The sequence below is a fragment of the Polypterus senegalus genome, chromosome 10, assembly GCF_016835505.1.
Source record: "Polypterus senegalus isolate Bchr_013 chromosome 10, ASM1683550v1, whole genome shotgun sequence".
Taxonomy (NCBI): Eukaryota; Metazoa; Chordata; class Cladistia; order Polypteriformes; family Polypteridae; genus Polypterus; species Polypterus senegalus.
In genome coordinates this window covers 71,768,361-71,840,449 of record NC_053163.1, presented here as the reverse complement: position 1 = coordinate 71,840,449, position 72,089 = coordinate 71,768,361, and the positions used below count along the sequence as shown (strand labels likewise).

General features: G+C 38.4%; 1 protein-coding gene across 1 annotated transcript; it reads left to right on the top strand.

Annotated features, from left to right (window-relative positions):
• Window positions 1-37,570: 37,570 nt before the first annotated feature.
• LOC120538187 (sodium/hydrogen exchanger 2-like) lies at window positions 37,571-71,888 on the top strand. The gene is made up of 12 exons (XM_039767638.1): window positions 37,571-37,832; window positions 39,845-40,308; window positions 46,192-46,442; window positions 51,667-51,884; window positions 52,238-52,434; window positions 54,375-54,461; window positions 59,399-59,469; window positions 60,003-60,158; window positions 63,390-63,489; window positions 67,680-67,799; window positions 71,514-71,577; window positions 71,676-71,888. The coding sequence occupies exons 1-12, from the start codon at window positions 37,571-37,573 to the stop codon at window positions 71,828-71,830; spliced, it is 2,145 nt and encodes a 714-aa protein (XP_039623572.1). The 3' UTR covers window positions 71,831-71,888.
• The last annotated feature ends 201 nt before the right edge of the window (window positions 71,889-72,089 follow it).

Genomic DNA, 72,089 nt, shown 5'->3' with positions numbered 1-72,089 from the left:
GAGTGTGACGTAACAAGAACCTCATCCATATTGGGCTAGAAAACAAACCAACGTCTTTTGTAGTTTAGTAACCAGAAAACAAGACCTTTTTGCTTGTTCTTTTTCAACCTCAGTTTTTGTTTCTTGTGTATTGGGTGTCTGACGATTGTTACTTTAGAATTCTCTCTGGTATTCTAAACTTGGCATCTGCCTGACTTGATTTCTGCTCCGTTGTGCTTTTTATCACTTCCCTAAAGATTACAAGGAAGCTAAAAGGTGTTTCCATGAAGACTTAAAGTCCAAGACTCTGATCTGTTCCTTTCACAACAACAATATTTATTTCTATAGCACATTTTCATACACATGATGTAGCTCAAAGTGCTTTACAGGATGTCAAAGAAGTAGTTACATGCAAAGAAAAAAAAATTAAAATTAGATAATCAAAATAATGCATCAATAACAAACAAAAATAAATAATGCACACTTACATAAGATAGTTATATAATTAAGAGAAAAAGAGTCCTTAAATGTAGAACTGTTTTTTACTATGACTTCAGTGTGTGTTTCTGGATTGTCATTTTGTTTTTCCCAGCATCCTGTGATCTCTCAGAAACCATAACGGTTCTCCCTAGCAGGCTATTGTGGTTTCCCTTAGAGGTTACTAGGTCTTGTGATTTCAGCTTCCCTACAGCCTGGACAGAAACAACCTAACCAGTCGAGCTAAATAGGATCGTCTGTACATCGCCATCTGTGGGTCACAGTGCTGCTACTGTGCCGTAAATGGTTTACAGCGGGGCTTTCCAAGTTCAGCCCTGGGGTACCACTGTGCCTGCGGGTGTTCATTTCAACCAGTTTCACAAATCAATGGTTCAGTGTTATTCCTAAATGATCTAAATGTTTTGTTAGACTTTTTTCTCTCTTATTTTGCATTCAGAAATATGTATTAGTATATTTACATGTAAACAAAATTCAGAAATTAGCATTTTTTGCTCTAACTTTCTTTTCCCATATTCCTTTTAAAATCAACCCTTCTTGTGGATTTTACTTCCTTACAATTAGTGATGAGCAGTGCAGACACGGGAGCAAATGACAATGACACTAAAGGGAGGCAGCTACTTCAATACAACATTCACTTGAGGGCTAATTAATAAGTAAACTCTTAAATGATGAGAAAATACAAACAACACAACCTTAAAAAGCAAGAAAATCAACAATAAATAATGTCACACACACACACACACAAATGCTTGCTACATCCCCCATTTTATAATTCCTGGATTGAAAACAAAAAAAGGGCAGAAACTGGGAAATGACAGCTAGTTAAATAAAGATGGGGCTCCAGTTAAAAGCAGAAGGTGGTTGGGAATGCAGTTAAGGAGGTCCGCAGGACTGAACTTGAGGTCCACCTTCTTTAGACTTTTAGTACAAATTAGCCCACAAATGCATGTAATGTTAATGGTTCTGCTTTAACAATCAGTATCTGCACTGCTCATCAATAACTGTCAGCAATTGGATATTAATTAAAAAGAATACGGTAAAACAAAATTAACATTTAAAGATGTACAAAAGTGCACATTTCTGAATTTTGTTTACATGTAAAAAGCAGGTCGACACTTTGAAAACATCAATCCCACATAGAACTGGGTAAAAGTGAAGAGGAAGAAGAAGAAGAAGAAGAAGATGCTAGTACTACTGCATATAATATACTGTAGTGAAAGAAAATGAACATTTAAAGATATGGCCAAAAATGCCTGAATTTTGTTTGCAAGTAAATATATAGGGTGGTCCAGATCTAATTATGCAATTTTCATTACGTTATAACTTATTAAGTTTATTACATAGAAAATCAACCCAAAAAATCCCGGACCATTGAGAAGTGTGCGAACTGACAACATAAAGAATCGTCTTCACGCCGAACTGGACTCGTTCTCGCATAAATCAAAGTCATCCAAACAATCTGGATCTGCATAATTAGATCTGGACCACCCTGTACTAACAAATACTGCATTTCAGAAGTCATAAGTGAAGAAAAAGTCTAATTAAACAATTATATATCATTTAGAATTAAGTTTGAACCATTTATTTGTGAAACTGGTTGGAATAAAAACCTGCAGCCACATTGCTACTCCTAAGGTCTCATTTATAAAGCTTGTATAGGCACAAAGAGAGGCTCAAAATGTGCATACGCAACTTCCCATGAAGACGTTGGGATTTATTAAAGAAAACTTGATGAGACAGCAACTCTTATGTGTGTGCGGATCATTTTAGTGAACTTGTGAAATCATGACACCCTTGATAAAGTAGGGAAATGTGGCCAAATCAGACAAACGAAAACTCAAGTGCATAATAATACAAATTTATATATTTTACCCATTACTGTGCATTCCATCTTAACTAGTTCCAGAAGGTACTACATTCTTCTATATTAGGGATATCTGTAGAAAATACAGTTATCTAAAAGAGATGCAATTCACGGATTTCATCAGTACCTTATCGAAAAACTACAGCCTCGATTGCATGCTCTTAGTTGTAATCCAGCTCCATCAAGTGAAGCTAATGAATCTAATTGTTACTCCAATGATAGCATCATTACTGACAAGCACTGTCTCCGCACTTCTCTTCATATGATTGGTTGGCCCTCCACTCACATGCTTCCACCCTGTGAGATATGTTAATTCATGGCTGCTACGAGGACGACGAACAGCGATTGACACTCAAAGCAAAGAACGAATTAGGAAGACTGCATTTGATATAAACATGCAAAAAGTTTGGAATTTTCTTTAAAACTTAGCATTGAATGCTTTGCGGGACATTATCTTTTTGTAGAATGTTTAGCTCATTATTAACTTGCAGTTGATATTCTTCGATTTCATATATTCTGTATTTGCGTAATATTATGCGGTATGGTATACTTGATGATTTGTCAATTTCAAGTTTTAAACGTTATGTTTCACCAAATAAACAAAACTCGTAGTGATAGGACTGTCAACCTCTATATGCCTTCACAGTACGTCAAACTTGATCCAAACACAACCTTTGCGAACCGCCACCTTTTTGTTTACAAAATAAGCGCAGGTTAGAGCACTTATGGAATCCAATCACATACAAAAAAGAACAAATTCTCAAATCATGAGAGCAGAGAAATTGATAAGAAAGGAAGCGTAGATGACAGGTGGGACACATGCATTTTAGCCAGCAATGTTAAAAAACACAAATATTGGCTTTCCTACCTTAACCCATTAATGTAAACATACCTAAAAAATATGGTTATTTCGTCTAGCCCTTCATAAATACTTCTGAGTTATCCAGTGCCCAATAAAAAACTCAAAGACATCTTTGATTAGTACCCTTAGTAGGCCCAGCTATTCCTGCTCTGAGGTGTACTGGAGAGTAACAGATGGGCTGATATCCCCAGTAACTTTGTGGGTTCGTAAAATACTGTTCTGTAAATTTCAGGAGGATATCAGTATGAAGAAAAGCAGAACCAGGCTCTCCTATTGGACATAAACAGCGTTGCTACCTCCAACGCATTTGCAATGCAAAGAAAATAACAAAATTGCACTTTTAGTCCTGCTTTGTACCCAGAGAGTTCTTCTGCACTGTAAGGTGAGAATGGATTAGTCATAACCATTGAGTAAGTTTGAAATGATGTGATGATAAAGTGGTCAGTTCCTGGAAACGGAGTCACATCCCTCCATTTCTGACATATGCCCAAGCCTATTCTTCACACACATTAAGCACATCTCCAACTCAAAGGCACCACCTGCGGGCTGCATTATCCCAAGCACCCTGGTGAAAGAGTAAGGTTATTATTTTGGATTCCATCTGGAGTTTAGCAAACAAACATTCAAATGCACATAACTAACAGAAAGTTGTCTGCTTCATTTACTTTCCCTTTTCATCTTGCAGATGCAGCATCCTGGCAAGTGTGCGATGAGGGGCATGACAGCAGAGCCAGCAGAGACAATAGTCAGTCAGCTGTGAAAGCCGGCTGCCTTATGGTTCCACCTGCTCATTCGATGAACCCATGACAGAGCTCTTGTTTTTGGTTCACAAACCTTTTAAAAGAATCAGGCTTTTTTGACCTTCATTTCCTGAAGCAAAATAATGAAGTAATCGTTTTCATGTTTTTAATGGGCATTTTTGTGGGCAACTAGGAATTACAACATTTTTTTCAAAAGGCATTTAGAAGTTCAAATGAGTATGTGCATCACAGAAGGAACAACTCAGCCTTTGTCCTTCACAGTTAAATAGGACAAGTCACACAGTTGCAGCGCTTCTCAGGTCAAGGAAAACCACTTTTAGAAAAGTTCCAGAAGATGTAAAACTCCGGCAAGAGAAATGACCGGTCAGCTTTACCACTTAAAGGACATGTAAGGAAAATAGATCATTCACATTACAGTATTTTAGGAAACACAGTGGATTCAGAAAATTGTCAGACCCCTTGACTATCTGCACACTTTATTGTGTTGTAAATTTAATTTTAAATGGAGGCATTTGCATTTTTGACCATCAACCTACACACAGAGTTTGTATTGCTTCAGATAATCTTCTGGTTTTGGCAGGATTGGCTTCATGTCATCGGTAACCCTGAGACTGCAAGCTGGATACTTTGGTTAAAGACGCAGAATCAAATGTACTAACCTTCCCTCTGTATCTACAGTAGATATTTGTGTAACACATTGTTCAATTTAGCTCACAATTGTTCATCATATATATTTCTCCTGACTCGGATTATCCAAAATGTACCTGGTTCAACACTCAATTGTCAACTCTACACTCCTAGTGTGCCACTTCACCTTACTCAACTAGATTAATCCTAACCCACCTTCCATAACACATTGGGGAAAAACATCCTCTTCTACTCCACATTAGAAAAAACAAATTTACTTTTTGAGTAACTGTTCAAAACATGTTCAGAATTTGGCAGACTTTAATTAAGCATGCTGAAGCTCTGCTAAGCCTTGGGATGCCTCAGTATCACTGATTGACTGCTTCATATGACATCTTCTGATTTCATGCTCTCTAGATGGGATTTAAATAAGATGTAGCATGACAGGTCTGCTGACTTGTAATTCATCCCATTACTGCCAGAAGAGATTCTACTTTGCTAGGGCTTTGAGCAAGGCCCTGAACCTGAAAATTGCTCCAGGGTGCTAAATATAGCCTGACCCTACACTCTGACCTCCAAAGGTCCTGCAAAAAGACAATTTCCCTTCAGTGATTGGTAAAGTATATCAAATAAAAATCAAAATCCATTCTAAAGTCATTTATAAAATCAATACAGATAAAAACTGAAAATAAAAAGACTAGATTGAGGAGGTTTAAACGCACAGGGTGTTGCACTGTAGCACAATGGTTTAGGCTGTCAGTTATCTTTTTTGTACAGTTAGAGGATACCAAATATCAAAGTCAAAACATTCCCAAAATGGTGCACTATATATACTATATATATATATATATATATATATATATATATATATATATATATATATATACAGTGGTGTGAAAAACTATTTGCCCCTTCCTGATTTCTTATTCTTTTGCATATTTGTCACACAAAATGTTTCTGATCGTCAAACACATTTAACCATTAGTCAAATATAACACAAGTAAACACAAAATGCAGTTTTTAAATGATGGTTTTTATTATTTAGGGAGAAAAAATCCAAACCTACATGGCCCTGTGTGAAAAAGTAATTGCCCCCTTGTTCAAAAATAACCTAACTGTGGTGTATCACACCTGAGTTCAATTTCCGGAGCCACCCTTAGGCCTGATTACTGCCACACCTGTTTCTATCAAGAAATCACTTAAATAGGAGCTGCCTGACACAGAGAAGTAGACCAAAAGCACCTCAAAAGCCAGACATCATGCCAAGATCCAAAGAAATTCAGGAACAAATGAGAACAGAAGTAATTGAGATCTATCAGTCTGGTAAAGGTTATAAAGCCATTTCTAAAGCTTTGGGGCTCCAGCGAACCACAGTGAGAGCCATTATCCACAAATGGCAAAAACATGGAACAGTGGTGAACTTTCCCAGGAGTGGCCGGCCGACCAAAATTACCCCAAGAGCGCAGAGACGACTCATCCGAGAGGTCACAAAAGACCCCAGGACAACGTCTAAAGAACTGCAGGCCTCACTTGCCTCAATTAAGGTCAGTGTTCACGACTCCACCATAAGAAAGAGACTGGGCAAAAACGGCCTGCATGGCAGATTTCCAAGACGCAAACCACTGTTAAGCAAAAGAACATTAGGGCTTGTCTCAATTTTGCTAAGAAACATCTCAATGATTGCCAAGACTTTTGGGAAAATACCTTGTGGACTGATGAGACAAACGTTGAACTTTTTGGAAGGCAAATGTCCCGTTACATCTGACGTAAAAGGAACACAGCATTTCAGAAAAAGAACATCATACCAACAGTAAAATATGGTGGTGGTAGTGTGATGGTCTGGGGTTGTTTTGCTGCTTCAGGACCTGGAAGGCTTGCTGTGATAGATGGAACCATGAATTCTACTGTCTACCAAAAATCCTGAAGGAGAATGTCCGCCATCTGTTCGTCAACTCAAGCTGAAGCGATCTTGGGTGCTGCAACAGGACAATGACCCAAAACACACCAGCAAATCCACCTCTGAATGGCTGAAGAAAACAAAATGAAGACTTTGGAGTAGCCTAGTCAAAGTCCTGACCTGAATCCAATTGAGATGCTATGGCATGACCTTAAAAAGGTGGTTCATGCTAGAAAACCCTCAAATAAAGCTGAATTACAACAATTCTGCAAAGATGAGTGGGCCAAAATTCTTCCAGAGCACTGTAAAAGACTCATTGCAAGTAATCACAAACGCTTGATTGCAGTTATTGCTGCTAAGGGTGGCCCAACCAGTTATTAGGTTCAGGGGGCAATTACTTTTTCACACAGGGCCATGTAGGTTTGGATTTTTTCTCCCTAAATAATAAAACCATCATTTAAAAACTGCATTTTGTGTTTACTTGTGTTATATTTGACTAATGGTTAAATGTGTTTGATGATCAGAAACATTTTGTGTGACAAACATGCAAAAGAATAAGAAACCAGGAAGGGGGCAAATAGTTTTTCACACCACTGTATATATATATATATATATATATATATATATATATATATATATATATATATATATATATATACACACACACATACTGTATATATAGAGTAGACCAATGTAAAACAATCTTTTTTCAAATGTGTATGATTTTATTGTTCAAAATGGCAAATACCAAATGTATGTGGCAAAGTCTCATTTGTATGGTAGACATCTTACTTGTCTGCGGTGGGCTGGCACCCTGCCTGGGGTTTGTTTCCTGCTTTGCACCCTGTGTTGGCTGGGATTGGCTCCAGCAGACCCCCGTGACCCTGTAGTTAGGATATAGTGGGTTGGATAATGGATGGATAGACATCTTACTTGTATGTCATATATCCAGTTAACACAGCAAATGTCTTGCTTACATATATACTGTATTCTGTATGTACAAGAAATGAGTGTCGTATTTTATGATTGGTTGGTATCCTCTAAATGTACAACAAATCACAGTATATAAACGTTGGCACCTTTTTTTTTTTACAAACAACATCCCATACAGTGGTTAGTACTCCTCCCTTGGAGCTCCAGCAAGCTTCCGTTCTGGTCACTCATATCTGTGTGGGCTTCTCTTTAGGTTTTTAATTCTCTTTCCACATACCAATCTGCCAGTGTTATGTTGAATAGTGACATTAAATTGTCCCAGTATTTGTGGGTATGACCCTTCCAACAGTTTTTCAATTTACTGTGTATTACTGAGGGCAATAGGAGCATGGTCATTTGTATTTTTGCTTGTTCATTTTATCCATGACTGCATTCCAAACCGGCTTCTCAAAATTTAGCAGACAATCCAGAATGGGATGTCATTCCATAACTTGTGTACACACATACTCATAAAAGGCTTTGGGCCAAACTCATGCTTTGGCAAGAAAAACTTTGCTAAAACACAAACATTGAGACACTCTTAATTCCATCAAAAGGGCCAATTGTCTCTCCACAGGGCCATTTTAGACTGCACCCTCTTGGCCTTATTCTATAAAATGATCAGTCCTCAAGTGAAAACCCAGAGATGTCTTCTCATGGTACCAGTTAAAACATTTGACATTTTAACATTGAAGAACAAGCATTAACAACTGACAACCTTGATAGACAAAGCTTTGCATCAACAGTCAAACAAAGGGATGGGCTTATGTGCACCTAAGAAATCAATGGTAAGATGTCTACTCCTTCCACTAAAAACCATTGCACATCTCAGGTCTGTGCTCTTTCTATTAAGATCACTGTTCTTACCCTAGCCATAATTTCTGCTCTATATACCATTAACCACATTGCTTAGGGTGCAGTTGTATTAAAGGCTGGAGCAATTCTCTTTACTCCAAAGAGCAACCTGGTGCTGGGATGAGTAAAACACAAGACTTGTCTTTATTTGGCAATTAATTCAAACCTCACTAAAGAAAAGCAAGTGCACAAACAGAAGGAGACCATATGTAAAGCCACACATTCATCTTGCTAAAGAGGGGAGCTGACTGATCACCAACACTTCAGCAGACATAAACTTTGCTAGCAGAAGTGGACACAGACACTCAAAGAGAAAACAGCACTACCACCCACAACCAGAAGGTGACACCATGGATAAGGAGACAAACTCCAGGAGAAAGGAAGAAAAATGCATTGAAAATTGTTCCATGTAAGCCAGAGAAAGCCAACCAGGAATGGAGCAACAACACTAAAACCCATGTACACCTACTTTAATTCCGAGAGCTGTTAATTGCAACTTAGTAGTTAGGATAAAGCCAGTGTTATTGCATTGGTTTCATTTTAACTGAAATGTAATAACCTTGTGATAAGTCTTTAGCTGCTATAAATTTCTTCCAAAATCCAGTGTGAAAGTTCAGAGCAGCATCGTGCACACATGCACACATAGACTACTAAGTCAGATACTGAATAACTAGATAAAGAACGTACCCATCCTGACCATACGGATTGAAAGATCAGAACTCATAAGTTATATGCCTTGTTCTGTTGGAGAGAAAATATTGAAGTAAACTTTATATTGGTTGTTAATGTCCTTCATCTATTTATATCTATATATACTTGCATATACCTTTTTCTGTTAACCTTATTTTATAAATATACTAGCAGAATACCCGCACTTCGCAGTGGAGAAGTAGTGTGTTAAAGAAGTTATGAAAAAGAAAAGAAAAAATTTTAAAAATAATGTAACATGATTGTTAATGTAATTGTTTTGTCATTGATATGAGTGTTGTTGTCATATCTATATATATACTAGCAAAACACCTGCACTTCGCAGCGGCGAAGTACTGCGTTAAAATTTTTATTAAGAAGAAAAGTAAACCTTTTTAAACTGAGGGAAAATATGCCAATAATTATTTGTTAAGGATCTCTTTGTATACCATGTTGTCAGTTCGGCCCTCCAGTTGTAATATGACCAAGCTGTGCACTGAGCTTACTCTTAAGGATGCAACGTACAGTTGGCCATGTGAACAGTAATCTTGTCTCAAATCTCACAGCTTGGATTACTGCTTTCATAATCGGTTTGAGTTTCATGGTTTGTTTCAATTACAACAGTATTTGCAGGATTTGTTGTGTTGAAGTGACATTCGGCATCTGTCAAGCGTTCTAAGCACACAACAGGTTTCATCGAAAAATCACATCCAGCTTTTGAGAGTTTAAACATTCATAAACATCAAAGTGTGCACTACTGAAATCATCACCTGTGAATCTAAGATGTTTAAGAGGCATTGGAGGTTGTCGAAAGGTGTAAAATATTTGGCCATTTCGGTACACTTGAAAGCAACAACCGAACAATTCAGTGGCAGCCATCAACTCACATGCAGAACCATAGGTGAAGGGCTTAAGCATTTCACTCTTATAGTGCTCCTGTGTAGTATAATTATCTCCTGTACCGTCATTAGTCCACACCTTGAACCTGTCCCAGTCATTCAATACATAAGACACAATGTTCCTCCGGATATCAAGAGTGAGCCTGATATGGCCGTGCAATATGATCATCTCGATAGACATGGTAATGGGGGTTGGAATGATAAAGGAAATGGGTACCTGAGCAATGTAAAGTAAGAGTAAAATACCTACACAATAACTATAATTGTAATAAACAAACAATAAAACAGTGGAGAAGCCGTGGATTAAATAAAAATAAAAATACTGTAATTATCAGTAGGGAGACGTGAATCCTGTGGCGAAGCAAGGAAGGGAATGTAGAGACCGGAGTGACGGACGGCCTTATATAGGCAGGTAGCCAACAACGTGGGAGGCATTGGGATGGGGGACCCAACGCCGCCTCACACGGCGACCGAGCTGCAGGCTATGGACGTATATATGTACGTAAGTAGGATTCAGTTAGCGTTGGGAACCCATGTACCAAATTTCTTGAAGATGGGCCCATAAGTAACAAAGACTGTTGGAAAGTTCAAAATTTGGCGGCTGACAGTGGCGTCATACCACCGAAATAAATATGTACATTGGTTTCGGTTAGCACAGGGAAGCCGCCTACCAAATTTCGTGAAGATGGGGCCATGAATAAGAAAGTTCAATATGGTGGACGTTGTTGACCGTTATGACCGTTACGTGTAGAATTTCTAAATTAAACTTGCTTAACTTTTGTAAGTAAGCTGTAAGGAATTGGCCTGCCAAATTTCAGCCTTCTACCTACACAGGAAGTTGGAGAATTATTGACATTTGGAAAATTCAATATGGCGGCCGACATTGGTGTCATACCACTGAAATAAGTACGTACATCGGTTTTGGTTAGCGCAGGGAAGCCACCTACCAAATTTCGTGAAGATAGGGTCAGCCTTCTACCTACACGGGAAGTTTGAAAATTGGTGACGTTGGAAAGTTCAATATGGCGGCCGACAGTGGCGTCATACCATCGAATAAGTAAGTACAGCGATTTCGGTTTAGCGCAGGGAAGCCGCCTACCAAATTTTGTGAACATGGGGCCATAAATAAGAAAGTTCAACATGGCGGACGTTGTCGACCGTTATCAACCGCTATGACCGTTACATGTAGAATTTCGAAATGAAACCTGCTTAACTTTTGTACGTATGCTGTAAGGAATAAGCCTGCCAAAGTTCAGCTTTATACCTACATGGGAAGTTGGAGAATTAGTGATGAGTCAGTCAGTCAGTCAGTCAGTCAGTGAGTGAGGGCTTTGCGTTTTATTATTATAGATATCTATATATATATCTCTATATATATATTTATATATATAGCAAAATACGTGCGCTTGGCAGCGGAGAAGTAAAAAGAAAAGGAAACATTTTAATAATAACGTAACATGATTGACAATATAATTGTTTTGTCATTGTCATGAGTGTTGCTGGCATATGTATATTGTCAGGGATGCCAGGGGCTATGACCCGGCCGGGACGCCAGGAGGGACCGGAAGAGGGTCAGAGCCCGCCTGACCACGGGGGTTCGCCTTCCGGGTTGCTTTGGGAGCCACGGGTCAAGGGCTTGGAAGCTCTTCCCTGTAGGGGCCCGTGGCCACCGCCAGGAGGCCCCAATGCCTTGGGATTTGTTTCCCCAGCACTCCTGCCACACCAGGAAGTGCTGGGGAAGACTTTGGACGGTGCCCGGGAGCAGCCGGAGGACAGCCGACACTTCCGCCACGCTGGGGCGTGGCCAGAAGATTGCCGGGAACACCTGGGGCTCATCCGGGTCCTCCATAAAAGGGGCCGTCTCCCGTCATTCAGGGCTGGAGTCGGGTGGAGGTAGGACGAAGCTGTGGAGAGTGGAGGCGGCCCAAGAAAGGCATTGTGGACAGGACATTGGGTGTTTGGGGTTTTTGTGCACGTGACTAGGTCTTTGTGACCGATGAACTGGGGTCTTGGTGACCAATATAATTGTAAATAATTTGTAAATAAACGTGTGGTGGTGTCAAAACAACATGTCCGCCTGTCTGTGCCCGGGTACCGCTCACATCTGGCGTAGTCGGCAGGATGCTCCGCCTGTTTCAAGGCGGAGACCTGTTCTAAAAATAGTGTTGTGGACGCCCGGTGCAGCAGGGGACCCCACCCACGTATCGCTGGTGCTGCGTGCACACAGCCCCGCTGGGTAAGGAACCCCACGGACCGCCAGGGGTCCGCAGGAGGGCCGTTATTCCCTGAAGCGGGCGGGCGGCGCATTGGAAGAGTGCAGCGCTCCAACGAAGCGCCGCTGCTGGAGGCGCCGGGACGGCATGGCGCCCAGAGAGGCCTCGCCGAGGACGCTTCCTCGGTTTGACGGGACCTGGGAGGTGAGTTCCTGCCTATCGGCAGCCGCCCTTGGGGCCGGGCGTGTTTTGTTTTCCAGGCAGGGACCTCCAGGATCCGCGTCAGTGGCGGGCGATGCTGGTTTGCGGGCTCCGCAGCAGCGGCAGCCGCGAGGGCTGCGAGGAGGAGACGCTGCAGCTCGACAGGTGCTGGCAACAGCAAGGCTGCCGGCAAGCACGTCGCCGCCGCAGAAAGGGAGCCAAGATGGCCGCGGACCGGAAGTCCCTCCCCCTGACAGGCACGCGATTGGACGGTGTGTCTTGCGTGCCCGCCGATGACTGTAGAGAGGCGGACCAGGGAATGTCCATCACGGGCAGGGGGAAGACCCGATTGGGCCGGAGGAGAAGGCCCACAGGAAGTGGCCGCGCCGGAGGCCGACAGTCAGGTAGGCTCGCGTCGGTTAACTTCCTGTCTTTGCCGGCTGCTTTGGCGGAGCTGGAGGCGTCCCTTCAGCCCGCCGGGCAGCGTATTACAGATGCTACGTGCCCTCGGGCTGAGGTGCTGGAACTGGAGAGGAAGGCGCGGCGCTGAGAACGTTTCAATCGACAACGGGACGGCGCGACGCTGGAATCTCCAGCCGGAGAGGTATGGCGGAGACGGTGAGTACAGCCGACTCCGTAAAGCATATGGGAGGGGCTGCTGAAAAAGGCTGTGATGACAATGATCAGTTCCGAGTAAGCAGCCCTCCGACAGGAGTCGGCGCCGCGACTGTATCGCGCGGCGGGGGAGTCCGAGAGGGCGCTGAATGGACACGGGCTGCTAAGTGCCCGGGTCCTAGCGCCCGCCCGAGTCGGCTGCGGTCTTGCGCCGACTATAGGGACGCAGACGGGACAGAGGCGCCTTTTATTCCATAAGGAGTCTCAAACCGTCATGGCGTCCCAGAGTGAAGGGAGGAATAAGAGGCTGGGTGCCGATTCCTCCGATATGTTACGGACGCAGACGGGAAAGGGGCTCGTGTTGATTAATACGGAGCCGCATATCGTCAAGGCGTCCGAAAGTAAAGGGAGGATTAAGAGGCTGGGTGCCGATTCCTCCAATAAGGTGAGACGCTTGCTGGGTGCACGCGTGCGGCTGGCTGCCCTCTGGGAGAGCAGAGGGAATCCCTGAGGCCGGCGGAGAGAGAGCGGGCGGTGCCGACGATTCCATCATCGAGAGGGACACGGAAGCCGCGGAGAGGGTGCCGATCAGGCAAGTGCCGGGGTGCCGGTTGGAGGGGGGAACGCTGCCCGTGCGTGGCACGAGCTGGGTGCTTTGGCAGCGGTTCTGCCCCTGTGTTCTCTTTTGTAGGGACGGACCCCGGGCGAGTTGAAGGGGCCCCTTCGGCGGAACAGCCCTCTGATGTCGGGCCGTCTGCAGAATGATCTTTCTGTCGGTGCGCAGGTGCGCCCACAGCTGGAGGAGCCAACGGGGGAACGAGTGGCTCAGAACAAAGGGGCGTGGAGGTCCCGGAGGGGGTGCCTACCGAGGAGGCCCCGGGGTGCCGGTAAAAGGGGGGAGCGCAACCTGTGCGAGGCACAGGGATGCACCATGGGTTGGTGCGCAGATTGTGTCTCCGCCCCTGTCCCTGCTAGGAGTGCGGGGCCGGACCCCGGCTATCCTCGAGTGGGACCCGCTTGGGCTCTGCTGCCCTCGGGGGGCGGGTCGCTCTTACCCACGAGTGGTCTTAGCTGGCTGTGGGGCACTGTCAGGGATGCCAGGGGCTATGACCCGGCCGGGACCTTTTGTAAGTAGTGCCTGGAGGATTCAGTGTGGAGAAACTCTAACTTGTGGGTTTTTCTGTGAGTATTTGGTGGCAGCGTCACAAAATCACTTCTGTAAGACAGCGTCAGCTGCAGAGCTCAGCTCAGAACGAAATGAGGTGAATGGGAGGGGAGATGATGACGTGACTCCCCCACCCATTTTAACTGTCAATCCCCCACAAACACAGTCTCTTGGAATTTGCATAAGCACAGCCCTTCACCTGCAATTTTAACTTAGTTACAAAGTGATCAAAACTCTCACTTATATCCTGCGTCCTCTCATTAAACTTGTATCCCACATTACCCGTGGGCATGACAAACGCCAGCGGCAGCCTGTCTATGAACTTAATTTAAACTTTAGGTTTACACCGTGCTTTGTTTACGAAGTAGCAGCACTCATGAATATGGTTGTATATGTCACTCGCTCGCTTCTTATTGTTTCGCTGCCTTCTCAATTATATAATGCATGTTTTCTTCAGCGCTTTTTGGAGCTCTTCCTGGTTTTCTACGCACTGCGTTGACAGTCAGTTCACGTGATTACATGGGAGGTGTGATGATGTCACATGAAACTCCGCCCCCCACTGCTTTCAAGCTCAACTCCATTACAGTATATGGAGAAAAATAGCTTCCAGTTATGACCATTACACGAAGAATTTCGAAATGAAACCTGCCCAACTTTTGTAAGGAAGCTGTAAGGAATGAGCCTGCCAAATTTCACCCTTCTACCTAAACGGGAAGTTGGAGAATTAGTGATGAGTCAGTGAGTCAGTCATTTAGTCAGTCAGTCAGTCAGTCAGTCTGTCAGTGAGGGCTTTGCCTTTTATTAGTATAGGTTGTATAATTTGATTTATTGAGCCACGCATGTCTGGGTTACTTGTTCAAAAAGAGTCCATCACCACAACCGGACCACAACAGAAAAAGTAAACTTTATTTGTTTAGACTATCGCTGATGTATGAACCATGTTCTTAAAGTATACAGATCTCTTAACATTTCTGGTGTCCTGGCTGGAAGACAAAACTGTTATCCTTGAGTGAGGGATAAAACACTCACACTCTACATTAATTAGGTATACCAGGGAGGGTGTATTACTATTTTTTTTTTATTTAATTATTGGTATTGTCAAAGACAACACTATTAATTTATAAAAGGATTGATTAACATCCAAATTGTCCCTAGTGTGTGGGTGGGTGTGTGTGCCCTGCAGTGAGCTGGCACCCTGCCCGGGGTTTGTTTCCTGCCTTGCGCCCTGTGCTGGCTGGGATTGGATCCAGCAGACCCCCGTGACCCTGTAGTTAGGATATAGCGGATTGGATAATGGATGGAGGGATGGATGGATTGATTAACATGAATCAGTCAATTCTTCTTCTCACACCATGCAGTACACATATCCTTACCGGCCAACCTAACATCACCAATGAATCTAATACATGTCTTTAAAATTTGGGAGGAAAACAAATTCATCTGAACACAAAGAGAAGACGCACACCCAACAGAGAAAGTCATTTGGCTCACAATTGAACCTTGAAGCTGAAGGGCAACGTCATGTGTTACCAAATATTCAAACCTTTCATGATATTTTACAGAACTTGAAGCTGTGCCTGTTGTTTAAAAGGCTCACAAGAGTACTAACAACAGGAACTGCTCCACTACTAATGTAGACTTCATCACTCATATCAGTACTATATTTTATAAGTTATTTTTAAATCATGTTCCCCTTTTTATTTTTCATTATTGATAAGATCAACCTACAGAATATTTTATACCAATAAGAAATAAAGAAAAATTTTCACTAACTGGATGACACATAAACTAATCATAAATGAGAAGAAGCTAGTAGACCATTACAAAAATAATACTTGAATTGTTAGGATTGGATTATTTAGAATAATTCACCATTCTTATCAGATAAGAATCCTAATGAGGAAGGACACAAATCAGTGTTACTTCACTGTAGGTCACATATTATTGTCAAAATTCTCACATTAATGAAAGTTTGGTCAATTTAGTGTGCTTAATATAAACCTGGAATTGACCATCTCAGACCCCTTCTCAGTGCCAGGGCTTAATGGCAATGAAAGTGAAAGGGAATTTCACTGCTATTATGACTGCTTGTTACTTTTTTTGAAAATTTCATGGATTTATTTCTGTCAAACCTCAAATATATACCACTCCCCTTTGACTTTGTTAAATGTTATTTTATCCATCCATTATCCAGCCTGCTATATCTTAACTACAGGGTCACGGGGGTCTGCTGGAGCCAATCCCAGCCAACACAGGAAACAAACCCCAGGCAGGGCGCCAGCCCACCACAGGGTGCACACACACACACCAAGCACACACTAGGGACAATTTAGGATCGCCAATCCACCTAACCTACATGTTTTTTCGACTGTGGGAGGAAACCGGAGTACCCAGAGGAAACAGATGCAGACACGGGGAGAACATGCAAACTCCACGCAGGGAGGACCCGGGAAGCAAACCCTCCTAACTGTGAAGCAGCAGCGCTACCCACTGCGCCACATTTCCGCCCAATTATATTTTATGTTTAATTTAAATTAGACCGGCTATTTAAAATTTTGGAATGGTGTAGTGGAGTGCACTATAGATCCAGCATCCTGCATTTCAACCCCTTGTAATGTCTGTGTGGAGTTGATCTGTGCTTTCCTGTACTGCCTGACTTTTTCTCTGGGTACTCCAGTTTTCCTGCTATATCCTTACAGTTGTTCCTGTAAAATGGCTGTGTGTGTGTGGCCTATGATGGACTGGTAACAAGTGAGAGTTAGTCTCTTTTAACATCTAATACGGCTAGCATACGATTTGGTTGTCCGTGACCCTAAAATGGATTAGGCAGTTATGACAATGCTATGTTATACATTCAGCATTTTGCATCCTGTGGTTTTGATGTCACCATAATTCTTATCAGGGGTTTAGAATGATTTGCAAATAATCTGCTTTACACAGATATTGTAAAATAAGCTCTTCCTCCTTATCATATTTCAGCATACTGTTTAGGCTCATTGTTCCCCCATCTCAAACTTCCTGTCATTATTTTTACCTTATTTAAATGTTTTGCATTTACGTATGAGTATCTACCGTTAGGCTAAACATCAGTTACTGACACACACCCTAATCTTCTGGACTTTGCACATTTCCTTCATGTCCATATGGTCTTTTTCCTAATACACTTTTTCACTCCCGCTTCCCAATGGCACATGTTTTACAGTAATTGTTGACTCTGAATTGTGAACTTATCATCTTTATATATTGTTGTCCTTGTCCAGCCATGATTTCTGCATTGTAGCAGGCATTGGGAAAAAAAGCAGCTCCAGACATCTCTGTAATGGAAAAATGTGGTTGGTTCTACCGTCTTTGTTTTAAGTGGATATGTGGTTTATGAATATCGACTGTCTTCCATTATTGTTACAAGGTTGCCATTGGGACACTCTTTTCAAATATTATTTTGCTGAGGTCTTGTGGTTAACTGCATCTGTGAATATTTCTCTTGTTGCCCACACACAGATTGTGTCTCCCTACTGACATTAGTATGCTCGATGTTTTGTTAATGAAAGTGGAGAGAAAGAAAGCGGTGGGTACAGTTTTAGTCCCACTGTGGATTCACTCTACTTTTGTAGCCATAAACATAACATCATTATTATCGTTTATGACTTGTATCTCCATGCCCAACCTCTGGTCACTTTCTTTTCATAATATACTGTATTTTTAGTATATTATAATTGTAATATTTTTTATGAGAAATCCCCACTCATTGCCACCTTCTTCCAGTGACTAGTCTTTCCACGTCATCCCTGCTACATTAACAATTGTCAATCACTGAAGACCAAGTAAGGATACAACTGAGGAAGCTACACACAGGAAAAACTGCAGGACCAGATGGAGTCTGTCCTCGAGTTCTTAAGGCCTGGGCTGACCAACTTTGTGGGGTCCTCTGTCACCTGTTCAGTCTGTCCCTAAGGCTTCAGAAAGTGCCACTGTGATGGAAAACATCCTGCATTGTTCGTTTTCCAAAGAAGGCAGGCGCCTCCTCACACAATGAATACTGACCAGTGGCACTTAAAACTCACATCATGAAGACCTTTGAGAGGCTGGTCCTGGACTATATGTTCTTTTTCCTCTGGAGTCTGTGTTCCTTTCATGTGGGACATGACATTCTCCACATCTTCTACAACTCTGTAGTGGCCAGTGCAATTTTCTTGGCTGGTCACTTCAACAGAGGCCTACCAAATCAACAAGCTAAATAAAAGGGCAAGTTCAGTTATAGGAGTCACTCTAAACCCCTTGAAGGTAGTTGCAAAGTAGGGAATTAAAACAAAACTGAGTACCATTAAGAACGATGCCACATATCATCTCTCTGACACACCTCTCGGCCAACAAATCAGCAGAAGTGGGTCAGGAAATGCTGCTGAGCCTCCTTATACCAACAGCAGTACGCCAGCATAATAACTCACTGGGACAGTCAGAACTTTTCTTTCTTTTTAAGGTTTTTTTTTTTTAGTCATTCTAGTGTGTGTTTAGAATATAGTGTGTGTATACATTTATTTATCTGTTATTTGTATATTCATTTATTTAAAGAGCTTCTGCCAAAAGCCAAATGTCCTATATCAATCTATCTAGCTATGGCTTAGGCTGTTATATTATTCATTGTATTTACCCCAAATATGTGAAGCATTTGCAATTAAGCTCCTTGACCTTAACAGTCGTATACAGTGATCTGATGAGAATATCTAAGTGTTTTTATAATAAACTAGCTGTGCTACCCATCTAAGTCAAGTTGAATAGACTTCAGCATAAATGTTTGTAGTGTACCATGTAATGTGTAAGTCTCTGTTATATGCCATTTGGTATGGGAGTCATAAAAGTAGTGTCATTTTTTTGTACACCATCTGTTGGTATGACAAAGACATAGAAACCAGGCAGACACACAGACAGACACAAATTCACTTATCTTTTTATTAATGAGTATTAGTTATTTGATGAATGTTGAGGATTCTTAATTAATATTGTCCAAATATTCTACATTCTATTGATGTTTATTTATTATGTATCAGCTTCACCGAATCAAACTCCTGGCAACTGACGTTGTAAGGTTAACAAAGTAAAGTAAGTTGACAATTCGTCAGACTGCATGCTAGGCATTCTCACATTCATTTCTGAAACATGGGGCTTAAAATATTTGGTAGCACTAAAAAAACTGATCTGAAACTGGTCATTTTCCCTTGGCTTCTGTAGGTATTTTTCTTGCATTATCTACAATGCTTCCCTTTAGCTTTTTTTTCGAAAAATTGAAATAACACCATTTCCTCTTTCTTTACACTGGCACACTAAACCAAGAGGTTATTTTCGTTAGGACATCCAATATGTAAATGCATTTGTCGAGGGTTTCTGAAATAGTTCCAAATTCTGTTACTTGAAAGGGGCAAGGATTAAGTGTAACACGTCTATAAAAAATTCCACCATCCAAGTGTCTTCATTTAAAAAGTACTAGTGGACAGTTCAACCAAAACAATCAAGGAAAAAAAAAATGATAATGCACATTAAAAATGAAATACTTCTTGTCTATGATGTTTCTGTTTAAGGCTTGAGTACCTTTGTTACATTTCTTTAAGTTTTGACATATGATTAGAAAACGATATGCCTCTATATCTTCAAGTCTTCCCTATCTAACAGCTCATGTTTCTAACTGTCTAAAAATCTGAGGTCACTCCAGAAATATAGCAGACCATTAAGAATACAGTATTCCATTAACATGATAGCTTATAAGCGAACGATAAAACAGATTCTTCCATTATCTTTGCAGCTATGTGAAAATTAAATTCCATTCCAATAAAGCAAGCACTTACTCAAGTTTACCATTAACATTAGCTTTCAAGATTTGCCTCTTACATAGTTTAAATTATTTCAATTTTACAAACTGATGTATATATTTCAAATTAATATTTTTGCCAGAGTGTTTTTTTGCATGGTTTATTGCAAACCTTGGCATTCTAATTATGCAGACCTGTGAAACACACGGACCTCGGGTCCTCAAATAAAAGGAAATTGAAAGGGGTGAAGTCCACCAATATAATGATTAACTTGATTATGATTCATGAACACATACAGTAAGCACCATGTACTGGGGGATTCATTACTTTTAGAAGTAACTTAGTTATATTACTCATTGCTTAGAAAAAAGCAATTAAATTCATTATTAAAGTTACCTATAATAAAATGTAAGGCCTTACCAACAGTACATTAATTTTTCTTCTTTGTATGAAATACTGCACATCGGACTGGACAGCATTTGTTATTAAATCCTAAGCTCTCATATGAACCTTCATGAAATTAACCTGACACATCATTTTCTTATGTTTTATAAATACGTTTAGTCCTTCTAGTGCTATGAAGTAAGTAATTTCCATCCCCTTTTTATACTCCTGACCTGAGTCCCAGAAGAATCACGGTATGAACACTGGCCATCTGATCACACTTTTGTCCCTCCGTGTCATCTTAGTGCAGTCACTTTAATTGTTTGGATTTGTTCTGTTCTGTGAAACACTAACTGTCATGCAAAGTGGAGTAGCAAGTGAATTAATCTGTAGATAAAGTGAAGGCACTTGCTGTTTGAACATATCTGTAATAAATAGCTGGTTTATGAGTAAACTGACACTTTATCAATCTGTTTCTGTTACCGGATTGTACATTGCACACGTTTCTGATTGGCTACTCGATTGAGGTTTGCAAAGGAGTGCTATACTGGTACTTTTGCATCTCACTTTACATCCAGTGTTGCTGGGATAATAATAACGTAGGTACTTTTACTTATAAGATTTGAATTAAGTTATGCGCTACTGAAACGCAGTAAGGAGATTATGGGTTTGCGTCTGTGTGGTAGCACTTTGAGTAGTGTGAAACTTACTATCAAAATATAATGAATTATTATTATTATTATTTGTTACTTTGAAATGTAATCGGACCACATAACGCACATTACTTTTAACTCGTTACTCCCCAACATCAACACCGCTCCTGAGATTAAGGATGCTGATCTTAGCACCGTACGATCAGCTCACCAACATACACTTAGCAATTTCTGGAGTATAGGGACTGATTATTTCAAGAAGGAGAAGAAATAATGAGATCCACTAACAGAGTATGACAGACATGGCAAAGTAAGAAACCCTTAAGTGTAATCCAGTTAAGGGTTTAAATCTCTGAGAAATGTGAGATATCCAGGTTTGTCTAACTGGAATAAGGGTATACAAGTCATTTTGATATCGAGTTTCTGAAAATAATTGGGTTATTAAAGCACATGGAAATACCCTCACTGTAACATTCGATCGAGGAGCTACCCCACTTGGAGGCTCGTTTGTGTGGTGAGGAAGAATGTTTTAACCTCTTGAACCAGTATGATGTTTGTCTCTGCTTGTAGGTTTTCTTTAACATAAACTTGAATTGGATTTGTATGTAAAGACTTGGGTATAAAGTTTATTTGCATGTACTTCTGTAAGAAAATGATAAGAGATGTGTATATCTTCAGCTTTTGAGCGTGTTTGACTAAGCATTTCATCTAAACACGTATGTACGTGATAAGTTATTGAAGCTTTCAGGCATCTGTGTGTGGTGTTTTCTTTCTTTGATCTCAACTTATCATGTCTGCAAATCATGGAGGTAAAACATATGGAGCTGGTGATATTGTGTATGTATTGTAAATTGTTTATCCTTGCATTTCCTGTGTAGATTCAGGCTGAGCTTTCAAGTTGGTATTTGTAGCAGTGTTTTGCCATTTCATTATGGACAACTCAGAGAAGAGGTCATCCGTTGTGTTGTTTTTCAGGTTCAAACGGTGTGCATGACTTATTGTAGAGAGTAGAGTGTAAGTTTGTGTAGGCTGCTGCATACTGTCTACAGTAGACGATGTGCATGTTTTTACCACGTGGAATGTGCATCACTGTCAGTGGTGGTCGTGGATGTAGTCTGGCATGTAATTCCTGAATCGGCTTGTGCAATGTGATTTATGGAGTTGTTGACATGCAGGCCCATCTGTTCTGTGCTTGTGTGCAGACATGTGGTGTCCTCATAGTTTTTGTGTCTGGTATGTCGAGTGCTTGCCCATGTATTTCCTGTCAGTGTATGCAAGCCAATGCGTCTTTGATGGCCGTGAGAAGGACTCAAAGCCAAATTTCACGACCAGATGTCCAAATCATAGGTCACTTTGTGTAGTCACAGCATAAACTGTCAATTGTTATGCAAACTTCAAAGGTCAGAAGTACTCAAGTTCTTACGTGACAAACAGACAACCCTTACAATTTTATACACATACAGTCGATGAAGGAACCCATTATTCTTTGAATGAGTGGCAACAGCTTTTTTGTGCATTTTATTGATTTTATTAAAATCAAAATAACATTCCATACAAATAAGTCAAGTTTTGCAAAACTAGGTTTGAAACAAATCAACCCCAACCTATGAGAAAGAGAGCTAGGCCAGCAGAGTAAAACTTTAAACTAGTAAAATAAGTACATAGATAAATTGATAAATGAATAAGAATAAATAAAATAAAAAAGAGGGGACAGAATCTGCTTCCTCAATTAAAATGCTTATTCTGAAATGTTATTTATCAGATCCTGCCAGGTTTTAAAAAAGTTTTGCACAGCTTCTCTAAGATAGAATTAGATTTTTTCTAGTTTCAACTAGTATATAACATCAGTTACCCACTGACTTAGAATAGGAGAGTTAGGATTCTTCCAGTTGAGCAAGATAAGTCTACATGCCAGTAGTGTAGTGAAGGCAATTACAATTTGTTTGTCCTTCTCCACATTAAGCCCATCTGGAAGTACACCAAACACAGCTGTTAATGGGTTAGGAGGGATTGTGACACCAAGGCTGTCTGATAGGCATTTAAAGATTTTGGTACAGAATGATGTAAATTTGGTGCAGGCCCAAAACATGTGGCCCAGTGAGGCAGGAACTTGATTGCAATATTCGCAGGTTGGATCTTGCCTTGGAAACATTTTGGACAATTTTAAATGAGACAGATGTGCTCGATATATAATTTTAAGTTAAATAATTGTATGCTTTGCGCATATGGAGCTCTGTGCATTGCTACCTGTCACTCCATTTCTGAGATGCTGAGTGAGAGATCCTTCACCTACTGTACTCTTGGATCTTTGAAAGGGAGGGACTGTAAAATAGTTTTATATATTACAGAAATGCTGTCTGAGTCCTCGAAACTGAGCAATATTTTTCTGGCATAGAGGTAGGTGGGAGGTGAGGAAAATTGGTCAGGTTTTGTTTAACAAAGTTTTTTATTTGAAGGTAGTGAAAGAAATGTGTTGCTGGAAAGTTACATTTGGAGTGTACTTGTTTGTAAGATGCAAAGATGTTGTCTATGTACAGATCTTTAAGTGAATCCCAAATGTTTTCCGGACATTAAAAACTGTGTAAGTCTGACAGGGTGGACAAAGGTTGTTCTCATGCAGAGGTGCCACAGATAAAAGCTTCTCTGTCTTAAAATACTTCCTACATTGGTTCCATATTCTGAGCGAGTGAAACACAATTGGGTTGTTAGTATATTGGTGATGACTTGTGCTTATTGGGGTACAAAGCAAGGAATATAAAGAAGTACTGCAGGATTTTATTTCTATTGCGGACCAAGCCTGTGTATGTTCATCTATTTGTGTCCATGTCCAGGGGCCTCATGTATAACACCGTGCGTAGAATTCACACTATAACATGGCATAAACACAAAAGCGGGAATGTGCGTACGCACAGAAAAATCCAGATACAGGAATCTGTGCGTACGCAAACTTCCACGTTCTTCCGCTACATAAATCCCGATTAGTGTGAAAAGCAACGCACGTGCATGTGCCTGGTGTCCCGCCCCAACTTCTCCCAGTATTATGCCTCTTTGAATATCTAAATCAATATTAATAGCCCTTAAGCTCAGTGTTCTGTGAAAAGACAATGGCAAAACCACGAGGAAAAATAGAACAATTTCACAGAATACCAAGTGGAGGCAAGGAAAAATGTACTATTTGTTGGTTTAAACAGTGGTATAAACAAGAAAAGGAAGCTGATCGAGTGCATTGTGTGTCGGAGAAACTCTAAAACTCAAGTTCACAAAATCGCACAGTGCCCAAAATAAAAAAAAAGAAGTTGCATATCAAAGTTGCCATGAAAAGGCGAGTTGTAGCCCACCGTCTGAGTGTCATATGAAAGCTTATTAGAGTACAGAGAAAAAAAAAGGCACACAGTGGGGAAAAAGCACGAAATGTCAACTTTAATCACGTAGTTTATTTTTTCATTAAAGTAGAACATCATAAACTTAATATTAAAATCGTTTAATTTACTAGTTTCTCAAATCCCATCGTAACTAAAGTACTGTAGTACGTTAAATGCTTTGTTTTGTATTTGATCTTCTATGTGCTCTATGTGTGTGAATCACTACGTTCTTCTTAAACTGGCTTTCTCTACCTCTGACAGGACACAGAATCCATTACATTCATGATATTACAGCTCTCTGAATAACTAAAATACTGAGATGTATACATGATATCATTTTCATGATGATAGGAGTTACAGCAAGTTATTAAACATGGGAGCACGGTAGCGCAGTGATTGTGCCGACCTTTGATAAAATAATTTATTACAGCAGTACTGTCTCTTTCAAACGTACTAACCTCCAACTCCTATCCTTCCTTTTCTTTCTCCAAATACCCAATCGCCACACAATCAGCTCTGCAATGGACGTTAAGCCATCTGTAAGCTTATAACGCTGATTCTTCAAAACTTTTAAGGAACATTGAAATATTTTCATAGTACATGTTTAATTATTCTATACTTCACGCCAGTCCCAGTGAAGCATACAGTGCGAGGAAGGAACAATCCGTGAATGGAGCGCCAGATCCTTGCTAGCGTAGCGACACCTTGTCCTTTAATTATTAGATATAGATTAATATATATAGATTATTTAAATAAAGTTAAAGTTTTATCTGTATAATATAATAAAAATATTTTGCTGCATTTCATCTTAAAAATTATATCGTCATCATATGTAAATACGTGCTTTAGAAAGTGGCTCAGGTTGTGCAATATTATAACTGTATTGCAAGTTTACAGTGAGGTAATTGTACGTACTTATAAGTACAAACAGTTCTACATGGAGCAGTTGATGGAGTGATTGAGTGCGTTTAGAGATCTTGGGATGAAACTGTTTCTGAACCGCGAGGTCCGTACAGGAAAGGTTTTGAAGCGTTTGTTTGTGAGAAGCAGTTCAAATAGGAAGCATGGCTGAGGCAGCGTGTGCTTGATGCTATATACCGATAATTCTCTTTTCGATCAACTGCTCCGAGTGGTGCATGAGAGTAATATGGAAGAAGATGATACGCTGCAGCAACCCCTAACGGGAGAAGCTGAAAGAAGAAGGTGCAGTGAGAGTAACAATGCTAAAGTAGCTATGGTTTTTAGAGTAGTTTGACCATTCTGTGGACCATTATATTGTTACAGTTTAATTACAATCAGATGCCTTAAACTAATAAACAATATGTGGTTAATTTCAGTGTATTTATAAAGCCGTGTCAGTAATGTGGATCTGAAAAAGAAAGATAAACCACGCAGGAACAGTAGCATTGCTTTGACGCTGGGTGTTGCCAGTCTGCAAAACCGAGCGAAGAACTTGCGTACATCAGGATATGAGGTACTGTGGAAATGTGCGTGACTTTACGGCAAGTTTAGGTTTTATACGTCGTGATTTGAACGTGGAAACGTTCTTACGCAACATTTCTGTGCGTATGCACCGTTTATACATGAAGCCCCAGGTTTTTATAGCTTGTAGAGCGGTAAGAGTTTTAAGAAGGTTTTTAGAAGATCAAGTTAAGCCAGGCAATGATTGACACATGAAATATGAAAGAGAAAGGCAATCAATTGACAGGCTTGTAATTTCTAAGAATGACTGAAGGTCAAAACCATAATTATGCTGAAATTTTAGTTTTATACACTTGATTTTTCTTTTAGGTTCATTTCTATTGTGGACTTGAACCCGGACACAGACAGGCGGACATCGTAAGTTCACCCAATACACGTTTATTTTCAATTATTTACAGTGCTCTCCCCAGTGCCTCTTGCACCGTTCCCCCAATGTCCAGGCCTCACAGTCAAAATGCCTCTCTCTCCTGGCCGCCTCCAATCCTCTCTCCAACTCCGTCTCTCTTCCACCCGACTTCCGCCAATGACTGGAGGGAGGCGGCCCCTTAAATAGGAACCCAGAGGGGCTCCAGCTGCTTCCTGGCACTCCTCAGAAGACACGCCCCAGTGTGGCGGAAATGCTGGCTGCGCACCCGGAAGCCCTCCGGGTGTCCCCTGTTTTCTTCCCCCCCAGCACTTCCTGGTGTGGCGGAAGTTTTGGGCTCCAGACTTCTACAGGCACCAGGGCGCCGCCTGGCGGTGGCCACGGGTCCCTACAGGGCTGGGCTTCCAAGCCCTTTACCCGAGGCCCCCAACATAACCAGGGCGGAAGCCCCCTTGTGGTCTGGAGGAGGCACAAGCCCTCCTCTGGTCCTCCTGGGCATCCTGGCCGGGCTCCAGCCCTGGCCGGATGCTGCACTATTTAAAAAAATCAATCAATTCAATAAAATCAATCAAAATCAGATGCATCCTGATATATCTCCACTTCTAAGATGCTGAGTCAAAATGCCACCATCCAATTACAAGAGCAGGATTGCTGGGGAACTGGAGCTTAACCTCCTGGGAGAGGACACAATCCCTGGTGAGGGCTCCAGTCAATGACAAGGTGAACACACTCATACACAAATACACACCACACGCATACACGGGACAATTGAAATGGTAAATCTAACTTAGTTGGAACTCATGAATTCTTTTCAGGTCCATAACCAAGCCAATAAATGAGATACTGGATTTGAGACCCAATATGAAGTTAATCTAAATTGTTATGAATTCCACATTCAGGTTCATCATCCACCAAAACAAAGTGAAGTGTTTGGAAAAGAGTGAAACTGACATTTATAAAGGCTGATTTCAAAGAAGAAACCTGAACTGATGAATGAATTGGAAATGCCAGTGCATAAGCAACATGATCTATTTCTTTTATGATTTTAAAAGGATCGATGCATGTAGGGGCTAGATTTTACAATAGAACCCTCAATCTGAGATGTCATGTAGTGAGCCATACCTTTTGCACCATTTTATATTGCGGGTGGGTGTTCTTTTCATAAGTGATCAGTGAAGTATTCTCCTTCAAAATACAGGTACTTCTTATTTACTGTAGCCCAGTCATAACTGAATTTCTTAAGATGATGCAAAACCTGAAAGCTGTGGCTGGAGTGGTAGTAACCATTTGAATGGTGAACAAACCATATTTTGGGATATTTTGTGAATTATTAGCGACTAGAAGAATGTCTTTCCAGCTAGACTCAAATTCACTTCTCTATATTTCTGATTTACTCTCTCTCTTTAATTACTGGCTTCAGGATTATACACCTGCGGTAGGCTGGCTCCCTGCCTGGGGTTTGTTTCCTGCCTTGCACCCTGTGTTGGCTGGGACTGGCTCCAGCGGACCCCCATGACCCTGTAATTAGGATATTTAAGGGTTGGATAATGGATGGATGGATGGATGGATGGATTATACCCAGAGATCAAATTCAATTTAATTCCAAATTTGGAACAAAACCTATGACAAATTATGGACCTTGGTAGGAACAATTGAGGAGGTGGAGAAAATAAAGTTAGTCTCAGAATTAGAGATCTTTGGTAAAACACAAGTAGGTGAAAGCTTCTTAAGTGTTGTGAAATAAGCCGACATTGAAAAAAGATCCATAGCTACAAGAACTGTGTGAAGAGGGTTGATTAAGCAATCTATTCAGAGAAAGGTTATCTGGAATATGCAGAGTCTACAGTAACCTAGCAGTTAAGCAATTTGCGGGCTTAACTCTCAAACATTTTTTTGCAAGTTTTAATGTAATTTGTTAAATTGTAAGTCATAGTTTGCTGCCACAGCATCTTTTTAATAATTCCTCAGTTTTGCATATAACCAGGTAACTTTACAGATACAAACCATGGCCCCCAAAAAACTAATTCTTATATGTAGTTTAGAACAAATAACAATTAAGTACACATTTCCAAAAATTATTGCTGTTCTGCCTAGGATTTTGAACCCTCCTCTTTGAAATCTAAAATGTTTTCCATTTCCATTACTGCCAAAATGTTTCACAAAGAGATATTTACTGTACTTTTAATCCATTATTTGATTCTGTGTTATTTAACTGTTTAAAGAGAGGCTTAGTCTTAGCCATTGCCACGTGGCCATCAAATATAACTTCATGTCAATGAAGCATGCATCATGTGGCCAACAACTATGCACTGTAGGATTATAACAATCAGAAACACAAAATGGCGGTGCCCATGAAAAGTAAACGTGCATAGCGGCAACAAAATTAATACAATTTAGGAAAAAATAATAAATATGCTTTAAAACAAAAAAATATCTTTTGCTTCCATGTTGTGGTATGTGTTTCAAAACCTAAATATACTTTATAATGTTTGATCTCAGTTTAAAAGGAGCAATAAAAGGTCTTGCTGCATATCCAAGAATGCAGTTAGTCATTGTGTTTAATTTAATGGAGTCACAATATTGGGTATCGTGGCTTTAAGTTGTTTCTTTAATTTTTCCCCCACCACTTTTAATGTCATCAGTTTATTAGAATAATTAAACTAACAAAAATCATTTTACTAATCAATTACAGTTAATTTTATATTCCTGGAAAGAATATCCTATTTTAATCCATAGTGTGAATAGACAACACATTTTTGGGCATTTAGATAGACTGACATCCCAGAATACATCCTGATATGTCAGTTAAGGCACCGTACTGTGTAAAAACCTGAACAAGTGACAATCTTGGAACAAACGTTATGCTTACCTTCCAGAGCTTGAATCTGTGCTGGGATTCTTTTGAATCACTCAATGCTTATTTCCTCATGTCATGTTGATTTAATTGTTACAATCCCTGAGTTGGAGTTGACTTCCTTATTGGAATTACATTGATGATGACAATTTAGTGTTGCTTACACCAGCATGATACATCATCAGTTGTGTACCCCGGCCACAGCCACAGCCAGAATTCATGATTCATTTGTCACAATTCTTTAAAAAATAAAATATATCCACAATCACTTAAAAATAATAAGCATTGTCTAAATCAGAAAAATTAGACTCTGTTATAATTTCAACAAACCTGCTTATGTCAAACAGAAATTCATATACCTACATAGATTCTATTTTAGAAATAATAAATGTTGATTCAATTATTTAACATTTTGCTAAGACAGGAAATATCATATTGTAACTAGTATGCAATAAAAAGTTTATGAAATGTTGTTGTTAAAATAATGAGCAGGCCAAAAGCTAATGCCACTGCTGTTTGTTTTTCAGAGAGTCACAGTGAATGTCTGAACTTTGCACACTATGCCCTTGTAAGGCTTTGTCTGGGTGTTTATTATGCCAGTGACTAGCATGAACAGGTCTGGCTTCATGTTGCTTTTCCAGGACGAGGTGGAGCTTTTCTTAATTTAAATGTATGCAGGCATATGCTCTGATCTGTGCATTGAGAAGGAATAGATAATTCAGACAAATGAACTGTTCTCTTTATCAAACTAGCAGCTTGGGGTACGACTTGACACGTACACATCTCCAACATGTTTAACACGCAGCAGATGTGAAACTACAAAACAAAAAACCAAATAGGCCAATAGCATGTGACGCAGTACAACACCGTAAGCAACATTGGCTCATGGTTCTGAGTAAAGTGTGAAAAATGACACACAAATATCTAAAAAATAGTATAATAACTGATATTAAATGTAAAAAGCAATATATAACTATTAGTATTCATATATTTATCTTACTGAATATGCTAGCAAAAGCTTAACTAGTCAGGGTGGATTCGATGTTAAACAAAGCGTGCAACTCTAACAGACACTGTTTGTACTGGAAAATTTACATTGGGAATGGCCCACTGTAAGGGCAAACATAAAACTGCACACATATTTCCAGGACTGGAGAGATGTATATTTAGAATTACAATGCTAAACAAAACAGTACAGAGCAATAGAAATCCATTCATTTTCTAATCCCGGTTATGCAAAGCAGGGGTGCAGTGAACATGGCGCCTCTCCTGGCAAGCATCGGGTGCAAGGCCGGAGCAATGCTTGGACAGAGCGCCAGCCCATTGCTGCATTAACATTTAAAAAATATAATTTGCACAACACGTCACACTTGATGAGATTCAGCTTTGAGTATTAATTAACTAAATTCCTGTTAAATAAAACCTGTTTTATAATTTACATAATGTAGTAATGTTTTTAGTAAAGTATTTACAATTATCCATTGTGACAGATTGCGGGCGCTTTGGCTCCCTTGAACCCTTGTCCAATTCACCAGACACCAGATAAATGTCCAAAGTAGACTTTATTCAAATTGCACAGTGCACAAAGCACCCTCCTCTCCACAATACTCATTAAATCACAATACAATAACTACAATAAACTCCCCACCACTCCCAGATGAGTTGTCACCCTTCCACCCAGCTCAGCTCGCCGTCTGGGAGCCTCCACAATCCTTTTATTTTCCCTGACCCAGGAAGTGTTCCAATCCCCAGTCCATGTGATCTCCTATCACTTCCGGGTCAGATCAAAAGTCCTTTTCTTCACCCGGGAAGCATGTCATTCCCCTTGTCCATGTGACTCAGATGTACTTCCGGAGCGGATGGCAAATAAACATTGTTCTTCCCTGCAGCGTCTCCTAGTGGCCCCCATGGTATCCAGCAGGGCTGTGCATAAAGACTCCAATGTCAATGATGCCCTGCTGGTCTTCGGGGCACCTCCATACTGCAGGGAGGGCTCCACCTGGTGGCTTAGGGGTATTGGCCGGGATGAAAGGTTGGCCATACACCACACCATCCATCCATCCATTATCCAACCTGCTATATCCTAACACTGGGTCATGGGGGTCTGCTGGAGCCAATCCCAGCCAACACAGGACGCAAGGCAGGAAACAAACCCCAGGCAGGGTGCCAACCCACCGCAGAGCACATACACACACACCCACCAAGCACACACTAGGGACAATTTATTACAAGTGAATTTGGATACAAATTCAAAATTAACTTTTTGAAGTGTAATTTCTGTATATAAAGCAATCATTTGCACTTAACATTTATTAAGATGACACAACAACCTTAAAAGATCATTCTCTTCATAGATTCATTCTGGATCTCCTGAGAGGTGTCTGAGACACTGTCTTTGTATTACATCACATTACTGTACACCTAAATGTTACACCTGTAAGCACTAATTTAAATGTGCTGCCTTATTGTTTAGCCAAATTGTTTCTTTCAATATGTTATACAGACAACCAAATTTGCATTACTGTCTTTAAAGTATGCATTAATTAAGTGGAAGTCACTGTTTTTTTATTGAGTCGTTAGTTCAACAGGTCATTTATTTAGTAATGCTACCATCCTCTGGCAAACTGCAGAACTGCAGGGGCTGCTTCATTACTTAGATTCTTCTTTTAAAAAGCATAATGTTACCTAAGATATGCTGTGTACTGAAACTACTGGAAAGGCAAGTGCTGTGATTAGAAGCATACTCTTCTATTTGTCTGTGTGTCTCTGGATATAAAGGAGTACAGAAGAATCCTCTACAAAACCCTTGTACATAATAGAAGTGCCCTGAGATTTAGGTGAATGAATGTTCATCTCACAGTACCAAATCCTCCAGCCGTCTCGTTGATCACAGACACAGGTGATTGTTGTCAATTTGAAACTCCATCTCTAGTTTATGAAGAAGAATTTTTAAGCAAATTTATTCAATTATATATTAGGTGAGAATTTAATTCAAATTGGAATTTCAGTAGACAAATATGTGGCTCATGGGTGGCTACTGTGTATTTACAGGTGAACAATTCATAACTAAATAATTCAAAACTGAACAATTAAAGATGGCTGAATAACTTATTGGAAGCATTAAATATAACTTAGGAGACTAGTCTTGTCCAAGTGTGATGTTTATTAAGGTGCTACCAAGTCTTCTTTACATACTGTGAAACATTAATTACTTGCAAAGGATGATAACACAGGAAGCTCCAACTGAAAGTTTTCAGTCACATTTTCTTTTTCAAGAAACTGAATATTATATCAAGAATAAATTCAACTGATACTAACAGTAAAACTTGTAAAGCTGTAATTATACTGATGGGAGTTTCTGTGCTAGCTTTGTTGGACTTTCTGTAATCAAACTAAGAGTTTTAGGTTGGACACTTTAAAATTTCACACTAACACTAGAGTTGTATGCATTTTCTGAAGCGTATATTTGGATAGACTGACTTTTCAAAAAGTTGATTACTGAGAACAGAGTCTTTGTGAAGATTGCATGATTTCTCCATACTTAGGTTTCTTCTTGACTATTTTGGATTTTCCACCCCATCCAAAAGACAGTCTAGTTTATTGGCCACTGTAAACTCTAAACAGGCAGCAGTATGAGTGAGCCTGGCTGTGTGTATTGGAGTGCCCTGTGATGGTCTGGTTCCCTGTCCATTGGTGGCTCAAGCTTTTCTCTTGATGATGCTGAGGTAGGCTTCAGTTTTCCATAACTCGGACTTGGACAAGTGGCTTTGGATAACGGGGCTACTCAATAGATGGGTAGGGTTGTTTGATAAAATGGCAAAAAGCAAAAGAACTACAAAAGGTTAGTCAGCATGGACAACACATCAACTACATGTTTCATAAATTAACTGATGCTGAAGTTTAAAATAAACACCATCCAGGTGTTGTTACTGCATTTTTAATAGTTGCTTATGTCCATGAGAACAGAGACGTTAAATGTACATGCTAGATATGCCTCTTTTTGCAGCATCTACTTGGGATAAACAGTGTTCAGGAAAAATTACTGAGCACCTAAATCCATCTATTTATTTGTTATAATAGATACTGACTGAAGAGTCCCTGCTGGAGATATAGATCCTTAATTAATCATGTCCAAGTTGCTCTTAATACTGTACTTCACTGTACCTCAGCTTTCATAATTGTACAGAACCCATCATTCATTTAGGATATGGTAGAATTTGAGGAAGAGAACATAACTAGAACATCCAAACTCTACAGCAACATTGACTCCGTGGAGTTGGATATTGAATGTAACATTAACCACTGAGGGACCAGGCCATCTCTTTATTCATGTTTTCAAATAGTTTGCATAGTAACATAAATTCTACCCCAAGGTGTGAGTGAAAAATTAAAATATGTAACGCATTAAAATTGCTTTTCTTAATGCTAGAAGTATAAAAATAATTCAAGTGATTTTGAAGTTGTAGTAGCTGAACATAATTATGATATTATAGCAATAACAGAAACCTGGCTAAACAGTAAACATGGGGATGAGTATAACATAGATGGTTACACATTTTATAGGAATTATACACAGAACAGAAAAGGGGGGGGGGGTTGCAATTATATGTCAAACAGACTTTAAACACAAGTCTTCTTCAGTTGGTTGATGAGCCCCATTTTAGTGAGGACATCTGGATTTGTCTGGAAAGCATTAGCGAAAGAGGCCTTATTTTAGGAGTGTGTTATAGACCCCCAATGCATAAAGTAATTTATCTCTTTAGTAATATTACAAAGGCAAATTTACATTGGGTTATTAAAGTCATGGGAGACTTTAAGTGGCCAAATATTAACTGGGCTAACTTTGCAAATAATAGAGTACAAGAGCAGGAGTATTTAGAAATAATCAGTAACAACTTTTAATACACATCTTAAAGCACCAACATGGGGTTAATCCTGCCTAGATTATAATCAGGATAGAATTGAGGGTGTAAAGGTGATTGGACCACTAGGGTCTAGTGACCATAATATTAAACAGTTCTCATTACTTTGGAAGAGTGAGGATGCAAAATTAAAACTGTTTAGTTTAATTTTGGTAGGGCAAATTTTGAAAAAATGCAGCAAAGTCTAAGGAGGATAGAGTAGGATAAGCTTTTAAGTGTGGAAACAGTCAAGTAGCAGTGGAACAGGTTTAAAATGTATTACATATTATGCAGGGCAGGTATATACTTAAAATTGGAATTAATAAGACATTAAAAAGACTTTGCAGTGGTTAAGTAAAGAGGTAAAAAATATGTCCCAAAGGAAAAAAAAAACAGTTGCATAAGGTGTGTAAGACTAATAACTCTAATGTGAATCAAAGGGTGTAAAACAGCTCGAGGGCAACCGTTAAAAAAGATAGGGAAGCTACAAGGCAGTTAGAGACAAATATAACACATATGGTGAAACATGTCTCAAAGAGATTCTTTCATTGTTTTTGTAGTAAAAGACCAGTCAAGGAGGAGATGAAGAGCATCAGGAATAGTGAAGGGGAATTAAAAGATACAGACAGTGAAATAGCTGATGTTCTAAACTTGCATTTTTTGTTAAAAGGGGCTACTAAGGAGATACCGAGTGATTTGTAACTTGTAGATAAGGAGGCTCAAATCCAAAATATCATCAGGACTAGACAATATTTAACACTCAAGTTCTTAAGCAGGTTAGCAAATACATATATAAACCCTTGACACATATTTTCAGGATGTCACTATATACTTCAAAATTCCAAAGGACTGGAAAATGGCAAATACTGTCCTGCTAAATAAAAAGGGTAATTGGGCAGATCCAAGTAATTATAGGCCAGTAATCTTAATGTGCATTACAGTTAAATTAATGGAAAGAATTCTTAAGGAAACGATTGGAAGAACAGGAATGTTACTGAACAGTCGGCATGGGTTCAGATGAGGGAGGTGGTATTTTATGAACATGCTGGAAATTTATGCAAATTTAAGCAAAAAAGGGTATGATCAAATTGGTGCATGCAATATTATTTATCTTGATTATGGGAAGGAATTTGATGAGGTGCGACATGAGAGGTTGTGCATCAAACTAAAAAAGTGGGAGATCAGGGTGTAGAGTGTAGATGGGTGCAAAATTGGCTCAGACAAAGGAAGCAGACAGGGTGAGAAACCATATCAGAATTGGCTGATGTTAAGCATGGTCAGTTCTAGGTCCTAGCTGCTATTTGTAATATAGATTGTCAAGCTTGAGTCACAAAGTTGCACAGGAGAGCGCAGAAGGGTTTCGAAGGAGCAGAAGCTTTATTGCAGTTCTGGCAGATGCAAACACAAGACCCTTTTAGAAGTGGTCCGGCCACACTGGGAACAGCTGTCAAATGTGATGCCTCGGCCCCGACTCCTAGTCAAAAGAATAGAAAGTCTTGCTCTTCAAGGGGGTGCAACAGCTCAGAAGCAGTGACCGGAGCAGAGGAAGTCTGGAGGAGGAAAGGACCAGAGAGGGAGACCTTAGGATGGCCACGGCTCAGTCTTTTAAATGTTTGAAGCCCCGCATGTGTAGCATGTCATGCAGCAAGCCGGCAGCTGATCCCGCAAAGAGGAAGTGTAAGAGTGTTTGTTTCCCATAGAAATACTGTTTAAGAGGGAGTTTCTGAAGAGCGGCCACATCCCCCTGTTGCAGCGGTCACAATATAAATGATTTATATAGGAATAAAAATAACCAGCTGGTTAAGTTTGCAGATGATACCAAGTTAGGTGGATTGGCAGATAATTTAGTATCTGTTGATTCATTACAGAGAATAAACAATGGGAAGTCTTAAAAATGAAAGTACACCTTATTAGAAGGATTTAGGAGTCATTGTGGACTATTTACTTTCAGACATTGTTCAGAAAGCAATTTAGAAGGCTAACAGAATGTTAGATAATATATCGCCCTGATGTGTACAGTACAAGTCTAAGCTTTATAACACACTGGTGAGGCTTCATCTAGAGTACTGTGTGCAGTTTTGGTCTCCAGGCTCCGGAAAGAACATAGCAATGCTAAAATAAGTACAGAGAAGAGCAACTAGGCTGATTCCAGGACCTCAGAGAATGAATTATGAGGAACAATTAGGATATAGCGGGTTGGATAATGGATGGATGAGCCTTTTTAGTTTAAGCAAAAGGAGATTAAGAGGTGACATGATTGAAGAGTTCAAAATTATGAATGGAATTAGTACAGTGGATCGAGACTATTACTTTGAAATGAGTTCAACAAGGACACAGGGACAAAATTGGAAACTTGTTAAGGATAATTTTTTTCACACAGAGAACCATAGAACTTTAAAGGGTCTCCAAAACTAGACTTCACATTATTTTGGAGGAATTAAGTGGATGGTACTGGCGAGCTTTGTTGGGCTGAATAGCCCGTTCTTATTTACATTTTTCTGATGTTCTAATGTGCTAATGTTCAATCACTACCACTAGCAGGAGGCCACTACACATAGTTATGTACTGTATTCCATACAGAGTGCTTTGATCCTCCAGGATGTTAAAAGGCAGTGAACCTAGGGGTTAGAAGGGTTGAACAATCATTTGCCAATAGAAAGCATTTTGCTGGGGATCAGTCAACTAAGCCCCTGAGTTAAACACTTCTGGACTACTGAAACAGAGAAAGGACAGCGGATGACAACAGGTGGTGAAAGGAGGAGGGCTGCCTCATAGATTTCGGAGGTCATTTCTGAAGTTATCTCCAAAGTGTCTTCAAGTAAACCCTTTACAGATAGCCCCTTATTGAATCTGGAGTCTAGTGTGTAGTAAGAGCCCAGGGCTTAACAGATGGTAGGAAGGGATATCACAGAAAACAGAGAAAGGTTTGGAATTTAGTGGGCAAAATCCTCCAAGACAGGAGTGCAAAACTTGAATTAAGTCGGTCCAGTTGAGCGGTTTGGGTTTTATTTCTGTCTGTTTGTTTAATACTTTTGTATGTCATATCAACTTTGCTGTGGTGTTATTTTCTTATTAGAATGCCCTATTGATATATTTCACTCATTTCAACATTCGGGATGGTTATCATTTCATGTGTTGTTAGTCATTTTAAAAAGTATTCATTTTTGTAATGTCTAATCATGTTTTCCATTCTGTTGCAATTCCATATTTTTTGAGGAGTGAAAATATGAAGCATGGCATTTTTTGTGGTGTGATCAGTATTCTTACATAATGCATATACTGAATGTGTGCTGCACGAAACAGTATGTCTGTTAATTAGCATAAAGTGTAATGCAGAAATTATAGCTTTTATTTTTTTTTCTATTATTTTCAAGCTTAAGTACAATAACTGAAACTGAATTCTCATTATGGAAAATTGAAACAAATCAATGAAGAAATTATTGAAATGTGACAACTAGAAAACCAAGATATTCTCTCTTTAAAAATCCATTAAGGACTTCTTTCCAGGAGCAGCTTATTGCCATCCATGTGGCCTCAGAGCACTTTAACTCCAAGCACATTGATTTTTTGAATGAGCTTCTGCTTGGCAGTTACAGTAGTAAATCCCATTGGGGTGTGGTACGGAAATCAGAAGCAGAGCCAGCAAAGTAAACTGTCCAGCTTCAGAGATGACCATGGCGGAATACTGGACCATTGCTTTGCTGGGATGCCTGTCCATTCCATATAGTATATGTGGCTCTGTAGAGTTATCAGCTGTAAAACCTTCTGTACTTGATGGAAATGTAAGCAGTCTGCCGTTTTCTCAGCCAAATCACAGTGCCAGTCCTGGACATCACTCCTCAGAGGGACTGAGCCTGTTTGTTATGGACTACTCTCATGTAAAAGCTCCTTTTGAAATTGTAATGTGGATCATGCTGGCATCCCTGGCCAAATTAGGTGAGAATGTTCTGTTTATTCATTTTTAAATTTATAGGCACATATATATTACATGTGTGCCTTATATCTTTGATTATTCATATTAGATTATTTCTTTAAGGAGAACCTCATTTATTATACAATATTTATTTGCACTTGGTATGTGCACTGAAATATTGGTGTGAAAATAATTTTGTTCAATTTATGCTTGTACAGTGATTGGGTCATTTTTTAAATCAATTTTTCCAGCTGGTAATTTTCTGTTTCAAATTACTACAGTTGACAACGGCTATGTACAGACACGTACTCCTCATCCTGCAGATATCAGTCAGTTCAAAACAAAATAATTATGTGCTGCAAAATACTTAAAACACAGCGCGAGACACCCATGGATGAAGTTGGGTTATAAATGAGACAAAGGAGTGCCATATGTTAGAAACACAAATGGTGTACATTGGGGATGAGAGCAGGTTGAAAGGAGAGTTCAGCCTGATATGATATAAGTTAAGTAGTCATAAGAAAAAATAACATACACACTTACTCTTAGCAGTCTACATCTTCGTACTCCTCCTCCTCTTCCACTTTAACATTTGAGTCTCATTTTGCAAAAAGAAGCTTTTCGAAAAGTTGCAGCAGCAATGAAGTACAACCATTATTCATTACGTCACTGTGCTCTATGGATTTAGTCAGCTTTACACTTTTGAAATATCTTATAAAATATCTTTTTATATATTAAACATGTTATTTCTATTTATTATTATTATTATTATATTGCTTGCATTTTCCTTTTTATTATGCAGTCTTTCTTTTTTATTTTCATCATTATGCTTTATGAAACTGTAAGAAAATATTTTTTAGACCCTGCTAAGAAACGCAGTGAGAGAGTTCGTTGTTTGCCAGAGATTTCTAGAAAAGGGGAATGGAGTTCCTAGTTAAAAATAAATTATATTTTTTTAACCAAAACAATATTATCATAATATTATAAAAAGCATTACCACACTCTGTCACCTGAAAAATTCCATGGCTGCTGGACCACAAACATATTAACATAGAACTACCACCGACATGCTCAACGTCAGGAGTCTTGAATTGTAGCCCACTGCAAACTCCCAACCTCCTGCATGTGGAGAAGATCGTGGCTGGAGGATTAACAGCATCTCACTGAGCAGAGGCAGAGACAGGGAGAGACTGCAGCTGCATTCATTCTACCAATTGTCAGTTGGGGATTTCCTGGCAGAGCCTTACAAGAATGATTATTTAATATCCTTGCTGTGCTACTCATCTAAGATGGGTTGAAATCTAAGAAGTCAACATGGTGCTCAGCGTTATCATTTGCAATGCACCATCTATTGGAATGTATTTTGTAATTAATGCAGTAATAAAATGCATTGTATTTGACATTCTAACAGATGGCACATCACACATTCCTGCCTTGTGTCTGATGTTGCAGGGTATCTCTATGATCAGAAATTATGTCATAAAATAATCCATGAAACACAATAAAAAACACAATAGATAAAAAAATCTGCGGTGGGCTGGTGCCCTGCCCAGGGTTTGTTTCCTGCCTTGCGCCCTGTGTTGGCTGGGATTGGCTCCAGCAGACCCCCGTAACCCTGTGTTAGGATATAGCGGGTTGGATAATGGATGGATGGAGAGACAAAAAATGTCAGCCCATGTTTAGTAAATGATGGCACCAAGTTGTGTTTTGTACTTAAAATTAAAGAGAAAGTAGGCCCCAAAGTATCTGGCTGTACATCATTTCAGCATTTGTTATTCCTTGATGTCAAAAAAATGAACAAACGGGACATTGGGATGGGAACATTTTTGCCCGGCCAACTCCCACGTTCTGCATCTCAAACTGCCTACAAATTTCAAACGAACTGTCACGTCTGAAAGTGGATGGACGAATTAAGGAAGCGTTACTGCTGTTCTTCATGTACTTTTGCACAAGCACAATGACCCAAAAGACAACCTCCTGTGATTGCTGAACTACTAAAACGACTTACCAGACCTTCTTTTTTTATGTCTTGTAGGGTTTCATCTGTATGGCCGTCTGCCAGCAGTGGTGCCAGAGAGCTGCCTGCTTATCTTAGTGGGTCTGTTGGTTGGTGGAGCAATGTATAAGGTATGGCAACAGCCTCCACCGGTCTTAAGCACAGATGTCTTCTTCTTGTTCTTGCTTCCTCCAATTGTACTAGATGCTGGTTATTTCCTTCCCAGCCGCATTTTCTTTGACAATCTGGGTAGCATACTCTGTTATGCAGTACTAGGTACCTTCTGGAATGTCTTTGGCATTGGAGTGTCACTCTATGGAATCTGCCAGGTTCAGTCATTCAAGTTAAGTGACGTGTCACTCCTGCAAGCCCTCCTCTTTGGGAGTCTCATTGCTGCCGTGGACCCAGTTGCTGTTCTTTCTGTTTTCGAAGAGATCCATGTGAACGAGCAGCTCCATATCCTGGTTTTTGGAGAATCACTTCTGAACGATGCTGTGACTGTGGTATGTGAGTTAAAATCTTTTATTGAAGGATTCAGTGTAATCATTTAAATCAGAGCCAATGAAGATACTAAATAGCAAACACTAACTTAAAAAACATATAAGAAATTGCTAAGCAAGCTCAAAAAGCTGCTGAGATAGTGTAATGAATGATGAAAAAGGAGCGGAATATGAACTTTTAACTGATTACTACAACAGTTTTTGCTTGAAACGCCACCCATTAATCCTTTGGGTAGTGGAAGGCTATTAAATGTTATTGAAGTAGTGCATGACCACTTATATCAAAATATGGAATATTACAAAATAATAATATTGCTATATTGTTGTTTAGTTTTAATAAATGGCACATATGATATAACATTTTCAACCCCCTCCCCCACAACAGAATGCAGGGCCATGGGGAATAGCTACAAAGTTCTGTTTAAAGTATCTATCTATCTATCTATCTATCTATCTATCTATCTATCTAATGTTATTATTCAAAAAACTCTTAGCAATATTGTAATGTGAGCATACATAATGTGAACCTTACTTATTTTGTTTCAAATGTTAATATTTATACACTAGCTATACTACTCAGCTTCACCTAGGAAATTTGTCAATGGGTGTCAGTTATAGTTGTGTTGTGATTATCTGGTTTATCGGAAGTTCTGTGTAAATAACTCAGTGTGTTTCTGTATACAATATTTGTAGGTTTAAGGGCTAAGATTATTGGCTTGTATTGGTTAAGTCTTTGGTCTTCAGACTCTGGGGTTGTGGGTTCAAATCCTGCTACTGACGCTCTATAACTGTGAGCAAGTCACTTCAGCTGCTGTGCTCCAATTGGATAAATAAAATATATGTAATTAATTGTATCTCAAACATTGTAACTCACTTTGGATGAAGGCATCAGTCAAATAATAAGTAATAATAATGATATTATTAGGTCACTGGAGCTACTTACTCTTGAACATGTTATATACAACTGTTAATGAGTTAAACATTCCTGCATTGGATTAGTTTCTGCCTTTTCAAGTGACTTGGCTTTTGTTGATGGTAACTGCAACGCATAATTTGACTGGAGAGATCAGATTATATGACTAATTATTAGGAATACTGTAATGTGAAATTTGGGTGTAAATTATTATCCTTATTAGATGTTTACAATTTCCATTTATTATACCATTCACTCAAACACAGTATTTCTTTTTGTGTTTTACGTCAGATGTATACAGTCCCTATTTAAAGATAGAGGATGTGAACATATATGCAACGCAGTGCTTGGTGGATATATAAAAGTGTGTTATGCTGATGTATTATCACAAAGAGCAAGGAGCACGGAGCATTAGCTTCAAGCATTGCAACACAATTTCTGGGGCTTACCCAGTTAGTGACTGACGTTTCTATCTTGGAGACTGCGAGAGAGGAGGGGTGGAATGAGGGGGCAGTTTTCAGCTCTGCAACTGGAGATTGGAGGTCGATGAAGGGACTAAGATGAGAGCCGGTACGCATCTAAGAGTGCTGGTAGTGAACAGTCAAAAACAGCGAACCATTTGCTAACTATTGACCTTTGCATCTTCCTTGATCTTTGACAAACTTTCTCTTTCTATTTCACAATTTGATCACATGACTGTTTTCCTGCCTAAGAGACCACCCTGTCTTCAGTCAACCATTCACCCTGTTGGTTAACAGTGTTATTCTTGTGGCCCATCAATCATTAGCATAAAACATATTCTCAGTGCAGAGCATTTAAGTTAGCAAAACATTAATAAATATCAAAAAATAAAAAAATACACATGCCGGCTAATTTTCTTTTTTTTAATAATGTCATCCAGTTTCAATCAAATCTGTCAAGGCATTTTTGAGGCTTTGAGTATTTGCTTTTTTCTGTTTTGAAGGTGTTTACGGATAAATATTGACAAATCAAAATGCCCTTTCTCTGTGAATGCCTACTGCCCTAGATGGACCACCTTGCCAAATTTCAGATTTTTAACTAATCAGAAAAAAGTGTTTTGCTGATGAGTGAGTGAAACAGTTTTGCATTAGATAGACAGATAGATAGATAGATAGATAGATAGATAGATAGATAGATAGATAGATAGATAGATAGATAGATAAGGCACTATATTATAGATAGATAGATAGATAGATAGATAGATAGATAGATAGATAGATAGATAGATAAGGCACTATATCATAGATAGATAGATAGATAGATAGATAGATAGATAGATAGATAGATAGATAGATAGATAGATAGATATGTGTACATTTTATGGGAAATTAGAAGAGCCTTATTTGAACATAACAACATAAGACATTTGAACAAAACAGACAAGGCCAGTTGAACTCATTTGCTTAATAGATTAGCTGTCCTGATATCTCACCCACATATTTCCAAAATGTTGAGATCCCTGCCTTAATGATGTGACTCAGTGTTTTATTTCAGAGTCCCACAAGCCTTTGTGCAAAGAAAGTGTTTTCTAGCTTTCACTTTAAATGCACTTGATTTCAACCAATATCCTCAAGTCCACACTTCACAATTAAACTGAAGAATTCTGCTAGATAAACTTTATTGATGACTTTTGAAATTTTTAGATATTTGAATTAGGTTCACACACAGCCTCCTCTGTTCAGGACTCTGCAATTGTTAGAATTGTCCTGTAGTCTGGGATGATCTTGGTTGGTTTCTCCTAGACAGCTTTCAGACCTGCTGTATCTTTTTCTATACAGTAACTATACATGGTGACCAAAACTGCAGTATATTAAAGACTCAGAACATAACATCACTTACATTATGTTATATAGTTTTTATAATACAAAAATGTCTTTAATTACAGGTTCACCTAGTATTGTCATATTTATAGCCTATTTTGTCATTGGTATATTTTCTTGGAATTAAATTAAATATTTAAACCATATTTTCAATAACTTTCGGGATGATTGATAAACTATATTCTTTATTTGACATATTCATCATCAGATTAGAATAAACATTTGTGGAACTCTGTATTTGATGAAATCACCCATTTTTCCATTCCATTCAACATACTAATACCAGTCCTGGATAAGGTGTCAGTACATCACCCACTCACTAATACAAATGCACACTCACTTACTGTATATTGGTCTAATTTAGAGTAAGTGGTGTATTTAACATGAACATTTTTGTGATGTAGAAGTACCTGTAGAAGAGTGAAAACTTTGCACAAATTCCAAAAGTTCAGATGACGACAAAGAGTACTAGGGCTGAACTCATCTGAAACTTTCTTAACAACTGGAGGTTGTGTGACTGCACCAAAATGGACATCTTTTTTCAATGACCATGTTTTATTTCCTCCTGTTCCTCAGTTTACATTGTGAGTGATCTGTGCTTGGATCTTCTAGTTGTCTTGATGTTTTAGAAGCAAATTTTACCAGTAAAAATCAATGAAGCGTAAAACATGGACTCATTAAGTGGTGGCTTAGCTTTAGGAAAAAGGTTGGTAAGTTCCATACTTAAAATATAGAATTTGTAATCCCTGTTCTACACCCTGATAAGGAAATGAACAGCCATGAAGAGTCATTTGATATTCTTAGTTGTAGAGGATAGGTCAGACTTCATAATGAATATAAAAGACTTAATCTGTCCCATCTCCCTGTATTGTTCTTCATACTTTTCACCACTATTGCACTTGTAGTGGTCTCCAGAGAATGGGTCTGTATTCTGGCTTGGTCACTTACTGTGTTGTGCGTGCGTATTCTCTGCATATTTACATTTTTTCTGGGGTCTCAATTACATTCACATCCAAATGAGTGATTGTGGGTTCATAATCTGAAATAAGATGGCAGTGCATTCAAGGTTGGTTTCTTTCTGTGCCCACAGCCATTAGAATAGCCTCTGACGTACTTTTTAATGGTGTAAGTGGAAATTCTCTGTTATTACAGCAAACACCCTGAGTCACCATAATCCACTCTGAATCTTTGGAACTAGATAGATAGATAGATAGATAGATAGATAGATAGATAGATAGATAGATAGATAGATAGATAGATAGATAGATAGATAGAACTTTATTTGTCCACAGGGGAAATTTACCTTTTTGCTCTTTAAATAAATAAATAGATGGATGTGTTGATGATATATATATACTGTATATATATATATATATATATATATATATATATATATATATATATATATATATATATATATAGACACTATGGTCTGAGCACACACCAGAATGACTAAAAAGGAAGAAGTTAAAAAGAATGAAAAGGTGTATTACCATTACTATGAAGGAGCCCTGGTAGCATTTCTTGATGTAATTCTGCTGAATAATTTGTTGGCTGAATGTCTTCAGTCAGGGAAAGAAGGTGCAGCATTGTTCACAATGGCTGTCAATTTTGTTTTAATTGTCTCCTTTGCTACTATCTCCAGGAGGTCCAGAGGGCATCACATAACTGAGCCTGACCTTTTAATTAGCTTGTTAGTTCGGTGGGCCTCTCTTGAAGTAATGATACCAGCCTAGAACACTCTTATACTCTGTCTCATCCCCTTTATCAATACAGTATAGCCCATAAGTGCAGAATCATCTGAGTGACATAAGGCTGGTGTTATATTTATAGTTTGATGTGTACAGCTTAAAGAGAAAAGGAGACAGGACTGTTCCTTGTGGTGCTCCAGTGTTGCTCACATCCATATTAGAAACACTGTCTCTGAGCCTCACAAACAGCAGTCTGTCAGACAGATAGTCCATTATCCAGGACACCACATGCTTATCCACCTGCATATTTCTGAGTTTACCCCTTAACAGGGATGGCTGGATGCTATTGTAGTCACCGGAGAACTCAAAACATAATCCTCACAGTGCTGTCGGCTTTATCCAAGGGAGAATAAGCTTTATGGAGCAAATTGATAATTGCAATCTCTATCTGATAGGCAAACTGCAGTGGGTCCAGAAGGTCTAACATAAGAGGTCTTCATGATGTGAGATGTAAGTGCCACTGGTCTGTAGTCATCAGGTGAATAGGTACCTCCTTTCTTTGGAACAGGAACACTACAGGAAGTTTTCCACAGCTGTGACACTTTCTGGAGACTCAGGGACACACTGACCAGGTGACAGAGGACACCTCCATGTTGGTCAGCACAGCCCTTAGGAACTCAAGGACTGTCTCCATGTGGTCCTGTAAATTTTCCTGCTGCCTCAGTTGTCTCCTCACTTTGTCATCAGCTGGACTTGTCACTGGCCTTTCCAGAAGATGTGGTAGGAGTTGTTGATGTAGTAGGGATGGTGTAGAGGGAATGGTCATTGGAAGAAGATGACAGTGGGAGGCAAAATCTATTAAAAAACTGGTTGAAGATATTTGCTTTGTCCACACTTCCTTCTAGCACTTTAGCCTTGGATTGCTGGAGTCCAGTAATTATGCCCAGTCTATTCCAGACATCTTTCATTTTATTCTGAACGACTTTGTTTTCTATTTTAGCTTTGTAAACTTCTTTTCCTTCACTCAGCGTTTTTTTTTAGCACCTGCTGTACGTCTTTCAGAACCACTTTCTCACCAGATTTGACTGCTTTATTTTACTCATTCAACAGACCTTCTGATATTTGGTACCACAGTGTTGATGTAAAAGCTAATATAGTCCATGATGCGGTGACTGAATCCTTCAATATCATCCCTATGTGACTCACACATTATTTCCTACTCTGTCCTTTGAAAGCAGTTATTCAGAGCCATTTCAGCATTAATGCTCCACTTCTTCACTATCCTAGTGAAGACAGGTTGTCGTCTAATAATGGGCTTACAAATCTGATAACAAAAGGATGGAATTACAAAATTGAGTCAAAACTAATTTCTTTTAGTGAGAGAAAATATGTCTAACATATTGTAATATTTGAGCTAAACAATGTCTTCTGTTCTCTGTAGGTCCTCTACAAACTGTTCAAAGCATTTTGTAAGATGCAGGTCATCTCATTGGAGGATGTACTCGTGGGGATCAGTCAATTCTTTATTGTAGGATGTGGAGGAGTGGCAGTTGGCATTTTTTTTGGACTTATTACAGCTCTAACAACTCGCTTCACAGGAAAGATCCAGGTGATCGAGCCTCTGTTTGTCTTCCTATACAGTTACCTGTCCTACCTAACTTCGGAAGTTTTCCACTATTCTGGAATCATGGCGTAAGTAATGCTGAAGTTACATTCTCATTGAGTCTGAACTTAGTAGAATAACACCTTTCACTGTGACTGCTATGTTCATGAAAACTGACCATTTTATTAATCGTTTTGTTCATTTAGGCTAACACTGAGTGTTAGGGAGGCTATCTCAGTAGCAATGGGTACGTCAAGGTACACTCACATACAGAAGACTAAGGGAGAATTTGCTGCCAGCCTGACAGCATGATTTTTACTGTGGGAGGTAAACAGAGTCCTGAAGGAATGTGACGCAAATATGAGGAGAACAAGTAAATCCCACCAAGGAATGTTAAATGCTGAGCCACCAAGAACAGCATAACAGAATTTAAAGAAAAATGATGCAAATTTTGGAATGAGACATAATAGAAGTATTATACTTATAATACAGCACATAAGATTGCATTAAACAGAGCTAAAATGAATAAAGAAAATTGCCCTATGAAGTCAGGCTATCCTAAATTCCCTGATATGAAAGATTTAAGTCAGGCGTTCTATTAGTGATGCTACAAAGTGATCTAACTTACTGCCCTTTCCAGTAATATGAACAAGCTTTTAAATGGTTGATTTATAACACCTCATCATCATAAATATTAAGTACCTTACTATGTGGAAAATAACTAGTTGAAAATTACTTTTAAACCTTTCTCAGGATACATTCAAACACTGGATTAGTTAAATAAGTTTGTGCATATTATCTCTTTACCATCAAAATGTGTTTCTGAAAACATTGTTCTTGACTTTAATGTACAAGTGAAATAAATGTAAGAACATTTCTTGCTTTTTAATTTTAAGTTCTGGATTTTGGTGAAACAATGCAAAACACTGTTTTCATGGCAGGACAAAGAGAACTGAACATGAGCAACAAACAAATTGAAGCAATTTAGCAGATTGCCAGGTTGAGTGACTCATTGTCCACTGGCTCAACAGCACTTTAGAATGAGAGGGTTAGTGCACACTGCCACCCTCTGGTCCAGTGTTGAATTACCATCTTTGGAGCACGTTGGCTGCCTCCTATTTGCACATGTGTGACGCTACATATAGCTCAAATTTAGCAAAGTAGCAGGACATACAGTAGCTGAAAAAGACTGTTTATAGTTAACAAAAATAGAAACTGAGAACAAAAATGCACAGAATACAGTATAATATAACATCATTGTGCATTGTTTTTGACTTCTAAGGGTTCTATAATTTTGGATGCCTCCTCCTTTGTATCTGATCAGTTCTTTTTACAAAATTGCTCTACAACATATAACAGACCAGCTTGAAGGAAGTTTTTAAAAGTGTACAGGCAGTCATTTTGTCCCAGTATTAATTAGTTTTAACTATATTAGCATTATCTTATTCATAAAGGAGTAAGTCTTAGACAGAGGCCTAATCAACATACTGATTGTTCCAAAAGCCACTCTGCCTGGTCTTCATAACAGGAACATGGGGATGCAATGTCTCAGTTTCACGGTGGCAATTTTATCTTGTACTTTTCTCCATCACCACCACCACCACCACCACCACAAGAATTGCTCTGTCTGTCATCTCAATGACTATCACTTTATAACACCCACACCAGTCATCTTGAAGTTCTTTGAGAGGCTAGTCTTAGGCCACTTGAAAGTTGGATCTCCCACATCACCTGGACTGTTCTACTGAAGATGCCATATCATCTACTCTTCATCTGGTCTTGTCCCATCTGGACAAAAGAGATAGTTATGCTAGAATGATTTTTATTGACTTCAGTTCAGCTTTCAACACCATCATCCCTCAACTCATAGGGAAGTTGAGTCTTCTAGGCTACAACACTTCCTTATGCAACTGGATCCTAGACTTCCTGACAGAGAGATAATCTGCACCAGAAACACAATCTCCAATACCATCACACTGAGCACTGGTGCCACCCAGGGCTCTGTACTCAGCCCACATCTGTTGCCTCTGCTAACTTATGATTGCACAGCTCAAATATCATTATTAATTTTGCAGATAACACAATGAGTAGTGAGTCTCATCAGCAATGGTAATGAGTCAGCTTGCAGAATGGAGATTTGATTATTGGCTGACTGGTAAAAGTGCAACAATTTGTCTCTTAATGTTAATAAGACAAAAAAGATGATTGCTGATTTCAGGAAAGTCCATGCTGTCCACACCACACAGCACATTGATGGCTCTGTGGTGGAATTAGTCAGCAGCACCAAATTCCTTGATGTGCAGTTGGCAGCTCACCTTACTTAGACAATTAACACCACCACCACCACAGACAATAAAGCACATCAGTATCTCCACTTCATTCAGTGGTAGAAGAAAGCAAGCCTCCATTCCCATTCTCATCACATTCTACAGAGGCAACATGTAGACCGTTCTGACCAATTGTGTCATGGTTTGATTTTGGACCTGCAGTGTCTCTGATCACAAGGTCCTAAAACAGATTCTGCATACATCAGAAAAGATAATAGGGAGGACTTCTCTGCCCCACTTTAAAGACATCTTTATAAAGCATAGCTTCTGTGAAGCCTATAGCAAAGTGAAGGACCGCTCCCAGCCCTCACATGGCCTCCTTGTCCCACTTCCATCCGGTAAAAAGATATTGTAGCATCCAAACCAGTTCTGCCAGGTTCTACAACAGCTTCTTCTCCCTTAATTGATCTAAGCATATCACAATGCACTTTACTGGTTGATGGATTATTTTTGTATACTTACAATAGTATACTGTACTATTTATAGTAACTGATTAATGTACAACTTCTAAAGAAACACACAAATTTCTTGAAGGGTTGGGATACTCAGGCTAATTCTGTTGAATTGCTATTGAAAAAAACAAAATGGATGAAAGTAAAATGGAACTTGATGCACCTTACTCTCTGCTGATTTTTCAAATGAACAGAACGTGACCTTTCTTGATGTTATAGTTCATGGATGCAATTGACTCGAACTGTGTTGATTTGGATTTACTTTTATGGACTTTTGTTAAGTGCCTTGAGCATGGGAAAGGTGCTATATAAATAAAATGTATTATTATTACTATTATTATTATTTTATGAGGAGTTGGGAGCAAAAAGTGAGGCTATGATTCTTCATCCAAGTGATGGTCCTCAGTTTTAAAAGCAGAAGTAGAAAATACAACACTATCACTCCTTCCCCTAAGCACTCTCAAATTCCCCATTAGAAGCACACTATACTTTTGTTTTGAAAAAGTTACTTGTTTTTATTTTATTTTGCATATTTCCACTTAATATTGAAATTTCAAAAAATAGTAAACAAACACTTTTTAAAATTTTATTTAGAGATTTTACAGTTAAATTGCATTCTCATATTTTGCAACCACATACACACATCTATATACATATAGCATATACTGTATATGGTTATTATAAAGTTCTTGTGAAGTTTTAAATAATCATAAGTTCAGTTCTATACAGAATAAAATGAATCTTTAAAAAGTTAAGTGAAAGCATTTATTACATTTTTACGGAGATGTATTCTAGAGATTTTCAATATGTCCCACGATCATCACATATAAAAACCTTCATGCAATTTCAAAATTCTATAAATACGTTTTGCAGTGGAGTTTCATTAATACCCTGAATCATATTAGTTATTGTAGTCTACAATTCCTCTAAAGATGGTTCAATTGTGTGGTGCATCTTTCTTAAACCTTCTTTCGACCTTGTTGACCGATATTATTTCGGCCAACCAGTTTACATTCAGTGTACAGTTTACTTTCTTTTTTATTGATGTCATAGGTCAATCATAATTCTGAAAACAGAGTAATGAATAAATTAATAAATTAATTAACTATTTAAAAAACTATTACACGTTTAACATTAAACTAGTATAAGATAAATTAATCATACTTCATAATGTTCTTTACAGATTGATTTGATCATCCATAGAGCTGAAGTTATCATAAAACTAAAACTGCACAAAGACTTTAAATTGGCCCTGTATAAACTGTGTATATATATATATATATATATATATATATATATATATATTGTGGACTGGGACCCGGACACAGACAGGCGGACATCGTATTTCACCCAACACAACGTTTATTTACAGTTATATACTATTTACAGCGCACACAAACCCCAGTGCCTCTTGCACCGATTCCCCAAAGTCCAGGCCTCTCAGTCACTGTGCCTCTCTTTCTTGGCCGCCTCCCGTCCTCTCTCCAGCTCTTCCACCCGACATCCACTGCTGACTGGAGGGAGACGGCCCCTTATATGGGAACCCGGATGGTCTCCAGCTGCTTCCCGGCAATCAGTCATGGCCACACCCCAGTGTGGCAGAAGTGCCGGCTGCGCACCCAGAAGCTGTCCGGGTGTCCCCTGTCGTCTTCCCCCCAGCACTTCCTGGTGTGGCGGAAGTGCTGGGCTCCAGGGATATGCAGGCATTGGGGCGCCACCTGGCAGTGGCCACGGGTCCCTACAGGGCTGGGCTCCCAAGCCCTGTACCCGAGGCCCGCAACATAACCAGGACGGACGCCCCCTCGCAGTCTGGAGGAGGCACAAGCCGGGGACCACAATATACATATATATATATATATATATATGGTTGTGGAAATCATTTGTTGATTGCTAAAACTCTTTTGTCTATTAGCGTATGTTATGGTATGCATCACATACTTATTTATATATATGTATGTATGAATGTATATATAAACATGACACCAAAGTGTAAAAATGAGAGTCAATATAAGGTTTCACATCTTTGTTGCATTTCTTGTAGGCTTGCTAATTTGGAGCAGCATGCTAACAATGACAGTGACATTGTTACTAATCTAATCAACATCTTATATTTCTGAGAAGTAATAAATAGTTTGGCATAAACAAACATTAGCACCAGCACCATTATCTCACTGACTGTTAAGTTGCATTGGGTAGAAGTTTAGCTCAGGTTGGTGGTCCTCTTTATCGTGGCAGGATTGTAAAGAAAGGAGCAGATGAGAGCATATTGCAAATGACTAACAGAAACATACGGTAACTCATACTGTGCATTATTGAAAAAGACTGCAGTCTTCCAAAAGAATTGTTTTTTTTATTCTGAAATTTTAAATAATATAACATCCTTTATTAACTACACATAGAAAATGAATGAGTGCATTTTATAATACAAATCTACTATTTTGCCTTACAGAATTTCTGATTTTGTTATAAAAACACTGTGTCCTTATTTGTGTGTTTTTTTGCATAGTAACTAACTCCTCACATCTTTTTCTCAGTATCATAGCTTGTGCTGTCACTATGAAGCAGTATGTGGAATTCAATATTTCCCAGAAATCTCATGTAACAGTCAAATACTTTATGAAGATGTGCAGCAGTGTCAGTGAGACCCTCATCTTTATCTTCCTGGGGGTCTCCACGGTCAGAGACAACCATGAGTGGAGTTGGCCTTTTGTCTGCTTTACAGTGTTCTTCTGCCTTCTTTGGAGAGCACTAGGCAAGTGGAAAGTTTGTAACACATCTTTTTATAAATATTTATACTAGTATTATTAGTCAGATTTCATTACCCAAACTACCAGAGTAAATCTTAATGTAATGTTCACTATCATCCTGTCAATTATATTACTTAAACTAACAGTCTGTCATCAAATGACATCACAAATATTGATTGAGCAGTAGGAAAAGAAAACTTATTTCTGCCTAGAATACGTTCTTTTATCATGTTGACTTGCCTTCATTTACTGCTAGGACTGCAGCTTTAAAATGTTTCATATTGTCTCATCAATAACAACTACTGTGTATTATGTTTTCTCGTCTCAGAAAGGACTAATTTACACTTTGGCCTTTTAGGAGTTCTGTTTCTGACTGCCATTTTGAACAAGCTGAGAATAAATACTGTAACCTTTAAGGACCAATTCATCATCGCCTATGGTGGCCTAAGAGGAGCAATCTGTTTCTCTCTGGTTTTTCTGCTTGATGACTTTCCAAGGAAAAGACTTTTCATCACTTCCACTATAGTGGTCATTTTGTTCACCGTGTTTGTACAGGTACAATTTAAAAAATCAAATATAGCATATAATTTATAGCAGTGTTGAGCTGAGGAGTTCTCCAAGAATGTTTAATGGGGATCTTACAAGCTCCAGCAGACTGATGAAGCTAGAAGTCAGGCAGAAATCCAGAACCCCAACATGACAAATTGAGTCTAGTGGTCTTTAGAATATGATCAATTGAATTAGAAAACAGAATAGGAGCTGTTAAAGCTAAATAAATTCCAGTAATGCCATTAATTGAAAGTGAATAAATTGCTGTCTCCCATACTGACCCAATCGGGTACACAGTTACTTCTGTTAGGAGCTCAGTCTGCCCTTGTCCTTGTTTTCTTTTCATTACTTTTGTTATTTTAACATGACTTGTGCCTTGTTTCCATTTTGGTTTGTATTTTTAATTTCTTACCCACAATCTCCTTTGGGTTTAAGAACTAAGCTCCTTTCAGTGTAAATTTTGCTCAGGTGTCGTGGTAATATGGCCTACAGTCACCTGAGAGGAGACACATGCAGCTCTCTTTTCCATTTCTGGTTACAGAGCAATCAGTTTTCATACTTTTATCTTCTGCTCCCTTTCTTGTAAGTTCTGGTGACTTTTAAGTGTTGGATCTTTCAGCTTTGAATTTTTTTGCATTGTATTTTTGGGATTTTGGAATTGTAGATTTTGAGTGAAAGTAAAAGAAAATCTTGAGACAAAACAAGAATATTGCCAAGAGATTTTTTCAAGTCCTGCCCTCCTCTCAACCATTTCTGGTTAATGGCCCACACTCACGGTCCTTTCACGTCTCATTCATGTGAATGCTATTGTCAGACACAGTTCCTGCGCTCTCAGCTCTTATAAATTTTTATGTTTTCCTCACTTTAAGTTCCCAATAAAAGAAGACTTATTATGTCCAAATCTTATTTAAGAATTTCATCCAGATGGGTTATCAACAGAAAATATGAGGACACAGGCAATCCTAGCACCGAAGTCAAACAAATGAATGCAAAAATTATCAGTTGGTTACATGGCAAATTGGTTAAATGCATATCAATAGACTATCCTGAAACAGTTGGTGGTGATGGTGTGCAAGATGAAATCATCAGCTTAAAATATCCTGTACAATATCTACAACCGTTAACACCATCCAGTCTTCCTCCAGCTGAATCACTGTTGAAAGAAGGATGTGTCGTAATGTAATTGCGTAATTTATGTCTGAGTGATGGGCTATTCAATAGGACAAGATTAGTTGGATTCAAAATTGGTTGAACAATTCTGACATGTAAAATTTTAACAGGCGACAAGAAAGGTAATGTAGTACATCTTCCGCGGATACAATTAGACACCAAAGGAGATCTTCAGATGCCATTCGTATTAAAGCGTTTACAGTTTCCTGTTAGAATAGCTTTTCTGCTATGACAATCTGCAAAGTAGCTAGCGCATAGCGCCCAAGGGTTGGCGAGCGAAGCAAGGAGAGCCCCCTGGTATTTAAATTCCAGTTGTAATACTTGTTTTTTTTTTATAATTTTTAACACTTTGTATTTTTTTCTGATAGATCTGTTTTAAATAAATATATTTATGTTTTGTTGTAGCCATGATTTTCAAAGGTTTCCTTCCATTTTTGCCATTTGCTTTGGGTTAACTTCTCACACAGTAGGACGCTTCTAACGTCTTCAGATTTAACTTTCAAGTTTCCAAGTAGTTTCTTTGATTATTCTCCAGCAAAATGAATTTTAACATGATTTACGTGTGCATTCCATATTACAAAGAAACATTTTAGAAAAACTATAGTACTAGAAAAGTTAAAGACACATTTGTGTAACTGCAGGGAGCCAGCTGAGGCATATGAAGGCTTAATTGAATTATAAAGCCTTGGGCACTACATTCCTGTTTTCATTTTATTTTCTTTCTATGACAAAAAAAATGATATTTTGCTAAATGTTGGACTAATTTCTTATCACAGGGAATGACAATTAAACCTCTGGTTGAGCTGCTGGAAGTTAAGAGAACTGGGAAACCAACAAATGTAAGCAAGGAAATCCATAGTCGGGTAAGTAATCAAATTTTCCTCATCTTTAAAAAGCAAACCACAAATGCAGTGATTCGGCAGGGCCAATGCACGGTGTGCTCTCACTCATTTTGACATGAAGCAGTGTTATTGTTTTTTTTGTCTAAAACACCAGTTTTGTTCTCAGTTGAAACACACACAGAATATACGTTTTTATAATTAATGCGGTTAAATCTTTATAAGATGAATGTTATCCCTTTTGTCACCTCAAATTCCTCCATAGTTTTCCTAACTGTGAATAATAAAAATCATACAGCACAGCTCTCTAGTGTTTTGCTGGCACCACTCGAATTGACTTCCATGTTGAAGGTATTTCACCCTTTGCAATAATCTAAATAAGCCCACTGTGACATCTCCTCTTAAAGCATCTCCGCCCAAACAATAACATTGGTTCCTTTACCTTTGTATTGAGATTCTTGCAGGCTACTCTTCTCACATAAGCCTACAAATATATATTTTTTTTGCTTGTTGCTATAAAATGTCTTAGGTCAGGAGTGAGGTATAAGCAACTAAATCCAAAAGGTGAGCTGAATCTTACATCTTTTCTTAATCTATACTATACTATACATACTATATTCGATTAATTGTTTTCTTGTTGCTTTCAATATATAGTTAGCTTTCGCCTATCAAAATTCAGACAGATTACACGACTAATTCTTAATTTTTGTCTTTATATTTTTACTGGCATTTAAGTAATATCATGATCACTGCCATTTTGTAGCAGTAGTGAGAATCACAGAGAGTTCCTTGGGTATCCAAAGAACCCGACGCTTTTATTCTGTTTTGCACTTTTATTCCATTTTCTCTGAATCAGTATAAAAGTGTGTTGAAGAATTAAAGTGTAAAGTGCAAAAAATTAAACTCAATCAGATGAAGCATGCGGTTGAAAATGTGAAATTAGAAAAATGTCTGGAGCAAAAACAAAAGGGACAAGATGTAAATCAGGAGAGCCAGGAGTTGAAACCTGAAGAAATAAATCTAGAGCTAGGACCTACATGAATTAAGAAACTAACGACAACATTGAAGAGTCTGACAGTGATTTTATTTACTGAGGGATTAATGCACCAAGCGATGGTTGTGTCTATCAGCACAGTGATCATGATAAAGTGGTGTCTCCAAATGGGGTTGTGTATAAAAATCAACTTTATTAAGTTAAAAAAAAAAACAACAGAATTGGAATATTCTTTTAGAAAAATATGAAATACACAAAAATGTACATACTGTATAACAATTTGTTTTTCTAAGAGATAAGAGGCTTGTTAATCATAGCTCCTGTGACAAGCTGCAAGTCATACCCAGTTCTCAATGCTCAATAAAATGATGTTTGAAAATCACTTGTTTTTTTCATTTCTGCTCAAACTTGAGTTTTCTTAAGCTGAGACTGTTAGCGTTTATAATTGCTAACTTTTACAGTAAATTGTTATTAGGTTATTTCCCTTAGCCATGTGAGGCATCCATATTATTGCAAAATGTGGCTCCTATCTGTTTATCGCTATAGCTCAGATTTTCAAAGCTTGCTGTCTGCCAATCTGGGGTATATATCACTTTGTTCTTCATTTAGTTACGTCCTGATGACTGCTCCATGTCTGAGACACAGTTGAGAGTTTCTGGTGAGTGCTTTACACAGAAAAACACACTTAGAGCCGAATGGTTAATGGCCTGGTTGCCAATATTGCATTTGCTTGCTCTTAATTAATATATATCCGTGGTGTATCTGTGGAAGACAGCAAACGTTTATACTCCACTTTCAGACAAGAGCCAAATTAAGACTCCCACAAGCTACCTTGAATGACTTATATCCTTAACAGAGAGTTGATCTTCCTTTTAACAGTTCATTCATATGCATGGACACCCAGTCATTTCATCCAATGAGTATTTAGGTGGGTGGGAAGAGGGGGTTTATGCTCATTATTGGGTGGTATGGCTCGGTCCCATTTGGTGATTTGAGCTAATGTAAGCATTTTGGTTAAAATGAAAGCCCCAGGAGCGTGTACCCAGACCACCCTGATGGTAGATCCACCCCTGCTATCAGATGTAAGTAGCTAGTAGCTATATAGCAATAATACCTCTTATTTGCCAGGATCTTCTTCTGTGTTTTAAGATCAGTATGGATATTTTTTCAATATTTTTGCTTCCTTTATTATTTTCTCCATTCCATTCATCACATCATTAATTACAGAATCCTCTGTTAATGTTGTGCTGGTTTCAAAGACACCTTCCTGATGTGATATGTGCCATCTTATTTATGGGCAACTTGTTATGAATGCATCTCTTCCAAACTTTAAATAAAAATAAAGGAAAGACTCATTGTCAGTAAAGCAATAAAAGTGAATTATTAAGAATTTTTAGGCTCTTGACCCTTGCCTTCTCGACTAGTTGTTGTTTTGTCCATTTACAGTAAGTATGATGGATCAAATAATCCCAAGTCTGCCTTTTTATGTCAGTTTCTAGTTTAGCAATTATATCCGGTACCATATCAAATTATTTCAAATCAAAGTTTATTTGTCACATACAATTACACACAGTACAATGTGTAGTGGGTGGCACGGTGGCGCAGTGGTAGCGCTGCTGCCTCACAGTTAGGAGACCTGGGTTCGCTTCCCGGGTCCTCCCTGCGTGGAGTTTGCATGTTCTCCCCGTATCTGCGTGGGTTTTCTCCGGGCACTCCGGTTTCCTCCCACAGTCCAAAGACATGCAGGCTAGGTGGATTGGCAATTCTAAATTGGTCCATGTTTGTGTGTATCCTGCGGTGGGTTGGCACCCTGCCCGGGATTGGTTCCTGCCTTGTGCCCTGTGTTGGCTGAGATTGGCTCCAGCAGACCCCTGTGTTCAGATTCAGCGGGCTGGAAAATGGATGGATGGACAATGTGTAGTGCATTGCTTAGTTATTGAACTCCAAGACTGTGCATTAGAGGAATATAAAAAGACAATAAATAGTCAATACTGAACTATATAAATATCCATAAATACGGTATGTATGTGAACCACTTGGAAAACTAAACCAACATCACTGGTTTTAATGGAAAGATGTTCTCACTGAATACACATGAGGCCTCCTCCATCTGAAATCAGATACTGGTTTTCCCATTTCCAATTACATGGTTACACCCAAAAAATTTTTTTTTCTCCATCCTTGTTTTCCACCTAAAATGAGTTCCTAAGAATTACCAAATTAATTCTCCATTTTGTTTTGTTCTCGAAAAGTAAGCCTACATATTTGTGCTTATAAAAGCATGTTTTCACACTTTCTGGTTTCTTGGTGCTTTGTGTTAATCTGGTGGGCGTTTTAAAAGGTGTGAAAAGAAAGAAAATGGAACGATATAAAAAGTGGAATATGTGGAAGTATGACTCTTAAAGAAAATAACATACGGGGTCTTCTCCATTTTTGATATATTATTTTGTAGTGGCAAGAAATTGTGACATTTGTTAACATTGTACAGTATTAAAGCCTGTAAAATACCTTTTTATAATCATTATGAAATGGTATACACATTCAGCCCAGTGGTCCAAGGTTTAGCATCTCTGATCTACAGCTCCAGGTACTTACGTATATCTGCTCCCTATTTATACTTTAATTTGCACTTTCTCTCTAGGTTCCCACTGAATTTCTTTGTGTATTCCAGCTTTCTTCAGCATAAGGTTAAGCTGGTTTGATGAATTAGCAATTCTAAACTGCCCTAGCATCAGCCAACTTATTTGTGAGTGACTTTGAGCTTTGTAATAGGTGGGCTGGTTATTACCACGAGTGAGACCATTATGACACCCGAAATAGATTGAGCTGATCAAATGGCAGAAATGTGAATACGTATAAGTAATCATGGCATGAAGTTCAAACAAATTTTTATTAATTTAACATTTAAATGTACACAATAAGACAACAGTTATGCTCAAACAGCACTACTGACGTTTTTTGGAAGGATTTTCTCATTAAGATTATTTGAGGCAACTGAAATAAATTCTGTAGGAATCCTTCTATATAAAAGCAGTCGGGATTGTCCTTCCGTCCCGTGAGTGCTACACAGGCGCGGAGTTTCACACGCCCCGTCCATTTTGCAATGCACGATGGGATTTGTAGTTTCGTTTTCCAGGTAAAAGATGATTTTCTACTCCAGACTGTGCGATATCTTCTTCTTCTTTCTTACTATATAAAAGCGGTCGGGATTGTCCTTCCGTCCCGTGAGTGGAAAGCGTAGCGGTATTATGCTTATCACAGACTTACTACTTGCAGCTTGCGGTACGAAGCAACATGATGTGAGCAGAGTTCTGGTGCTCCCATCGTTCCCTTGCTTTTGTTAGCGATGCGCTGGAAAAATAGACTAAATGATGTCTCTGGAAATAATTAATGTTGATGGAGTACAAATGCCTCACCGCGTAGTAAATATCAGGGGGGTTCAAAAGGGCGACCTCAATATAGAAAAAAAGTTCAAATTTCAACACAAAAATAACAGAAACTACGAGTATTAAAGTAATACCGCTCAAATGCAATATAACCAAATTAATGAGTTTGTATAAAATATCAAATTGATCTACATATTGAATTGCCTTAAGAAGTGGTCAACTTAAAAGGCGGGTCAGCCTAGTACTTTAATAATTTTTAAATTGGCACCCATCTACTTTTTACTGTTTGGGATCACTTTGAATATTTGCCACTGTAAGAAGAATTCTCTTTCAGAAACATCTTCTTGTTAAATGTTTAGTCACACTATCCAGGTGTTGCATTCCTGCAAGTAAAATCAGTTCTTTGGTTTGTTTCAAAAGCTTCACATTACCGGCCAGTTACAATTCTTACTTGCAAATTTTTTATTGAATGCACCATTTATAAATAATAGTTTTCAGTTTCAACATCATGCTTATATCTGCCCATGTCTTCGAATACTGGTGCCTTGCGCATGATAGTAAATGTGTGTATCATATTTTAGTTTCTGGATCATATTGTGGCTGGCATTGAAGACATCAGCGGACACTGGGGCCATCACTACTGGAAAGACAAGTGAGTGAAAAGTAACAGGTTGTTTTACAAAGTCTTGTTTTCATCCACATGTAACAGTAATCAATCACGCTGCCCCTCTCTATTTACCTTTTTTAAATACGGTGGCACAGTAGGTAAGCACTATTGCCTCTTGGGTGAAGCATCCCAGCTTTATATTCCATGCCCAGTCTGTGTGGAATTTGAAAGTTCTCCCCGTGGTAATATGGGTTTTCCTCCTGGGACTCCCATTTCTCCAAAGATGGCCATTGATGAGTTATTCTAAGCTGGCCCTCTCTGAGTGTGGCTGGGTATGTGTAAGAGTGGGTCCTGTGATGGGCCAGCCTGGTCACTTCCTGCCTTGTGAAGGGATAGGTTCTGGTCTCCTGTGAACCACAAGTGTGTTTCACAGATTGGAGAATTTTAGATTTTATTTAAAGTCAAAATAAGCAAGACATGTACTAGCACCCTGTAATTAAAAATAGCTGGAAAATTAATGGATTGGTTCAAAAAGTGCTTGTATATATGTATTTCTCTCTGTTCTTTTTTTTTTATAGATTTGAATATTATAATAAGAAGTATTTAAAGAAGCTTTTGGTGCGTCATAATAAACAGTCAAAATCCAGCATTGTCCATTTCTATGAAAAACTTGAAAAAAAGCATGCAGTCAAATCGCCTGATCCAGTGGTGCCGATAGATCAGCCCAGAGAACAGTAGGTAGAAAATCATCTGCATCCATATTTCATTTTTATTTTCTATTGAAGCCATTAATGCAATTATTTATGTCTTGGTTATTTTGTTTAAGTGCATTTTAGAGAAATATCTCAATTCAGGGAAGGAAAATCATATTAGGAGCTGGAGAATGCACTGGAATATTTTAATATTTTTAAAGTATCTGTTAGACTAGAGATAATGTAGTGCAAAGCGATATTATGTTGAGAGAAGTTTACAGAATTAGCATCACATAAGAAATTAATGATAATATAAACAACTAACAGTCTCAACAAAATGCTGTCTTATTTTTCAAAGCAAGTGGGCACATGCCATGCTGAAATATCAGAAAAAATAGAAGGAGCCATTTGCATTGTTGAAACAGTCACACCTTGTACTGTGTAAAGTCTATGCACTTCACTGATAACACAGGGAAAAACAAGAACTAAATGCCTTGTTGCAAAGCCATAAACACACCTCTTTGTTATGCACATATCTCTCTATTATATAAAAAAATCTTTCAATGCAACAGGACTTTTTTTAGGAGACAAGATGAGACTTTTTTGAAAAGATTTTTTCAAGTCCCGTGAGTCAAGAATATTGCCATGAGATTCTTTCAAGTCACGCCCTCCTAAATCTGCCATTCGTATTAAAAAGTTAACAGTTTTCCGTTAGAATAGCTTTTGCAAAGACAATTAACAAATCTCAGAGATAAACATTTGAAAAAGTCCTTATCTCGTACGTAACCCGGGGACTGCCTTTATTCATTGAAAGTTTCAGATTTTATTACTGTACAGTACAACATTGATTCACAGTGGAGTTAATTTGACACTGATCAACAGAAAGGACTCATTAATGTCGAAGTGAGCAGAGATCTTGTCAGAGTGGTTTAAATTATTTACAAATGTAAAGTACAAATTAATCCTCTTCAAGTCAGTATTTAGTAGATGAACCTTTGGCAGCCATGAAACCCTTGAGTCTCATGTGCTTAGCACATCTAAACACTATTCTTCTTTGCAAAACTGTTCAAGTTCTGTCATTCTGCATGGGGATCATGAGTGAAAAGCCCTTTTCACATGCAGTCTCAAATGCTCAGCTGGATTGATGTCTAGACTCTGACTCGGCTACTCCAGAATATTAATATTGTTGTTTTTAAGCCATTCCTTTGCCTTACTGAAAAACATGTCTTCTCCCAAGGCTCAGGTTTCTTGTAGACTACTTTGTGTTTTTCTCCTGGGGTTTTCTTGATTTTGCTGTATTTATTTTCCCCCCTACCCTCACAAGCCTTCCTTCCTTGGACTCCTGCAGAGAATAATCCCCACAACATGATTCTACCATTATCATGTTTCACAGAGTGGTTGGTGTGTTTTTGATAGTCTGTAGTGTTCAAACACCGTGTTTAGTCTAATGCCCAAAAGGCTGAAATTTAGTCTCATCAGACCCTAGAACTTTCTTCTAGCTGACTTCAGAGTCTACCAAGTACCTTCTGACTCTCTAGCTGAGATGTTAGTGTGGCTTGCTCTTTGCCAATCTCTCATAAAGCTGCGACTGGTCAACAGTTTTCATATGCACAATCTCTCCAATCTAAGCACCTCCATCTTGAAACTAATGACTTATTTCTCTTGGTGGCCTGTCTCACTAGTTTTCTTCTGGCACAATTACTTTTTTTCGTGGAGAACTTGCTCCAGGCATATTTAGAGCTGTGCCATACTGCTTCCATTTCTTAATGATTGATTTAACTGGACTCAAAGGGATATTCAGTGACTTGGATATTTGCATGCCTCCATCCCCTGACTTGTGCTTTTCATCGAGTTGCTTGGATTGTTCTTTTGTCTTCATTGCGTAGGCTAGGCCACCATACTGACTCAGCACAAGCTGGACCTTCCAGATATGGCACATTTATATTACAGCCAACTGTAAGCCCAGACAAGTGATCTCCATTGAGCTAAAAATGTGACTTCCAAAACCAACTGGCTGCACCACTATATAAATCATTTTGTGTTATATATTTATAATTAATTTAAATCACTTTGGGCGTCACGGTGGTGTAGTGGTAGCGCTGCTGCCTCACAGTTAGGAGACCTGGGTTCTCTTTCCGGGTCCTCCCTGCGTGGAGTTTGCATGTTCTCTCTTTGTCTGCGTGGGTTTCCTCCGGGTACTCCGGTTTCCTCCCACAGTCCAAAGACATGCAGGTTAGGTGCATTGGCGATTCGAAATTGTCCTTGGTGTGTGCATGCCTTGCGGTGGGCTGGTGCCCTGCCCGAGGTTTGTTTCCTGCCTTGCGCCCTGCGTTGGCTTGGATTGGCTCCAGCAGACCCCCGTGACCCAGTAGTTAGGATATAGCAGGTTGAATAATGGATGGATGGATGGATGGATAGATTATATCACTTTGCAGTGATGTTGCAATGTTAACATGAAAGAGCATTTTTCTGTTAAACAATGAACAAAAAAGCCAAATTAAACCCATTATAATTCAGTGTTGTACAACAATAAAATGTGACAACTTATAAGGATGTGAATATTTTTTAAAGACACATATGCCTGCATAATCATTTAAAGCACTGGCATACTAATAATAGATTATTTTTGCAGGATGCTACAGCAACACAAACCTTTGATACCTGCTTTTCCAAGCCTACATTATATAACAAGAGCACAAACTGCCACCCAATAAAGCATGGCTGGTCGTTTTAACCTGGGCTGGTATGCAGATTGGGCAGAGCAAAAAAAAAAAAAAAACAAAATATCCTAAATAAAAGTATGTAATATTCATTAATGCCTAAAATTCAAAATGCAAGACAAAAAACAGAATTCAAATGACACATAACCGCAAAGCATAGCACTAGAAAATGTTTCCAAAACAGGATCAAAAGGTCCATGCTAAAGTTCAAGAAGACTGAACAGCATGCAATAAGACAAAGAACTCTGTTGAAATGTTTTACAGGGCAGAGGGTGCAATGCCCGAGTGAAGCACTTCATTCAAGCTCCCATTTTTATTCCTCTTGCTCCTTCCATCACATGTCTTACCTTCTCACTAATTTTACATAACAACACTTGCAGGAGGAGCCAAAGGCAAACTACAGGCAAAGAAAGAGCTAGGGGGGGTAGACAACTATAAGAACTGTGCATATCTGGTAAGATGGTTTTTGGCCAGTAAATAAGTCTCATTTATTTTGGAATTGTTTGAAACTGTGCTCAATGAAATAAGACTTTTATAATTTTCTGTCCTGCAGAAGACAACTAGAAAAAGTCTCTCCACTCCATCTTCAACCAGGAGAACTTGACACCATCAAATCTATTCTATCACATAGTTTATACCATATCAGGAGAAAGGTAATTTTTTTTGACGAACATTTACTTGGATTAACAATTTCAATAAATAGGTTCATGAATGTAAAGGTGACAAATTATGATGTTTGATAAATCAATGAAATAAGAGACTAAATAAGTTGGTCCACATGGCTGCACCATAGTCTGGGTTGGGGTGTTTGTATCCTGTAAAAGAAGACTGCTTGATCTCCTCAAGTTCACCTGAGGTTGTTTTGAGGCTCAGGGATCAACTTATACCCTAAAACAATCAGATAAGTTAGTTGATAACTCTAAATTTTCACAAAGGACATGATTACATTTGATGCTTCCTTGCCACCAAGTTACATGCTCTACAGCCACAACCAGTAAAAGCAGTGACTGAATATTTGTAAATACAACTTTCTTACTAATATGTATTGCTTAGGGGACCTGAGCATCTTCCACAAACATTCACACATTAATGAAATAACAATATAGTGTACCAGTTTACATAACAGTATGTATTTGAACAGTGGGACAAAATCCCTGTAGCCACACCAGATGATCAAATACCTAACATGTTAGTATAATAAAAATGACTGTATAGCTACAAGCTGAACCAAGTTCCACGTTCTACAAGGCTATAGTTTTATCTTATGTACTACAATGCTATTCTTCTTCTGCCAAATGTTTAAAATGTAATATTTCTACTAACAAGACCATAAAAATATAACTCTTACTGCTGCAATTATATAATAAAATATGATATGAAAATATAATCTATTGTTCATTTAGTCTTACATGAATATACAATATTATGTATATTTATCAAAGTATCATTCTAAATCATTACTAGACATACTACGAGCAGTTTAATACATAGCCACAAAAAAGCATCAGGTAACATGGCATTCTGTCTCCAGAAAATACAAATCTTTGCATACAAAAGTACTATCAGAAATGAGCTATATATATATATATATATACTGTATATAATGATTTTTTGCAACAATTTTATGTCACTTTTTTGGCACACTTTAAATCAGGCTTATTTTAAAATCTACATATAAAGACAAAAGGCAGAAGGCGGCATGGCTCTACCTAACTTCCAGTTTTATTACTGGGCGGCAGATATACAGGCGATAAGAACCTGGACACAAATAGAAGAACATACACAGGCTTGGTCCGCAATAGAAGTAAAATCCTGCAGTACTTCTTTGTATTCCTTGCTCTGCGCTCCAATAAACACACGTTATCGGCAATACAATAATAACCCAATTGTGCTCCGCTCACTTAAAATCTGGAACCAATGTAGAAAGGATTTTAAGACGGAGAAGCTTCTATCTGTGGCACCTCTGCAAGAGAACCACCTCTTTCAACCTTCACAAACATATGCAGTTTTTAATATCTGGAAAAAATTTGGAATTAACTTGCTTAGAGATCTTCATATAGACAACATCTTTGCATCCTATGAACAATTACATTCCAAATTTAACATTCCAGCTACACATTTCTTTCACTATCTTCAAATCAGGAACTTTGTTAAACAGAACCTTCCAGATTTTCCTCATCTTGCACCCTCATCCACGCTGGAAAAAATATTGCTCAATTTTGAGGAATTAGACTCCATCTCTGCAATATATAAAATCATTTTACAATCCCTTCCTTTCAAAGATCCAAGAGGACACTGGGAAAATGACCTCTCAATTAATATATCAGAAAAGGAGTGGAAAGTAGCAATGCAGAGAATTCACTCGAGCTCCATATGCGCAAAGCATACAATTATACAACTCAAAATTATATATCGAGCACATCTGTCTCGACTAAAACTCTTCAAAATGTTTCCAGGGCATGATCTAACCTGCGAACGCTGCAATCAAGTCCCAGCCTCAACAGGTCACATGTTCTGGGCCTGTACCAAATTAACATTATTCTGGACAAAAATTTTTAATTACCTCTCAGACAGCCTTGGACTCACAATCCCTCCTAACCCATTAACAGCTGTGTTTGGGGTTCTTCCAGAGGGTCTTAAAGTGGAGAAGGACAAACAAATTGTGATTGCATTCACTACACTGTTGGCACGCAGACTTATTCTGATAAACTGGAAGAACCCAAACTCTCCTCTTTTAAGTCAGTGGGAAACCGATGTGTTATATTATTTGAAATTGGAAAAAATCAAATACTCAGTTAGAGGATCCGTACAGACGTTTTTCAAAACATGGCAGGATCTAATCAGTAATATTTTAAAATAAGTTTATAAAGCACAGAGAATTTATTAATTTAGGTATGTTTACAAGCCTTAAATTTTGTCTTGCTCTCTCTCTCAGGGGTGGGGATTGATCTGTTATTAACGCAATTCTTCTTTTTGTAAAAACTTGATTGCTTTGTATGGATTGTAATAAAATTAAAAAAAAAACAAAAAAAAACCTACATATATATGTTTGATATCTTTCTTTTCAGAATTTATCAAATTTCAATGTGATATTGTTAGATTTTCAGATTCATATTCCATTTTGAAATTATAAACTAAAATATCAAGAACTCACGTCCCATGAGACGAGACTTTGTGCCAAGAGATTTAACCACCGGAAATAAAAGACAAAGAGTCGATGACAAAGACAGATGCTGTACATGCTTTTAAATGTTTGAAGCGCCATGCAAGATGCAGATCACGCGGTGGCAGCAAGCCAGCAACTGATCGAGCAAAGAGGAGGTAAAAAAAACTGTATTTGTTTCCCATTGTATCACCGTTTAATAGGGGGTTTCAGCAGAGTGACCACGTCTCCTTGGGGTGCAAGTGGCAGAGACGCGAAGTGGCTGGTGCGTAGTGCCATAAGAATAACCACAAAACACCTCCTGACTTGCATGTCTTTAGAATCCGCTTAATTGCAAATGTAACTGGGTGTTACGGGTCTTTATTATGGCTAGGATGGAAAAGTGAAATAGTGTAATTATTTTTCTAGCTAAATCTATTAAAGTCATCATGTGTTTTATGTTCATAATAGGCTGAGTGTCTGTCAGATGGAGTTTGGGAAAGAACCAGGGGACAGATGCTTAAACAGAACAAATCAAAAAGCACACGGACCAAACACAAAATGAGAGACAAAAATCATGAACAAAAATTTCAGAGCAAAAGTCAAAACTGAAAGAAATATTTAGAATTGAAATTTCTGTAAAAACTGCAAGGGGTTTTGAATTTGTAGCTTGGATAAGGAAATGAAATTCTGGATGGCCTTTTAACCTGTCACATCATTACGAGCTGGTCACAACCTTCGAGGACAATGTTTGAGGCAGGCTCCATGATGGGAACTTAAAAAGATGGAGATTATGAAAGTACAAAATGGCAGATGAAACAGACAAAAATATTGTATAATTATAGAAGCAATTTGAATTTCAAAAATAAATATCAGATTCATATTCAGAGAGTGAAAAAACATTTACAATGACTGGCAGATCTCAGAAATTCATATAAAAACATATAAAAAATAGAAATATATGCCAAATCCTAGTGTCATATGCCACCATCTTAAATAGGTTGTGCTATGGTGACATCCTCTGTCACATAGTTTCCCCGTTAAATGGCTACTAGTAGGTGCTTTGAATAATATGGTAACTGCTTTGTAGAATAACTAGAAAATGTTAATGTTTTGAAGAAGGGCAAAATTCAAACACCATTAACGTTAATGCACATTAATATTTATTAAACCTTCCCTGAGGTGACTCTGCACACCAGAGAGTTGCAAAAATGCAACATTTAAGTTCTGGCACAGTAATTATGACAGTTGTCTTTGCTGGGTTTCCCAGTATACAAACTCATGTCTGCAACCTAGTTGTACCCAAGTAACTAATCGTTCTTCCGATTACAAGGGTGTCTTTTGTTCAGAGCGGTCTCGCTCAGTTTGAACCCCATTGCACAAGCAGATTGCTTTAACAGGAATCCGCCTTTTTAACAGTGTAAAATGTGTTTGGAACCAATCATCTCTTACTATTTCAAATAAATCGATCAGGTCACACAGTATCTGTTTCTTAGAAAGATTGATAAATAACTAGATTGAGCACATACTATGCTGAAAACAGGATGTACTTTTTTTAAACAGAAAGATTGTTTCTCTAGGCTGCAGGAGCCCCATATTCTTTTGACCTGTTCCAGCTATGCAGCAGGCTTTCACAGTACTTAATGAAACAAACTGAAATGTCTCATGTATCCTAAATGTTTCACAATGTGTTTTTCACAGGCTCCTGCCTATAGCAGGCACACTCTCCAGCCAGATGTGAATTCAGATGAAATGAAAGAGATTCAGTTCAGGAGACATTCCAGTCAAAGCAGACAGGACAACCAAGATGACAATAAGTTGGTAGGTAGTTGTGCTCAAAATGTGTCATTTTGCATGAAATATTTATGTCATTCACAAAACAAACCAAAATTCAGCATGGCAACCAAACCTCTATGTCTTAAAGCTGGATGGAGGAACACCACAAATTTTTGAAATATAAACTTCACCTGCTTACATCAAAATGATCTAAATCTTAATGCTAAATCTTTGTCAGAATCTGTCTACTCCTAAAGGTGGGACTAGAAGACAGAGATTTGAATTTTTATAACAATACAGAAAAAGATAAAAAAGAGAAGGACCTCTAATAACCCACATTGAAGTATGGCAAGCAGAATCTACCCTCAGGTTTTTGTGATATACTGTATGCAAAGCCAGTGACCTACCTTAGTGGGGAAACTCTAGAGCAGATTTCTTAAACTGTGGGTGACTACCCAAAAATGCTTGTGGGTTGACTGTTGTATTTAATGAAAAGAGGATGCAGATAGCTTTCAAAGTGACGACAATAGGTTGCTCAACATAGGCGACAGTGGGTTGATTAAATAATCTTGATTGCTCCAATGATTGTTCTCCAAACCTGTGAAAGGATTCCACAATTCTCCAAGGGAGAGCATCACAATGATCATCCAGAAGAAGATTGGTTCATGACAAAAATAAATTAAGAAACCCTTGCACTAGTGGGTGGTAGTGGTATGTGTTACCTGAAATCTGAACACAGAGTTGTTCTAGGTTCAGAACTGACCAAAACACATGACCCCAGAAACAAGTATTAATGGAGCGTTTCTTTTAGAAAGTGGAGAACGAAGCAGGTTCTAAAGTTCATTGACAGAAAGTGGAAAAGAGAGCTTTAAAAGTGAAGGAAGAAAGCTGTGAGCGTGAGACAACCCTTTAATAATGCACTGTCCGCTAATATGACCATAGGTGGTTGTCTAGGTATTTTTGTTATTTCCCTTAATGGATCACTCCATTTCAACCTTCACTTTCATGGCTTTTATATGACAAGTGACGTAGTCAGCTGACCTAATAAAATGTTTCTGTTCTGTTGAAGTCTGTATATTTAAAACTGAAACAGTACAGGATGTATTTTGGTCAGAAGGTATTCAATTTGAAAGTGCTGGATGGTGTTGAAATAACAAATGAAGTGATCATTATCATGGAATTCCAAGTAAGGTAATAAACATCACAGCACTACATCACGATAACTGGTTGCGAAATAAGAGAGTGAAGAATTCATCTTGCCTGTGAATGTTAAGTTCAAAAGAGATTCACGGAGCTTCTTAACTGCCTTTAAGAAATTTGATGTCATCGATTAAATAGCTTTGTGGGTTTTTCTTTTCAAATTCCCTCAGATATGTGCTACAAATCCAAAGACCTTCTCAGTGGGTTGTTCTTCTGAACAAAACATCCAGTGTTGCTACAAAAATATAAACCCCTAAGGCATGTTCAGTCTTTGATTCCTGTTAGTTGATCTTGTTCATCTCATATTTGATGATTTATTTGCCTCCTTGAAACACTTTGTTTGCTTTCAAGATTGTCCAAGGCTTTCTCAGTTGTTTTGCTACTGTTTCATTATTTGCTGTGTTTCCAACGGTGGTGTAATTTACAAAATTCCAAATTTTACTGTGTATACCTGAACTAATTTCATTAATATAAAGAAAAAGCAATGGTGTTAGGACAAATCCCTGAGAAATTCACAAACTTCAGTCCCTGAAGTTTCTGCTGATGCAGGTTTTATGTTTTGTACAGAATTATTGGAGCATTTTCTATATGCTTTCATTTTGATTACTGTTCTGCTGAGCTACTGAAACAATTTGAATAAATTTGTTTGCAGTTGCAAGTTCTTTCAATTCAAGATATTTACTGGATGTTGTTTAAAATACATATTATTTTCTTATAATTAATTTTCTCGTTTATTTTTGATGGCTGATTCTGTGATTTTACCCTGCAAGGCTTTAAAATAAATATTGAGTGATTGATATAATTCTGAACTGACAATGTTTAATCATGAAATGAGTTCCAAGCCTCCAACCCTTCATTTTGCCTATCAAACAAATGTATTCCTTGTATTAATAATAAATACTGGATTTGATGTATTTACTTCATCCACATAAAAATATTTGTGACAGCTGCAGCACCCGTTGGCCATTGTATAGCATCAGTTAATCATTTTTCAAGAAGAATATACAGAGAAGGTCCTGCGGTGGGTTGGCACCCTGCCCAAGATTAGTTCCTGCCTTGTGCCCTGTGTTGGCTGGGATTGGCTCCAGCAGACCCCCGTGACCCTGTATTCGGATTCAGCGGGTTAGAAAATGGATGGGTGGATATACAGAGAAGATGCAGGATTTTTATTAAAGTAGTTTTTATTTTTTTCAGGAAAGGATGGATCTAATTGCTGACATTCAGTCTTATCCAACTCTTAGTTTTGTAGCTGTCGAGAGTTTCCAAAATTATTTAAAAGCAACTACAAGAAATATAAGCATTAAGCACTAATATAAGCAGTTTTTTGTACTCTTGTACAAAAAAAAAATCTAAGTGTCTTCATTTTAAAAGATTTTGTGGCATTCAAAGCTAACAATTAATGCAAAAAAATAAAGAAGAAAGTTGATAATACACATGAAAAGAAAAAAGAAAACTTCTTGTCTGTGACATTTCTTTTAAGGCTTAAGCACCTTCCCTACATTTCCTAAGGTTTTCACATACACTAGGACTGTACCCTCATAACGTAACGTTAACATTCAGAATACTGTATGCCTTTTTACCTTTCTATCTAATAACTGATGTTTCTATCTAGCTGTCTACCTACAATCTGTGATCATGCTGTTGTCTACAGTAAATACAGGAATATACCAGAGCATTAAGGCTATTCCATTAACATGTTAGCTTACAGGACGTAAAACAGAATCATCCGTTATCTATGCTACTATGTGAAATTAAGGAAAAACGTATCTAAATTTACCATTGACATTAACTTAAAAGGTTTGCTTCTTGTTATGATGTACAGCAAAGCCAATAACCGTTTTAAACATGCCTTGCTTGTACTTTTGCAATTTTCTTCCCATTCAGTGTGTCTGCTGTTGGTGTGTTTAAGCTGCTTCCTCTAACTAAGAACAATTCCAGAAAACACATGGATGTCTTCATCACTTTTTACTCATTTAGAAAGGAACTAATTTGTAATGAACAAGTGAAAGTGTGAATGCTCTGTCTGCTCTTTAAAATTCCCAGTCTTATCAGACGTAGTGAGGGAGCCTCCACTTACTACATAAATTGAATGCAGCCCTGTGAAATAACACCATGGAATAAAAATATATTATTTGACTAATTTAACAAAATGTTAACCCATTTATTCAATAAGTACAGTGCTTGATTCTACATTTTCTGAAGAAAAACGAAAAGGGAAGGCAATTAAGCACGGAAAACATTTAATGCCCAGAATTAGCTTTTCATGAAGAACTGATCTTTCACATAAAAAGCAGCTAGCTGCATTAATGTAATGTGCTTTATGATAAAATGTAATGGTCTCATTTCTGTATTAATCCAGATGCATTTAAGTAAACCATAGTAACTTACTGTTGACAGAAGAACATGGAAAGCCTTAACTATGTTACAGCCTTCATGGTGGCTTTATGTCATCAGTTTTGCTCTTTTAAGGAATCTATTCAATTTTTGTTGAATTTTTTATTTTCTTCACTTTTCTTTCCGCCTGCTAAACATACTGCATTTTTACTCTTTATTCATCAGAATGACACCAATCAGATATATTCAGGATGCACAAGACAGAAGCAATTAACCAGATCATGCACCAGTAAGTTCACAATTCATTTATTTTGAAGTAAACGTTGTTTGTATTATGAATCTTCTTTATAACAACATAATGGAAACTTTTCCTACTTCTTTTCACAGTAGGGCCAGAACACAAATCAGATGAGCTCCCTCTTACAGAAGCTACTCACTCTGCTGATAGCAGCATACACATTGGAGACCATCCACCCTCATGGACGACTGATAATCAGCAGGATAAACCTATACAAAAACGCAGCATCTCTTTTGACAAATAAGACGTAACAAAAAAAAATTGTAAATGTAGAGCCATGTTCAAAACTGATTTACTATTGACCCAGAACGAAATGTATTGGCATTCTAGGTTTTGCAATGCCAATTACCTGTCAGGGATTTATTATACCAAAAGTGCAAATACAATTGAAAGCGCACAAATAAGTGGGGCCTTCAAAAACATATTTTAAAGTTTGCTGAAAATATAGAAAATGCATTTACAAAATATAAATGGATGGTGAGTGTTTGGAAAAGGGATGGAGA

Excerpts from the sequence above, each read along its gene's own strand:
- LOC120538187 (XM_039767638.1), top strand. The coding sequence starts at position 37,571 with ATGGCGGAATACTGGACCATTGCTTTGCTGGGATGCCTGTCCATTCCA. Across the intron at positions 63,490-67,679 it reads TATACCATATCAGGAGAAAG|GCTCCTGCCTATAGCAGGCA; the intron begins GTAATTTTTTTT and ends TGTTTTTCACAG. Across the intron at positions 67,800-71,513 it reads ACCAAGATGACAATAAGTTG|AATGACACCAATCAGATATA; the intron begins GTAGGTAGTTGT and ends TTTATTCATCAG.